This window comes from Lactuca virosa, chromosome 5 (assembly GCF_052849685.1).
Source record: "Lactuca virosa cultivar CGN04683 chromosome 5, Lactuca_virosa_CGN04683_v6, whole genome shotgun sequence".
Taxonomy (NCBI): Eukaryota; Viridiplantae; Streptophyta; class Magnoliopsida; order Asterales; family Asteraceae; genus Lactuca; species Lactuca virosa.
In genome coordinates, this window is record NC_136430.1 from 11,273,077 (window position 1) to 11,345,165 (window position 72,089).

The window sequence follows — 72,089 nt, forward strand, 5'->3', positions numbered from 1 at the left end:
TTTGTGGGGGCCCACGCAAGTGCTACATGTTTCACATTTAGTAACCATGGAAAGCCCAAAAGGTGCCCAACACTCCTAACCATGGCCCAACAAGTGTTTTACAATTATTTTACCCAACAATGTCTAAAAACTTTATTTCCATAATCAATTTACAAATAACTCACAAGTCCATATGCGTGTTTCTCGTAGATGGCATTACGACCCCCATACGCTGCTCGCAACAACCGAAGGCTAGCTGCCCTTATCGCCAAGGAGGTAGCAAACGTCATCCCAACAATTGCAACCCAACTTCATTCTCTTCAGCCACAAGCTCCAGCAACCACTCCTCGTTGCTCGTTCAAGCACTTTCGTAACTGTAATCCGCCTTACTTCAAAGGCATCGATGGTGCCACCGCACTCCTCACATGGATTGAAGAAATAGAGAGTACTTTCATCCATAGCGAGTGTCCTGAGGACCTGATGGTCCGTCATGCTATAGGGTGCCTCCAAGGTCATGCTCTCACATGGTGGAACCTAGAAAAACGGGCAAAGGGAGAGGTTGTTGCCTTGGGAATGACCTGGTCAAAACTAAAGGAATGCATGATGGAGAAGTTCTGCCCTGACAGCGAATTGCAAACTCTCGAGGATGAATTCTGGAATCTGAAACAGGTGGGAGGCGACAACGCGACCTACACCAATAGATTCCATGATCTCTCGAGACTCCTACCTCACATGGTTCAACCTATGAAAACTGCAATACATCGCTACATCAAAGGGTTGCCACGCCAGATCCGTGATTCGGTGACCAGCAGCAGGCCATCTATCCTAGAATCCGCCATTGAAATAGCAGGTCAACTCAACGAGGACAATATGAACGATGGTGTCCTCCCACGCAAGGGTTCAAAGATGTCAACTGAAAAGCCGACCCCTGAGACCCCCCTAATTGTCAAGTCCGAGTCCTCCCACCGACATGACAAAAAGAAGCGGAAAAGTCATCACCACAACCATGCTGTTATTACCCCTGGTACTCCTATCACCCAAGTCACCCCACAAGCCCAACCGAATAAAAAGCCGTATACCGGACCTCACCCCCTCTGTAACCACTGTAACTATCACCATATGACCACCAGCCCGTGTCGCCTCTGTACGAATTGTGGTCGCTATGGCCACTTGGCGGACACATGTCGTGCACCAAAAACTCAGCGACCACTCTATCTACCCTCAAATCAGCAAACACAAACCCGATATCCAACTGGAACATGCTTCAACTGTGGTGACCCCACCCATTTCAGAAACGCGTGTCCTAGGCTAGTCAATATCATCAACACCCAAGCCCAGGAAAATCCAACAATGCAGGTTCCAGCTCCCAAAGGCCGAGCCTTTGTCATTACCGCAACCCAAGCAAAGACCGATAACAAGGTCGTAAATGGTACGTTTCTCATAAATGACTGCTACGCGTCAGTACTTTTTGATTCAGGTGCCGATAAAAGTTTTGTGTCTTTGGAATTTGAGCCCATACTTCACACATCTCGCACGATTCTTGATGAGTACTTTACCGTAGAAGTCGCCGATGGAAAATACGTTTCACTCAATGCAGTCATCCAAGATTGCACTTTCGATTTTTGCGGTCATAAATTTTCTGTCAATTTAGTTCCTATGGAACTTGGTAGCTTCGACATCATAGTAGGAATGGACTGGCTATCCCAAAACCATGCTGAAATAGTATGTTACGATAAGTTCATTCGTATTCCTCTCGCCGACGGTCAAAGTCTTCGTATTTATGGCGAGACTCATTCGAAAAAGCTTAGTCTTATGTCATGTACTCAAGCTCGATCATATCTACGAAAAGAATATATGGCTTTCTTAGCCCATGTGGTGGAAACAAAGGTCAAAGAAAAGAAAATCGAAGATATTCCGATAGTACGAGACTTTCCCGACATCTTTCCTGATGATGTATCTGGACTCCCTCCAGTACGTGAGCTAGAGTTCCGCATCGATCTTGTTCCTGAGGCTACTCCCATAGCCAAGTCTCCATATCGGTTGGCTCCAGCTGAGATGCAAGAATTGGCAAGTCAGCTCCAAGAATTAACCGATAAGGGATTTATCCGCCCTAGTACTTCACCCTGGGGAGCCCCGGTTCTCTTCATCAAAAAGAAAGATGGTTCGTTTCGTATGTGTATCGATTATCGGGAGTTAAATAAATTAACCATCAAGAACCGATATCCATTACCTCGGATCGACGACCTTTTTGATCAGCTTCAAGGAGCTTCATCCTTCTCCAAAATTGACCTTCGCTCGGGTTATCACCAACTTCGAGTACGGGAAGAAGACATCCCCAAAACCGCTTTCCGAACCCGCTATGGTCATTACGAGTTCACTGTTATGCCTTTCGGCCTAACAAATGCCCCTGCCGTATTCATGGACTTGATGAATCGGGTATTTAAACCTTATCTCGACCGTTTTGTTATCGTCTTTATTGATGACATCCTCATTTACTCCAAGACAAAGGCAGAGCATGAAAGACACCTTTGCCTAACTCTCCAAACGTTGCAAGGAAATCGGCTCTACGCCAAATTTTCGAAATGCGAGTTTTGGTTAAATGAGGTACAATTCCTTGGTCATATTGTAAGTGACAAGGGTATTTTAGTTGATCCCGCAAAAGTTGAAGCAGTCCAGAATTGGAAAGCCCCACGTACCCCCAAGGAAATTCGGTCCTTCCTCGGTTTAGCTGGTTATTACCGGCGTTTCATTTCAAATTTCTCAAAGATTGCTTTACCGCTTACTTCTCTCACTTGCAAGGGTACACCATTTGATTGGGGACCCAAGCAGGAATACGCTTTCCAAACCCTTAAACAAAGTTTGTGTAACGCTCCGATTCTTACACTCCCTTAAGGATCCGAAGATTTCGTGGTATTCTGCGATGCCTCCAATCTCGGTCTAGGTTGTGTTTTGATGCAAAAGGGAAAGGTTATAGCTTACGCATCACGACAACTCAAAATCCACGAAAGAAATTATACGACTCATGATTTGGAGCTCGGTGCCGTGGTTTTCGCTCTTAAAATTTGGAGGCATTACCTTTACGGCACTAAATGCGTAATTTTCACCGACCACAAGAGCTTGCAACATATTCTTAATCAAAAGGAACTCAATATGAGGCAAAGACGATGGGTCGAGCTCCTAAATGATTACGAGTGTGAAATACGCTATCATCCGGGCAAGGCAAACGTCGTAGCCGACGCGTTAAGCCGAAAAGAACATGCCCATGCATTTCATCTAATATGTTCTCCTATCTTGTCCAATCTCAGCGACCGAATTCGAGGAGCCCAACACTCGGCAATTACCGAAAATGACATGCCCACGGGAATTGATGGGGAGTTGGAAACTAAATCTGATGGTATCTTCTATTATCAAGATCGCATCTGGATCCCAGATCGTGACAATCTTCGTATATTCCTGATGGAAGAAATCCATAAAACCCGATATTCCATTCATCCGGGCACTGACAAGATGTATCATGGCCTGAGAACCAATTATTGGTGGTCGGGAATGAAAAAGGATATTGCCTTCTCAGAGTCCCATCAATAAAATAAGAAGTTCTGGAAATTTTCAGAAAATAACTTATTTTTAATGAATTACTATAATTATTGCAATAAAGTTGGGCAATAATTCACATAAAATACTTTTTGCATACAATAAATTCTGAGAAAATTCTGGGATGACCTATATATTGATTAAACATAATTTATGAAGTTTCATGCATTTATATTACTGTTTACTATTATTTATGATTTTATTGATTAATTAATAATGAAATATATAAAAAATACTTCCCATAGTCACAAATATCCGAAACTTATACAATGGGCTCTATATCATGTTATAAAACTATGGTTAAGTTTACAGAATTTTTGGGAATCATTTATTATTGTTCCCGGATTTTGTTGTTGTTTAATCATTAAAGTATTAAATAAATACTAAAACAGTTCAGAAAAATATAAAATTTTTACAGTAATTAATATTATATGAAATAATGATTTCCTAATAATTTCATAATTTTTCAATACTGTTTACTATTTAAAACCATTTTCCTAAGTATTTAAGCATCTAAAAAATACATTTTAATGATTATTTCATATAAATAATTGTTAAAATCTGTAAATAATTATAATTGGGCAAGTTATTATTTTAATAAGAAATTATTAAAATCTGGCCTAAATTGAAAATATAAATTAATTATGCAAAGTAATTAATTCAATTTAAAATTCATTTAACAAATGAATACCTTAATATTCTAATCAAAATGAGTTATTGTTAATTCATCTAATATAAGAATATGTGTCTAATTATTTGTATTAATACTCCATTCTCGTTTAGCAGTTCCTAAACCAAAACTATTAATTATATTAGGTTCTACGCCATTTTGACCCGAACCGTCTATCGTACGACACACACATTTCGTTTTGGGACTAATGTGAGTAATCTACCCCATATTTTAAAATTTTCAATACTTTTGGGGTGTATCATGTGGTTCTAATATGTTCCAACTTCATTTTATTGTTTTATCACAATTGAGACATTGTTGGGACATTTATACGTGAGTCATTAATTGTATAACTATTGTTTGTTTACGCTACATGTACTTGTAGTGCATTACCATTTTTAGTCTAATCTCCATGACTATGCCCGTATTCTTGAGGTACGTTATGGACAATAATAGCGTTATTGGGTTGACCACCCCACCTTGGGACGCTAAGGTGATTGATCGCACGTGGTTGAGTGTGTTTGATGATTAGATGCTCCATCCTATATATATATATATATATATATATATATATATATATATATATATATATATATATATATATATATATATATATATATATATATATGTTATAATATGATTAGATTCAATTAAGTACTAAGTATGCAAACAAGATCCACAACATACAAATACAAATCCAAATACGAACAACATTTATTACATCAAATTTAAATAGTCTTGTGGATTTCTAAGGCACAACCTATTTTTCATCAACTTCATTCTTCAAATCTGCATCATGGGTAAAAACAGGTCAACTACGAGAGTTGGTGAGTAATCTAATTTTAGTAGAGAAAATTGTGAAGTTGAAACATTTATAATTTGAAATTTGTTTTCTTTTGAAGTCGGCAAACAATTGTATTTGAGATAATGGTTTATAAATCAAAAAATGATTAACAAATGATAACAACAACAATAAGTCCTCACCCTATATATATATATATATATATATATATATATATATATATATATATATATATATATATATATATATATATATATATATATATATATAGGATGGAGCATCTAATCATCAAACACACTCAACCACGTGCGATCAATCACCTTAGCGTCCCAAGGCGGGGTGGTCAACCCAATAGCGCTATTATTGTCCATAACGTACCTCTAGAATACGGGCATAGTCATGGAGATTAAACTAAAAATGGTAATGCACTACAAGTACATGTAGCGTAAACAAACAATAGTTATACAATTAATGACTCACGTATAAATGTCCCAACAATGTCTCAATTGTGATAAAACAATAAAATGAAGTTGGAACATATTAGAACCAAATGATACACCCCAAAAGTATTGAAAATTATAAAATATGGGGTAGATTACTCACATTAGTCCCAAAACGAAATGTATGTGTCGTACGATAGACAGTTCGGGTCAAAATGGCGTAGAACCTAATATAATTAATAGTTTTGGTTTAGGAACTGCTAAACGAGAATGGAGTATTAATACAAATAATTAGACACATATTCTTATATTAGATGAATTAACAATAACTCATTTTGATTAGAATATTAAGGTATTCATTTGTTAAATGAATTTTAAATTGAATTAATTACTTTGCATAATTAATTTATATTTTCAATTTTGGCCAGATTTTAATAATTTCTTATTAAAATAATAACTTGCCCAATTATAATTATTTACAGATTTTAACAATTATTTATATGAAATAATCATTAAAATGCATTTTTTACATGCTTAAATACTTAGGAAAATGGTTTTAAATAGTAAACAATATTGAAAAATTATGAAATTATTAGGAAATCATTATTTCATATAATATTAATTACTGTAAAAATTTTATATTTTTCTGAACTGTTTTAGTATTTATTTAATACTTTAATGATTAAACAACAACAAAATCCGGGAAAAATAATAAATTATTCCCAAAAATTCTGTAAAATTAACCATAGTTTTATAACATGATATAGAGCCCATTGTATCAGTTTCGGATATTTGTGACTAAGGGAAGTATTTTTTATATATTTCATTATTAATTAATCAATAAAATCATAAATAATAGTAAACAGTAATATAAATGCATGAAACTTCATAAATTATGTTTAATCAATATATAGGTCATCCCAGAATTTTCTCAGAATTTATTGTATGCAAAAAGTATTTTATGTGAATTATTGCCCTACTTTATTGCAATAATTATAGTAATTCAATAAAAATAAGTTATTTTCTGAAAATTTCCAGAACTTCTTATTTTATTGATGGGACTCTGAGAAAAATCAGTTTTATGCATAAAATGAGTTTTAGATAGTTTGGTGGATTTAATTTGTTTCTTGTATGAATTTGAAACTTTTAACAACATACATTGATGAATGCTTCAAGAGGGATGAAGATTTGAGTATAATAGATTGTTCTTGGCTGGAATATGAGTATTTCTTGTATGAATTTCGAGATTGAGAGTGAGAGAAAGAATAGAGAAGGTTTAAGTGGTGAAGAGAATAATATGTTGGGAGAAAAAAGGAAAGGAAAGTGGATGGGAGGTGTGAGTGGGAGACCATGGGAATAATCTTTTTGCTTTTGGTGGTCTTCATAATTTCCCACTAACACAAGCATCTTTTACATAATTAATATAATAGTTTTATAAAATTTAATGTAAAGTTTATAAAAATAGAGTTTTATAAAATTTAATGTAAAGTTTATAAAAAGGGATTTTATAAAAGATAGGTTATTATTTGATTATAACAATCTACTTTGATTTGAAGTTTAATTATAGCATTCAAGTTTGATTCTTTTAATTTAATTAGAGCATTATACTTTGATTTGATTTTAATATGGTGTCATAATTTAATTTGATTATAGTTATAACGTTGTACTATACTATGTTGCTATTAACGTCAATTTATATCGTAGTGTATGGGTTTTGATCCTATTAGTGTCAAGTAATCTTGAGTAGGGTTTATTAAATTTCCAATTGGGTTGGGTTGACCCGAATCCATTTTAGGCGGATGTCACAGTCTCCCCTACTTTAGGAAATTTCGTCCCGAAATTTAAGAAGAGAGTACCTTAAGAGAAAAGTTGTGGGTATTTGGTACGCATATGATCCTCACGCTCCCATGTATACTCAGGTCCACGTGCCGAGTGCCACCTCACCTTAACCAGGGGAATGCGACTTCTTTTGAGTGGCTTTTCCTTTCGGTCGGCAATTTCCAAGGGTTTCTCGATAAATTGCATTGTCTCGTCGATTTGGATATCCTCGAGAGGAACATGAAGGTTCTCATCTGCTAAACACTTCTTGAGGTTGGCTATATGAAATACTGGGTGAACTTTCTTAAGCTCTGTTGGTAGATCCAAATCGTAGGCTACTGGTCCGATCCTTTTTATGATCTTAAACGGGCCTACGTAGCGTGGTGCCAATTTACCCTTGCGTCCAAATCGAACCACACCTTTCCATGGGAACACTTTTAACATGACCATGTCACCCAGGGTAAATTCAAGCGGTTTGCGTCGCTTGTCGGCATAACTCTTTTGTCGGCTACGAGCTGCGAGAAGGTTATCGCGAATCTGAGTGATTTTGTCGGTTGTTTCCTGGATAAGCTCAGGACCAACGATTGGAGAATCCACTGTTGCACGAATCACGTGGGACTCACCAATTTCATGCCAGCAAATAGGAGATCGGCATTTACGGCCATACAATGCCTCAAATGGTGGCATCTTGATGCTATAATGATAACTGTTATTATAGGAGAATTCCACCAACGGTAAATGAGAGTCCCAGTTTCCTCCGAAATCCAAGACACACACCCTCAACATATCTTCGAGTGTTTGAATTGTCCTCTCAGATTGACCATCGGTCTGAGGATGATAGGCGGTACTGAGATCGAGGCGGGTTCCCATGGCTGTTTGAAGTGATTGCCAAAACCGAGAGAGAAATCTCCCATCACGATCTGAAATGATGCTGAGAGGAATGCCATGCCGACTAACTATCTCGTTGATGTAAATCCGAGCAAGTTTTTCGACTTTGAAATTTTCACGGATGGGAAGGAAATGAGCAGATTTGGTCAAACGGTCAATGATTATCCAAATGATGTCGTGTCCTTTTGTGGTACGGGGAAGTTTGGTTACGAAATCCATGGCGATCGCTTCCCATTTCCACCTGGGGATTTCTGGTTGGACCAATAGTCCAGAGGGTCGTTGATGTTCTACTTTGACCCTGGAACATGTAAGACATTTGGCCACGAATAAGGCAATATCCTTTTTCATTCCCGACCACCAATAATTGGTTCTCAGGCCATGATACATCTTGTCAGTGCCCGGATGAATGGAATATCGGGTTTTATGGATTTCTTCCATCAGGAATATACGAAGATTGTCACGATCTGGGATCCAGATGCGATCTTGATAATAGAAAATACCATCAGATTTAGTTTCCAACTCCCCATCAATTCCCGTGGGGATGTCATTTTCGGTAATTGCCGAGTGTTGGGCTCCTCGAATTCGGTCGCTGAGATTGGACAAGATAGGAGAACATATTAGATGAAATGCATGGGCATGTTCTTTTCGGCTTAACGCGTCGGCTACGACGTTTGCCTTGCCCGGATGATAGCGTATTTCACACTCGTAATCATTTAGGAGCTCGACCCATCGTCTTTGCCTCATATTGAGTTCCTTTTGATTAAGAATATGTTGCAAGCTCTTGTGGTCGGTGAAAATTACGCATTTAGTGCCGTAAAGGTAATGCCTCCAAATTTTAAGAGCGAAAACCACGGCACCGAGCTCCAAATCATGAGTCGTATAATTTCTTTCGTGGATTTTGAGTTGTCGTGATGCGTAAGCTATAACCTTTCCCTTTTGCATCAAAACACAACCTAGACCGAGATTGGAGGCATCGCAGAATACCACGAAATCTTCGGATCCTTCAGGGAGTGTAAGAATCGGAGCGTTACACAAACTTTGTTTAAGGGTTTGGAAAGCGTATTCCTGCTTGGGTCCCCAATCAAATGGTGTACCCTTGCAAGTGAGAGAAGTAAGCGGTAAAGCAATCTTTGAGAAATTTGAAATGAAACGCCGGTAATAACCGGCTAAACCGAGGAAGGACCGAATTTTCTTGGGGGTATGTGGGGCTTTCCAATTCTGGACTGCTTCAACTTTTGCGGGATCAACTAAAATACCCTTGTCACTTACAATATGACCAAGGAATTGTACCTCATTTAACCAAAACTCGCATTTCGAAAATTTGGCGTAGAGCCGATTTCCTTGCAACGTTTGGAGAGTTAGGCAAAGGTGTCTTTCATGCTCTGCCTTTGTCTTGGAGTAAATGAGGATGTCATCAATAAAGACGATAATAAAACGGTCGAGATAAGGTTTAAATACCCGATTCATCAAGTCCATGAATACGGCAGGGGCATTTGTTAGGCCGAAAGGCATAACAGTGAACTCGTAATGACCATAGCGGGTTCGGAAAGCGGTTTTGGGGATGTCTTCTTCCCGTACTCGAAGTTGGTGATAACCCGAGCGAAGGTCAATTTTGGAGAAGCATGAAGCTCCTTGAAGCTGATCAAAAAGGTCGTCGATCCGAGGTAATGGATATCGGTTCTTGATGGTTAATTTATTTAACTCCCGATAATCGATACACATACGAAACGAACCATCTTTCTTTTTGATGAAGAGAACCGGGGCTCCCCAGGGTGAAGTACTAGGGCGGATAAATCCCTTATCGGTTAATTCTTGGAGCTGACTTGCCAATTCTTGCATCTCGGCTGGAGCCAACCGATATGGAGACTTGGCTATGGGAGTAGCCTCAGGAACAAGATCGATGCGGAACTCTAGCTCACGTACTGGAGGGAGTCCAGATACATCATCAGGAAAGATGTCGGGAAAGTCTCGTACTATTGGAATATCTTCGATCTTCTTTTCTTTGACCTTTGTTTCCACCACATGGGCTAAGAAAGCCATATATTCTTTTCGTAGATATGATCGAGCTTGAGTACATGACATAAGACTAAGCTTTTTCGAATGAGTCTCGCCATAAATACGAAGACTTTGACCGTCGGAGAGAGGAATACGAATGAACTTATCGTAACATACTATTTCAACATGGTTTTGGGATAGCCAATCCATTCCTACTATGATGTCGAAGCTACCAAGTTCCATAGGAACTAAATTGACAGAAAATTTATGACCGCAAAAATCGAAAGTGCAATCTTGGATGACTGCATTGAGTGAAACGTATTTTCCATCGGCGACTTCTACGGTAAAGTACTCATCAAGAATCGTGCGAGATATGTGAAGTATGGGCTCAAATTCCAAAGTCACAAAACTTTTATCGGCACCTGAATCAAAAAGTACTGACGCGTAGCAGTCATTTATGAGAAACATACCATTTACGACCTTGTTATCGGTCTTTGCTTGGGTTGCGGTATTGACAAAGGCTCGGCCTTTGGGAGCTGGAACCTGCCTTGTTGGATTTGCCTGGGCTTAGGTGTTGATGATATTGACTAGCCTAGGACACGCGTTTATGAAATGGGTGGGGTCACCATAGTTGAAGCATGTTCCAGTTGGATATCGGGTTTGTGTTTGCTGATTTGAGGGTAGATAGAGTGGTCGCTGAGTTTTTGGTGCACGACATGTGTCCGCCAAGTGGCCATAGCGACCACAATTCGTACAGAGGCGACACGGGCTGGTGGTCATATGGTGATAGTTACAGTGGTTACAGAGGGGGTGAGGTCCGGTATACGGCTTTTTATTCGGTTGGGCTTGTGGGGTGACTTGGGTGATAGGAGTACCAGGGGTAATAACAGCATGGTTGTGGTGATGACTTTTCCGCTTCTTTTTGTCATGTCGGTGGGAGGACTCGAACTTGACAATTAGGGGGGTCTCAGGGGTCAGCTTTTCAGTTGACATCTTTGAACCCTTGCGTGGGAGGACACCATCGTTCATATTGTCCTCGTTGAGTTGACCTGCTATTTCAATGGCGGATTCTAGGGTAGATGGCCTGCTGCTGGTCACCGAATCACGGATCTGGCGTGGTAACCCTTTGATGCAGCGACGTATTGCAGTTTTCATAGGTTGAACCATGTGAGGTAGGAGTCTCGAGAGATCATGGAATCTATTGGTGTAGGTCGTGTTGTCGCCTCCCACCTGTTTCAGATTCCAGAATTCATCCTCGAGAGTTTGCAATTCGTTGTCAGGGCAGAACTTCTCCATCATGCGTTCCTTTAGTTTTGACCAGGTCATTCCCAAGGCAACAACCTCTCCCTTTGCCCATTTTTCTAGGTTCCACCATGTAAGAGCATGACCTTGGAGGCACCCTATAGCATGACGGACCATCAGGTCCTCAGGACACTTGCTATGGATGAAAGTACTCTCCATTTCTTCAATCCATGTGAGGAGTGCGGTGGCACCATCGATGCCTTTGAAGTAAGGCGGATTGCAGTTACGAAAGTGCTTGAACGAGCAACGAGGAGTGGTTGCTGGAGCTTATGGCTGAAGAGAATGAAGTTGGGTTGCAATTGTTGGGATGACGTTTGCTACCTCCTTGGCGATAAGGGCAGCTAGCCTTCGGTTGTTGCGAGCAGCGTATGGGGGTCGTAATGCCATCTACGAGAGACACGCATATGGACTTGTGATTTATTTGTAAATTGATTATGGAAATAAAGTTTTTAGACATTGTTGGGTAAAATAATTGTAAAACACTTGTTGGGCCATGGTTAGGAGTGTTGGCCACCTTTTGGGCTTTCCATGGTTACTAAATGTGAAACATGTAGCACTTGCATGGGCCCCCACAAAACTAAGTTTTCACATGTCTTTCCCACTACTAGGCCCATTAGGGAACTTAATAGTCCAATGAGTTGGCCATTTTGGAGTGTATCTTTTCGGATACGTTTGATAAGGTCGGGTCTTTTGATGGCTCAAAATTAATGTGAATGACGCGCTTTGGCCTATACGTTTGGGAACTCTCGCCTTTGGTCCCCAGATAAGCAAACTGGTCCCTCGGTTGATTGGGATGTATACGAATGCTTGCCTAGTCAGGACTTTCAAGCTACCGGCACCTCCCCCTTCCAGTTACTATACGTCCATTACTATGATCCTACCCAACTAGAGTGGATGACTTTGAATTTCCTATGAGGTCTAAGGAATATATATGTATATACATTTTTTTTAAAACCACTTGAATATGTGTGTGATTTTCAGAGAAAGAGGAGAATATTCACCAGTGTATGCACACATATAAGTGTCAGGAGTAATACGTATGCACTTAAGGGAGCAATTAACACACAAAGGTATTCCTAGGATTTTCTAAGTGTGAATTGCATGCAGTTGTGTGTGCATTTTATAAACTAGCATACGAGAGGACCCTAGAGGCTATAGACTAGGTCAAGGCAATTAACCTAATTCCCTATAGTCAAGGGCTCTGATACCAATCTGTCACACCCCGATCCTTGTCGGAATCGATCAAGGCGTGATATATTGTTCAAAGTCTCATGACAACTATGTTATAATATGATTAGATTCAATTAAGTACTAAGTATGCAAACAAGATCCATAACATACAAATACAAATCCAAATACGAACAACATTTATTACATCAAATTTAAATAGTCTTGTGGATTTCTAAGGCACAACCTATTTTTCATCAACTTCATTCTTCAAATCTGCATCATGGGTAAAAACAGGTCAACTACGAGAGTTGGTGAGTAATCTAATTTTAGTAGAGAAAATTGTGAAGTTGAAACATTTATAATTTGAAATTTGTTTTCTTTTGAAGTCGGCAAACAATTGTATTTGAGATAACGGTTTATAAATCAAAAATTGATTATCAAATGATAACAACAACAATAAGTCCTCACCCTATATATACATATGTATGTATATATATATATATATATATATATATATATATATATATATATATATATATATATATATATATATATATAGGATGGAGCATCTAATCATCAAACACACTCAACCACGTGCGATCAATCACCTTAGCGTCCCAAGGTGGGGTGGTCAACCCAATAATGCTATTATTGTCCATAACGTACCTCAAGAATACGGGCATAGTCATGGAGATTAGACTAAAAATGGTAATGCACTACAAGTACATGTAGCGTAAACAAACAATAGTTATACAATTAATGACTCACGTATAAATGTCCCAACAATGTCTCAATTGTGATAAAACAATAAAATGAAGTTGGAACATATTAGAACCACATGATACACCCCAAAAGTATTGAAAATTATAAAATATGGGGTAGATTACTCACATTAGTCCCAAAACGTAATGCGTGTGTCGTACGATAGACGGTTCGGGTCAAAATGGCGTAGAACCTAATATAATTAATAGTTTTGGTTTAGGAACTGCTAAACGAGAATGGAGTATTAATACAAATAATTAGACACATATTCTTATATTAGATGAATTAACAATAACTCATTTTGATTAGAATATTAAGGTATTCATTTGTTAAATGAATTTTAAATTGAATTAATTACTTTGCATAATTAATTTATATTTTCAATTTTGGCCAGATTTTAATAATTTCTTATTAAAATAATAACTTGCCCAATTATAATTATTTACAGATTTTAACAATTATTTATATGAAATAATCATTAAAATGCATTTTTTACATGCTTAAATACTTAGGAAAATGGTTTTAAATAGTAAACAATATTGAAAAATTATGAAATTATTAGGAAATCATTATTTCATATAATATTAATTACTGTAAAAATTTTATATTTTTCTGAACTGTTTTAGTATTTATTTAATACTTTAATGATTAAACAACAACAAAATCCGGGAAAAATAATAAATGATTCCCAAAAATTCTGTAAAATTAACCATAGTTTTATAACATGATATAGAGCCCATTGTATAAGTTTCGGATATTTGTGACTATGGGAAGTATTTTTTATATATTTCATTATTAATTAATCAATAAAATCATAAATAATAGTAAACAGTAATATAAATGCATGAAACTTCATAAATTATGTTTAATCAATATATAGGTCATCCCAGAATGTTCTCAGAATTTATTGTATGCAAAAAGTATTTTATGTGAATTATTGCCCTACTTTATTGCAATAATTATAGTAATTCAATAAAAATAAGTTATTTTCTGAAAATTTCCAGAACTTCTTATTTTATTGATGGGACTCTGAGAAAAATCAGTTTTATGCATAAAATGAGTTTTAGATAGTTTGGTGGATTTAATTTGTTTTTTGTATGAATTTGAAACTTTTAACAACATACCTTGATGAATGCTTCAAGAGGGATGAAGATTTGAGTATAATAGATTGTTCTTGGCTGGAATATGAGTATTTCTTGTATGAATTTCGAGATTGAGAGTGAGAGAAAGAATAGAGAAGGTTTAAGTGGTGAAGAGAATAATGTGTTGGGAGAAAAAGGAAAGGAAAGTGGATGGGAGGTGTGAGTGGGAGACCATGGGAATAATCTTTTTGCTTTTGGTGGTCTTCATAATTTCCCACTAACACAATCATCTTTTACATAATTAATATAAGAGTTTTATAAAATTTAATGTAAAGTTTATAAAAATAGAGTTTTATAAAATTTAATGTAAAGTTTATAAAAAGGGAGTTTTATAAAAGATAGGTTATTATTTGATTATAACAATCTACTTTGATTTGAAGTTTAATTATAGCATTCAAGTTTGATTCTTTTAATTTAATTAGAGCATTATACTTTGATTTGATTTTAATATGGTATCATAATTTAATTTGATTATAGTTATAACGTTGTACTATACTATGTTGCTATTAACGTCAATTTATATCGTAGTGTATGGGTTTTGATCCTATTAACGTCAAGTAATCTTGAGTAGGGTTTATTAAATTTCCAATTGGGTTGGGTTGACCCGAATCCATTTTAGGCGGATGTCACAGTTTAGTAGAGAAAATTGTGAAGTTGAAACATTTATAATTTGAAATTTGTTTTCTTTTGAAGTCGGCAAACAATTGTATTTGAGATAACGGTTTATAAATCAAAAATTGATTAACAAATGATAACAACAACAATAAGTCCTCACCCTATATATACATATGTATATATATATATATATATATATATATATATATATATATATATATAAATATATATAGGATGGAGCATCTAATCATCAAACACACTCAACCACGTGCGATCAATCACCTTAGCGTCCCAAGGCGGGGTGGTCAACCCAATAGCGCTATTATTGTCCATAACGTACCTCAAGAATACGGGCATAGTCATGGAGATTAGACTAAAAATGATAATGCACTACAAGTACATGTAGCGTAAACAAACAATAGTTATACAATTAATGACTCACGTATAAATGTCCCAACAATGTCTCAATTGTGATAAAACAATAAAATGAAGTTGGAACATATTAGAACCACATGATACACCCCAAAAGTATTGAAAATTATAAAATATGGGGTAGATTACTCACATTAGTCCCAAAACAAAATGCGTGTGTCGTACGATAGACGGTTCGCGTCAAAATGGCGTAGAACCTAATATAATTAATAGTTTTGGTTTAGGAACTGCTAAACGAGAATGGAGTATTAATACAAATAATTAGACACATATTCTTATATTAGATGAATTAACAATAACTCATTTTGATTAGAATATTAAGGTATTCATTTGTTAAATGAATTTTAAATTGAATTAATTACTTTGCATAATTAACTTATATTTTCAATTTAGGTCAGATTTTAATAATTTCTTATTAAAATAATAACTTGCCCAATTATAATTATTTACAGATTTTAACAATTATTTATATGAAATAATCATTAAAATGCATTTTTTACATGCTTAAATACTTAGGAAAATGGTTTTAAATAGTAAACAGTATTGAAAAATTATGAAATTATTAGGAAATCATTATTTCATATAATATTAATTACTGTAAAAATTTTATATTTTTCTGAACTGTTTTAGTATTTATTTAATACTTTAATGATTAAACAACAACAAAATCCGGGAAAAATAATAAATGATTCCCAAAAATTCTGTAAAATTAACCATAGTTTTATAACATGATATAGAGCCCATTGTATAAGTTTCGGATATTTGTGACTATGGGAAGTATTTTTTATATATTTCATTATTAATTAATTAATTAAATCATAAATAATAGTAAACAGTAATATAAATGCATGAAACTTCATAAATTATGTTTAATCAATATCTATGTCATCCCAGAATGTTCTCAGAATTTATTGTATGCAAAAAGTATTTTATGTGAATTATTGCCCTACTTTATTGCAATAATTATAGTAATTCAATAAAAATAAGTTATTTTCTGAAAATTTCCAGAACTTCTTATTTTATTGATGGGACTCTGAGAAAAATCAGTTTTATGCATAAAATGAGTTTTAGATAGTTTGGTGGATTTAATTTGTTTCTTGTATGAATTTGAAACTTTTAACAACATACCTTGATGAATGCTTCAAGAGGGATGAAGAAATGCATTTTAAAGTATTAAATAAATTATTATGATCCTACCCAACTAGAGTGGATGACTTTGAATTTCCTATGAGCTCTAAGGAATATATATGTATATACATTTATTTTTTAAAACCACTTGAATATGTGTGTGATTTTCAGAGAAAGAGGAGAATATTCACCAGTGTATGCACACATATAAGTGTCAGGAGTAATACGTATCCACTTAAGGGAGCAATTAACACACAAAGGTATTCCTAGGATTTTCTAAGTGTGAATTGCATGCAGTTGTGTGTGCATTTTATAAACTAGCATACGAGAGGACCCTAGAGGCTATAGACTAGGTCAAGGCGATTAACCTAATTCCCTATAGTCAAGGGCTCTGATACCAATCTGTCACACCCCGATCCTTGTCGGAATCGATCAAGGCATGATATATTGTTCAAAGTCTCATGACAACTATGTTATAATATGATTAGATTCAATTAAGTACTAAGTATGCAAACAAGATCCACAACATACAAATACAAATCCAAATACGAACAACATTTATTACATCAAATTTAAATAGTCTTGTGGATTTCTAAGGCACAACCTATTTTTCATCAACTTCATTCTTCAAATCTGCATCATGGGTAAAAACAGGTCAACTACGAGAGTTGGTGAGTAATCTAATTTTAGTAGAGAAAATTGTGAAGTTGAAACATTTATAATTTGAAATTTGTTTTCTTTTGAAGTCGGCAAACAATTGTATTTGAGATAACGGTTTATAAATCAAAAATTGATTATCAAATGATAACAACAACAATAAGTCCTCACCCTATATATATATATATATATATATATATATATATATATATATATATATATATATATATATATATATATATAGGATGGAGCATCTAATCATCAAACACACTCAACCACGTGCGATCAATCACCTTAGCGTCCCAAGGCGGGGTGGTCAACGCAATAGCGCTATTATTGTCCATAACGTACCTCAAGAATACGGCCATAGTCATGGAGATTAGACTAAAAATGATAATGCACTACAAGTACATGTAGCGTAAACAAACAATAGTTATACAATTAATGACTCACGTATAAATGTCCCAACAATGTCTCAATTGTGATAAAACAATAAAATGAAGTTGGAACATATTAGAACGACATGATACACCCCAAAAGTATTGAAAATTATAAAATATGGGGTAGATTACTCACATTAGTCCCAAAACAAAATGCGTGTGTCGTACGATAGACGGTTCGGGTCAAAATGGCGTAGAACCTAATATAATTAATAGTTTTGGTTTAGGAACTGCTAAACGAGAATGGAGTATTAATACATATAATTAGACACATATTCTTATATTAGATGAATTAACAATAACTCATTTTGATTAGAATATTAAGGTATTCATTTGTTAAATGAATTTTAAATTGAATTAATTACTTTGCATAATTAATTTATATTTTCAATTTAGGCCAGATTTTAATAATTTCTTATTAAAATAATAAGTTGCCCAATTATAATTATTTACAGATTTTAACAATTATTTATATGAAATAATCATTAAAATGCATTTTTTACATGTTTAAATACTTAGAAAAATGGTTTTAAATAGTAAACAGTATTGAAAAATTATGAAATTATAAGGAAATCATTATTTCATATAATATTAATTACTGTAAAAATTTTATATTTTTCTGAACTGTTTTAGTATTTATTTAATACTTTAATGATTAAACAACAACAAAATCCGGGAAAAATAATAAATGATTCCCAAAAATTCTGTAAAATTAACCATAGTTTTATAACATGATATAGAGCCCATTGTATAAGTTTCGGATATTTGTGACTATGGGAAGTATTTTTTATATATTTCATTATTAATTAATCAATAAAATCATAAATAATAGTACACAGTAATATAAATGCATGAAACTTCATAAATTATGTTTAATCAATATATAGGTCATACCAGAATTTATTGTATGCAAAAAGTATTTTATGTGAATTATTGCCCCACTTTATTGCAATAATTATAGTAATTCAATAAAAATAAGTTATTTTCTGAAAATTTCCAGAACTTCTTATTTTATTGATGGGACTCTGAGAAAAATCAGTTTTATGCATAAAATGAGTTTTAGATAGTTTGGTGGATTTAATTTGTTTCTTGTATGAATTTGAAACTTTTAACAACATACCTTGATGAATGCTTCAAGAGGGATGAAGATTTGAGTATAATAGATTGTTCTTGGCTGGAATATGAGTATTTCTTGTATGAATTTCGAGATTGAGAGTGAGAGAAAGAATAGATAAGGTTTAAGTGGTGAAGGGAATAACGTGTTGGGAGAAAAAGGAAAGGAAAGTGGATGGGAGGTGTGAGTGGGAGACCATGGGAATAATCTTTTTGCTTTTGGTGGTCTTCATAATTTCCCACTAACACAAGCATCTTTTACATAATTAATATAAGAGTTTTATAAAATTTAATGTAAAGTTTATAAAAATAGAGTTTTATAAAATTTAATGTAAAGTTTATAAAAAGGGAGTTTTATAAAAGATAGGTTATTATTTGATTATAACAATCTACTTTGATTGGAACTAGTTGGAACTATGAATTAATCCCGATCACTTTGTATGTTTGGCCTAGTGGATTGATGGACTTAATGGATTAAGTCCTTAATGGGTTAAGTAAGAACACTTAACCCTAATCGTCATTTTATGTGAAAAACCCTAATTAGGGTTGGGTTCTTGTTGGGCCATTTCTTGGGCTAAGTTATTGTGGGCCTTCGTGGGCCAAGTGGGAACAAGTTTTTGGACTAAGGAAATTATTAGGCTTTAGGATAAGGCCCATTGGAAAGGCTTGGGCCCAATTTTGGGCCTTAATGATTATGAGATATTGGACCATCAGAATGCCAAGTGTTTGGACTAGAAGAAATTGTTGGGACTTAAGGTAAGACCATGTGGAGGTTTGGGCCCAATTTGGAAAATTGGCCATATGTTGGGCTTTGGTTCATTGTTTGACTTTTGGGCCTTTGGATTGGGCCTTGGGCTTGAATAAAGTTAAGTTGGGGTTAAAGTAGTCTTTTACCCCAAATATGGACTTATGGTTATGTGTTGGAACCCAATTATTAATTGGGTGTCATTTTGATGTTGACAGTTCGGAATCTGTCATCCAGCAGCTAGAGTTTTGTCCGCGGGACTTCAGCAGTGTGAGGTGAGTTACCTTCCAGTAGAAGTGGGTCGAAGGAACCAATGTCGACTCACTAGTATTTGATTATAGTTGAGATAATTGTCTTTGTGATAATTTTCTGGTATGCCACTATCTGTTATGCTTTATGTGCTAGTATGCTATGATATTATGTGATAATGGTAGGAGGGGTGAAATAGTCCCCGTACCGGTCGAAAGGACCTAAAGGGTAGGCCAGCACCCAGATATGCTAGGCAGTATGTGATTTATGTGTATATGCTAGGGTATTATGTGGTAGTGGTAGGGGTGAAATAGTCTCCGATACCGGTTGAAAGATACCGAAGGGTTAGGCCAGCACCCTGATATGCTAGGCAGTTACCGGTTGAAAGATACCGAAGGGGTAGGCCAACACCCTGATATGCTAGGCGGTTACCGGTTGAAAGAGACCGAAGGGGTAGGCCAGCACCCGGATATGCTAGGCAGTATGTGTATTGTATGGTATGTGGTATGATGGGGGAGCTCACTAAGCTTCGTGCTTACGGTTTTCAGTTTTGGTTACAACTACTTCTTCTTAAAAAGGAAAGGAGTCGGCATGATCGCAGCGCATCACACTATGGTTTTCCGCATATGAGGTCTTTGGGAATTGTTCTCTGATAATATTTTCTATGACATGCTTTGGTTAATTAACATACTGGTTTTGTTATGGATTGGTACTGATGATGTTTCAGACTACTGGTTTTTATAATTACTTATTTAAAAATGAAATTTTTGGTCTTGGATTTTGGGATGTTACAAGTTTCATGTGGAGTACCCATGAAAATCGCAGAATGGGAAGGCACCATTGACTTGGTAGTCGTACCCATGGACGACTACAACATGGTATTAGGAATGGAATTCCTAGACGAAGTACGTACATGGTCATTCGAAAATGATAACACTATATGTATTACTAAAGGTACAATCATTCACATCGTACCTTTGGAAAGGAGTAGTACAAGGTTTCGAACGCTATCGACTATGAAGTTTAACAAAGACCTTAAAAAAGTCGTTAAGATAAGGAACAATACCCTAAGTTGGAAGATGGAACATAATTCACTAGCGACTAGTAATCATGATGATCGAATCAAGAAGTATGTGAGACCAAACAACATAGTTCAAGGTATCGACACATGTCGATGCGAGATGGGGTCGCGATCAACCTTGAGCATTGGTCCGATATTCCATGAGGCTACAAGAAGACCCAAAACAGGCAAGGAAGTAAGAACACAAGTGACACCTCACCTAAAAAATCGCTATACAAGAAGACTTGACATGGACGTCAAGGGTTTAAGTGGGGGAGGGTGTCATGGACCAAATTTCTGGAAAATTCCACGATCGTATAGCTAGAGAACTCCGGAACGATCAAGTATACTCGAGAAGTCTCCGGAGAGATCTAGAATGCTCTATGAGACCCTGGAAGATGCTAGAATATTATAGATCTCCGTGGAACAAATGAGAATGATCTTGAATAATCAAGAGAGCACTAGACGAAGCTAGAACGACCCGGAAGACTTTGGAACGATCTAGAACAAGCTAGATCATACAAGAGTGATTTGGATATATTTGAGACGACCTAGAGATTTCTAGAGCATCGTAGACAAGTATACCATATTCTAGAGTCTTATAAAGGCCATGTATATAATAAGAAGAGTCTAGAGTAGTCAAGAATGATTGGGACCTAGAAACTTCCATTTGAGGAGGTGTAAGGTGCCTATAAATAAGAAGGATGTCTCATTTGTAGGAATCATTGGGAAGTTTCCTTGTAAAGTAGTCGAGTCTATAATAGAAGCTTTCTTTCTTACTTCGTAGCATTCCTTATCGCATCTCTTATTATCCTAGTCGTTAGTACATCATAAGGAAGTGTTCCAAGCCTAACTTAGTCAAAGAAACACTAAGTGGCACACGGTGATTGAGTCATCCCGTGACAGCACGCTTTTATACCACATAGGTTATAGGTTATTGGCACCCGAATTGATTATTTTGTACCGTAAAAAATATGATTCTTTTTGTTATTGCGGTGAATACTCAACATTCTGTTTTTAGAATGCTAGTGCATACCTTCTTAATTTGAAGATAATTATGTTTATTTTATTGATAAACACAAAATACTTCATTTCTGGGAATCTGTAGCCTATAAAACTTGTGATTAGTACAAACTCAAAGATTCGTGAGCAATTCACTATCGATCAAGATTGACCGGAACACATGATTCCGGCAACGAAATCTATTATGGGTGGCGGAGGATCATCGACCAGAGCCTTAATGTCAAGATAATGACACACATCTTTAAATTCCGCCAAGCTCAAGCAAGGAAAAGAATACCGACACCAAAACCCACAAGGCACAAACCGTCGGAATCCTAATAGACGAAGAGAGGTGTATATAAAGTGCAGGATGCCCGACCCGATTACAAATCGACTCAAGAAACTTAATTTGTTGAAGTTTTCAAAACCCAAAGGAGTTGCAGGTTAGGAAGTAGAAAAAGATGGTGATTTTGTTGACATTTTTTTAATGGTTTTAGTGATGGAATGATAATCAAATTGAATTAATCTTTGCCTTTTGATTTATATCCAGGAGAAATCTTGTTTTTATATTTGAAGAGTCTAAACCAATTAAGTCATCAAGAAAGCCTTTTTAAGTTGGATGCCAAAAAAAACAAAGATAAATTCTCAAAATGTATGTGAGAGGATGATAAAGAGAAAGCAACCCTTTAATTGATAAAGAATAGAACCCTGAGTTCTTTCAAATACTTAAACTAGTATTCACTCAAATCTTCAAAGTTAAAACACACAAACATAACTACAAGTTCGACAAGCCAATCCATGAAAAATATAAAACTATTTATAGGAGTTCTTACCTGCAAGATGTGAGCTAGCTCACAATCATTGCTTTCTGGATGGTAGTTGCTGCTAGGGCAAGCTCATGATCATTGACATTCACTGACGGCATGAGGCCAAGGACGTTCTCGTGGTAGTTGACCAACAATCCTAGTTCTTTGCAGGTGCGTGCCACACCAGCAGCATCTCCTTCAATTCAATGGCCAAAATTAGGTCAAAGCTTTGATTCCTACCACTTGAGGATGTGTACCAACAGTTTGCAACAATGCTTCCTTTAAATGTTCCCCTTTCATATTCACCTTTATCACTTTATGGAGTGATTGCGGTCAGAAACTTGGAGAAGCACCCCTGCAGCCTCAAAGCACCTCAACGGTTTTGGTATGTCGAATAGAAAAGTACTTGTCAGCATCGGCAATTGAGTTTTGGATTAATGCGGCTCCTATTTTGATCTCTTTATCGAAATTCATCATCATCACATCAGGTTTAATCCCAAAGGAAGTGTGTGCCCATATTGGACCAGTCTGTCCCAAGGCACATATTGTCTGAAAATAAAAGAATAGGTTATGATACAAAAAGTTTTTCAATGATAAATGTTGAAAAGATTGCTTACCTCATCTATGACTAGAAGTGTTTGCGATATGCCCGCACATGTAAACGTGTAAAACCCCTCAGATCACCTACACCTTGGATGGGATCCAAAAACATCATTTTGTATTGCCCATCAGATATCCGCTTGACCAAGTTGTTAATGTCAAGTTGCCCTTTAGAGTCAAGGGGTGGTAGAACATCATCCCGTAAGTTAGGAGTTAACGAAACATAATCATTGCTCGGGTTTGGTCGATCAGCTTGGATTATGTCGGAACACATTTGAATGTCGCTCTTTGCTTTCAGTGCAACCATCGGTGAGGCTTTGTACATGACCATCAGACTCTCGAAACCATGTTGATACTCTATAGATATTAAGTTAACAAATCAAAACCAATTAATTCAAAATGCTTTTGGAGATACTAATCAATGTTCATAAGTAAACTATTGCAAATAAAGAAAATAGAATATCAAATCAATGATTCAGTAAGTTAATAAACAATAAATATGAATCAATCACTTATCCAAATGTTCACCAAACTTGTTAGCAAAATTAAAACAATCTTCAAGAAGTTAGTATGCAAATCAAATCAATGGATCTAATAAAATTTGTAGCATAACCACAAAATAGATCAAAATCATAACCAAATCAATGTTAAAAAGCTTTTCACTTATAAATCAAATAGAAAAATCAATCATCTACGAATCAGGAAAATCAAAGAACCTAACATATAAAAACAATTGATCAATATCAATGCTAATCAACTAGGAGCTAGGAGCTATGAGAATCAAATTGCACTTTACAAAATGAGACAATAATAAACAAATACCCGCACAGGATCCCAGGAAGACAATCCTCCATTAAAGGTGAAATCTATCAACTTATCTCGTTCTCCTGCAGCTGCATTAATCACTAACCTTTTCCACCGGTGCTGCATTGTAAACGAAGGGATTGCGCTCAACATCATGCCCTACATTTTTGCTATTATGAGATTCAAGGGTTTTTTGATATGAGATTCAAGGGTTTGTGATACGAACATTCAAATGAATATATCTATTTCTCCCAACGCAACACAACGCAACTGATTCTGACGACGTCATTCAGTAGTGGCTGGCACTGGTAGTGGTGTTTTAATTCCCTCCTTTTTCCTTATTATAATTTTTTTTAAACCTTTCACAAAGTATTTTACAATTATATATGGTGTGGTGTTAAATGGTAACTTAAAATTGTTTTTTTTTTTTTTGATAAATACTAATGAATAAGTGTTACTTACATAAAATATAACACTTATTTTACTCTTTTTATAAATATAATTCGTTAAGAGAATTATAAGAAATGAAAATTTGTGAATATAAATAGTATATGCTTCTTATATTATGAGTTTAATTGTAAATCTATGTATGATACATATCCACTTAGGCGCATAGTGCCTAGGTGGCACACATGTCTGCTAGGCAACACCACACCAACGTTTTAAAAATCGGTTTTTTAGTTGAACCGGTACGGTAACCTGTTTTCGGTTCAACCAGTTTGACCACTGGGTCAACCGCTTTCTATGATTTTCATTTTTTTTCTATTTCCGTAGACATACATACATACATAAATCAAGAATTCGATATTCATAAGTTCACACATCGAAAACAAACATAAAAACAAATTATAGATCAATCGAAATACATTAAAATAAAACATAATCATAAGTTTTACATCAATCCACATATATCAAAAAGAAAATAAAGTATAATACCGAAACAAAATATAACTTCAGATTAATACAAACACATTAAAAAACAATAATAACATTTACGATATGTTTTTATTTAGAGAAATCTAAATAAATGTGAAAAGGACCACCAATGTTGATTATGCAAAATGGTTGTTTTTTATGTGTTTTTATTCAATTTAACCGATTCAACCGGGTTTTTTATAAAACCGGCCGGTTCATTCCGATTCAGAAATAGACATAAAATTGATGGTAGTTGAACCGCTCCCCTCCCCGGCTCCCGGTCCAACCGCTTCGATCGGCCGGTTCAAACCGGTTTTTAAAACATTGCACCACACTACTTGGTAGCTGCCATGTGTGGTGAAGCAGTGCAGTCATGGCGGCCTCGTGCGTCTCATCTTGCCCTTCCCTTATTTTTCCACCAATGCCATTTTCCCAATGTTTTAAAAACCCATTTGAACCGGTCGGTTGGACCGGGAACCGGGGAAGGGAGCGGTTCAACTATAATCGGTTTTATGCCTATTTTTGAATCGGAACGAACCGACTAATTTTTAGAAAAACTCGGTTAAACCGGTTAAATTGAATAAAAACACATAGAAAAGAACCATTTTGCATAGGGTTGTTGACATAAAACCCCTAATTTTACACACAAAAAAACGGTTATGCCCAAAGTCGAATTTTTTTTGCCACAGATGCCTCAATACCGGAAAATTTGTTCGATTTTGTACTTTACCCTGATTTTCTTCTTAACACAAAGAAGCCCCCATCACATATGTGTAGTCGGCCACCACCACCACCATCAACAGCCGTCTCCGACTCCATCACCACAAAGCCTTCAATATGAATCGAAGCGAGTGTGGTCAGTCAAAGCCCAACAAACTTCTTGGTGTAACCTCCATATCTTCAATAATAATTGACTACGGTTATTATATTGGTCGTAAAATAACATATTATATAATCGGTAAGATTTCGTATTTATATATTATAATACCTAGCGGGTGTACCCACGCTCCGCGTGGGGCAGAGGGTATGTTTTTGATCTGTAAATTTCCAACTGCTTGAAAACAAATAAGAATAAAAATAGATTTAATCAGTAGGACTTTGAAATTGTACATAAATTTAGGGACACCCAAACATCCCACAAACACACACATATCACAGATGCACGTAGATACATACTACAAACACACACACATCACATACAGAATACTGTGTTGACCATTTTAAAGTGTTTTCTATTGTTTTGACCGTTTTGCCCCTGCTTGGTGTTTTCTTTAGGTGCTAACTTTGATGGTCTCAAGTTCTTTCTAATGTAAATTAGGAATACATTATAAACAATCCATTTATAACCGGTAAAATCTATAAAAATGCAGTTATTTACTGTTATGAATAGATAGTGTCCAACTTTACATAAGCCTACCTACAAGGAGAAAAATCAAACCCTGAGTTCGTATAAACTAATTCTTGATTTTGACCTGAAAAACAGAATCCAATTCACAGTATAAAAACAACCAGCTCAAGTCAAGAATATTCAAATAAAACGGAAGACATAAAACCCAGGCAACCCTTTAAACACAGCCAGCCCACCTGCAGTCCTTCCCACTTTACCCCTACCTCCTCTTCAGTCCAACAGCAACAACAATCCATGCCAACCTCAGACGAAATTTTTTATATAATATTTCTCCTGCAAGATCAGTTATTTTTACTATAAGTCATCAATCTTTATTATTCCATATTAGTTAGAAACAGTTTTATGTACTAAAACCTGAAAAGCTATACCAAAATATTGGCACCAAGGCTTGTTCCAACAACATATATAGGAATATCAAATTATTTGTGATATAGATGATGGACCACTTCGCCTACATCATCTGATTTTTCCTGTAGTGTAGAAGCAGTTTGAACAATGGAACATCCTCAAAGTTGAAAAGAAACAACCGCAAATATTATAAAACTAAAAAAACAATTATGACAATTTATACTGTTCATAACCAGGTGAAATTGTTTGGGTTATGTACAAAATGAAATATGAAACTACACCTATGAATGGTAATAAGCAATATACATACCAATATGAATATAATATACAAACCAATATGAATGCAAACTAATATCACAAAAAAAATTTATATCAGTAATAGATTACTGAAAAGAATAAATTTAAAATAAAATCATTATAAAAATTTATATCAGATTACTGAAACTTTACTGAAAACCACACAAACCATCTCCAACCTACAATCTAAAAAAGGTTTCATCAATGTAAAAAAAAGGGAAAAGGGATGTGGTTTTTTTTCTTAGCGAACCTCATGTTAATTGGAGAGCTCCAACTCATAATCTGTATAAGGCCTGTACCAAATTGTTGGATTAGTGAGCCCATTTCCAATGGCAAATCCCTATACAAACTCATAATGTCAATACACAAACTCAACATATAAAACCAATATTTATTAAAAAAAGCCTATAGGTTGTGTATCCCTTCCAGAAATCGATTTGCATCAATACCCTTTTCTATATTCTTTTGAAATTAATATGACAGTTTGAACATCTTGATGAAATCATTTCCAAATATATCTTCATTCATGTTAAATTTCCAGAAATTGATTTGCTGAATGCAGTGTTTTTCAAACATTATATGTTTTCAGATATGCAACAGGAAAACAATTTCTGTGAGACTTTTTTGTGGGTTTTTCAGATAAAAAATAAGAAATAAGGTTCAGTGTCAAGCATTTCGTTGAGGTGTTGGTGACCTACATAGTTACGAATTAAAAAAGGATATCCAAATTGGTTGATTATGACTCACAAAACCTTAAAGCATTATAATTCGAATAACTTGTATGATAATAGTAACAATTCAATCCAGGGAAAAGGAGATGAAGTGCACATCTCTCAAAATGTCATCTACCATCAAATTTTCAGAGGATTTCCAATCTTTCTACTTTATCATATTCTCATTTTACACAACTAAATGTGTGTGAAAATTTAATGTACATAAAGAAAATTTAAGTAAACAAAAGGGATAAACTTGTAACCTTATTCATGTATTCTGTGTCCTCATCTCTAAAAGCCTTCACCATCAAACCCTCATCAAGCTCCGCCTTCTGCTCATAGTATATCAAGTAAACAACAACAATAAAAAGTTAAGTGGATGGTGAAAGAAAGCAGAAAAAATTTAAAAAAAAAAATCAAAATAAAGCCTAATGAATAAAAAATACCTCTTGCTTCACTGATATCTGTTGCATACGGTAGATAAAAGTAGCCGATGGTAGAGAGAATTATTTGAAACCTAAAAAAAACATATAAAAGCACAAATTTTAAGCCATATTAATTTAAATCAAAAAAAGCTGGATAAAATCTACTGAAAGAAGGAGGGTTAGGGTTCAATACCCATAGTCGATTGTTGATTGAGCAATTGGAAACGAACAGAAGGGAAAAGAAACGTCGATGGGTCGCCGATTCTCAAATTGATTTAAATCAAGAAAAGCAGAATAAAATCAACTGAAAGAAGGAGGGTTAGGGTTCAATACCCATAGCCGATAGCCGATCGAGCAATTGGAAACGAACAGAAGGGAAAAGAAAAGTCGATGGGTCGCTGATTCTCAAACGATTTGTAAAGGTAATCGATTTCTGCGGAGGGCGATGAGAAAAGTGAAAGTAAAAGGTCGGCCGACGGTATTATCGGACGGTGTTGACGGATTCATTACCAGAACGGTGGAATGATCTGGAAGACTTTATGAGGCCGGAGGGATATAGACTCCAATGGAAGAAAAATGTAGAAATATCCAGAAACAAAAAAGCGGTGGCTGGTGGTTGGCTGATCGGTGGTTATTGTTTCTAAGGGAACACAAAATTAATATATACAAAGAATTAGTCGACGATATATTTTATAAGTGATGATTTTTATTATTTTGAAAATTATTAGTTAAGGTGAACGTTCATATATATTTATATTATGCATTACTTTAAACAATATGTATTATATATATACATTTTCTATATCATTCTCCAAAGATAATATATACTAACGGCACAAGTTAAAAGTACGATACTATCTTTAAAATGAATGGATTTTAGTAAAAAAAAATACTAAATGTCTATATTAAAGATAAGAATATATCATATAGATAAATAAGTAAAAATGGCAAAATGCAAGTATATATAAAGATTATATAACTTTAAATCATTATGGATGTAAATGGTGGCAACATATGTAAACCAGGTGTTAGTTTATAAAAGAAAGATATTAATTAGTTAAGGTATATATATATATATATATATATGATGAGAATTCATTGAATTAAGATAAGAATAATACGTATGTGTATTTGTTTGGATAAGTATATCCAAAAACCAATTAAGAAATAAAACGTAAGTATGTAGGTGTCAAACGATGAAGAAATTTGTATTAAATTTTATGTGCGGTATCCTTATCATGCTTTATCATGCTTCACAAATTTAGTACAAACTAGGTGTGAGACCCATGTATTACATGGGTTCATTTATAAGAAAATTTAAATAAAAAATTTAAAATATTTGAAAAGTTTGAACTTATAAGAAAACTAAAAAAATTATATTAAATTATAAAAGTTAAAGGGTTTTTTTTTTCTCTTTTCAATTTAAACAAATAACTTAGATAAATAAATGAAGGAAATTAATGAAACTTTAATTTAGTAATTTTGAAATTAGAAGGAAAGTCCATTAATGAAATTGATATGCATTTATTATTAGATTTAAATCATATGTGGAATTTAATAAAATAGAAAAAAAATCATAAAATGACATGTGGAATAAAAATTAATTTAAAATAATCATAAAATTACATGTGGCAAAATGAATAAGAATATGACATGTGGCATAAAGATCTTTATTTATTAGGGTAGATATCGACATGTATGTGTGAATTTCTATTCATTTACGTCTACTATAATCAATAAGTAAATTTAGAAGGAATGAAGGGATATCTTGGAAAGCAATAGAGGGAGGGATACATCTATTATATCTGGTGAGTGATCTCACTATACTATGTATTACAATATATATCCATGTATGTTAGAATAGAGAGCTAGCAGAGTAAAAATATAGTATTTATGTGCTTTATGATTTTATACCCGAGTTATTGAGTAGAGCCGAAAGTATAGTCTCCATGTGCTTATTGTTACTGTACTTGAAATAGTAGAATAGTGTTGAAAGTGTAATCTCTATGTGTTTAAATGTTATTATATTTAAGTTATTACGGTTAAGTTAGGGGTTGACGGCAGAACGGCGACAGGTCGGGAGCCTATAGACCCATGTGTTGACGACGAAATGGCAGGTTGGTCGTAAGTCTAGATACACATATTATTGGTGGATCGGCGAAAGGTCGTGAACCAATTGGTGGATCGGCGATAGGTCATGAGTCATTGTTTGTATGCATGTATATGTATTGTGATATATGGTATCCTGAGAAACTCACTAAGCCTCAGCTTATAGTTGTTGAATAACTATTTTTCAGGTTGTTCTTCTGATCATGGAAAGGCTCCAGCGTGACTGTACTCGCATCGAAGAAATTAATAATGTTTTTAGACATCCGATAAAACTCTCTTTTATATTTAATAAATGTATGACAATGATCTTTTAATAAAGATGAGCTTTTGGATTTGTGTTATATATATATATATATATATATATATATATATATATATATATATATATATATATATATATATATATATATATATATAATGAACAATTTTGTATTGAAAATCGGGACGTAACAAGTTGGTATCAGAGCCCTGGTTTGAGAAAATTGGATGAACATTCGTGTGATTCCAGACTCAAACCGAGGATCCGAATATCCTAACAAATCTTTTTAAGAAAAAGAACTTTATTCAAACAAAAAAATATGGTGCGTACAGTCAGCCGGAGCTCAGAAAGGAAAATGATTCCCAAAATATCCATATTTTTTATGTCTGTTGATATATGAAATGGTAGAAATGCATGCTAGCATGTAGGCTAAGGATCTTTTCAGTAATTGTGTGTTAGAATTTCATGATACTTAAGATGCCCTATAGTCTAAGGATTTACTTATCAATTGCTACTTAGAACCTATATTAATATTAATTAGTTATGTGACAAATACGATAAGTTGCATGCTCCCAGAATTAAATAGTTTCAGATTGTCTGATTTAGCGTTATTGCGCAACTCTTGTCTGAGTCCAACTGTTGTAGTGCCAGATTTTTCAGTCGACGGACTGTTTGATTTTAGAGGCATGCAATCGTATTCATCAAATAATTAGTTAGTATTAGTAAAAGTTCTTCCTCCGCAAGTAGTAGGGTAAAATGGAAGTAATCCTAGAACGAGAGTCTAGGAAATTTAATATATGCTTAATAGGGCGTATATTCCTGCGGTAGGGCATCGGTAAAAATGCAAAATCCTACTGGATTCTAACAATATATTTTGTATGTGCTTGTTAAGACACATGCATATATCTTTAGTGGCCATCATGCGTAGTGTTGGAAAGTGACATGGAAACTTTGGGAAAACTTTTGGGACACGCATGAGTAGGTGTGAAAGGTAGTAGAGGCCTATACTACCCGAAGCACAAGACTCGCACTTGTATTAGGAAGAGTCGCAAAGGTACTAAGGCACTGGTAGATAGTGTAGCTAACACTATAAAATTCCTTTGCGTTGGCATTACCTGTTGTACAGTGATGTTTAGAAGAGTGAATCTAAGTTCGGGCCCAAGTAGGAATAAAATATCGAGTTCGGAAAAAAATAAATTTGCTTAAGAGAGTGGGTTCTAAGAACTTTGTCTGACATAGAGCCAACTTTAGTCACGAGATTTAAGAATGAGATGATCATGGTGATCGACAGAAGAATTGTAGCCCTAGTTGGGGCGAAGTAACTGGCGGCTAGATTTGCTACTTGTTATGGTGTGGTTGTATGTCGAGCTCTCATAATCCAAGGAAGAAGGATCAAGCTTTTGATATAGGGAGAATAAAAGAGAAGGAAGGTGTCTTCTATACCAGTTTGTGTCTCATAGAGACAACAATTTAACTGGTTATGAATCTATTTAGAACAAAAGGTTATCAGGTTATGATCGCTAAGTTTGTTACTGTAGCTGAGATAGATACCATGTCATAAGACGGGTTAGGAAGGAATGTGTGTGCATAATGGAAGTTGAGTTAATGAATCAAAAAAATGGGACTAAAGGTCTATCGGAGGATAAAAGAACATGTGTAGGTCCAGGAACCTCCATCGGCAATAGGTTCAGACCGATAGATTCTTGCTCGGGAAATTAGAGAAGTGTCATTCGTTGTAGAGAGCTTAAAAAGGCACATTCGAGTGTCTTCGGTGTGTTTGTATCCCGGTGTTCCGAAAATGGTTGAGATGACCATTACAAGAAGGTCAATGGGAAGACGATAAATCGATTGTTCCAGACAGCAATAGGAGGGTATTAGATTCAACAATCGTCGTTGTTATTAATGTTTCGACTAAGTTAGCTATATCCACTTGTACCCTTAGTTATACATGTACATCGATGCATTTCTTGACGACGTTGTGCTTGGAAAAACTTCGAAGTGTTTTGGTCTGTGATACGAGGAGATCACTTGTGGTGAATACAAGTAGTAGTACTATGATGGAAATATCAAAGTTCATTGGATATGAAAAACATGAGTTTCTTCAAAGTCAAAAGGAGATACATATAGCATTGGAAGAGCAAGTTTGGATCGGTGATGGGTAGCAGTCGAAGATGGGTCAAACCCAAGTTGGGGAGAATCGACCTCTGAAGCGAGAGTGCAAAAGGAAGTTTGACTTTTGGTTTCAACGACAAAATTCTAGGAGAGTTGTGACACAAATATGTGGGAAGTTATTCGTTTCGGTTTAATTAGAACGTGTAAAAGAAGAAGAGAGTCTTTTGCAAGAATACCCATAGGATTATATGTTTCTCAAAGTGGTTCTCAACGAATGGTTGAATTTTCCTTTTTAGCGTTAGGTAGAGTCCAGGAGTTACCAAATCCCCATGTTCGGCTCAGATGGCCAAGAAAACCATATAGGTTCCCGTGTTCAAGGATATAGGATTTATCCCTGCAGCATAGGATCCATTTGACTAGAAATTCATTAGGTCACTTAGTTCACTATAAAGAGCATCGAATACCTTTGTGTAAAAAAGGATGGTCCATTCAAGACATATACTAGATTTAGAGAGTTTGGGTTAGCTACAGTAAGGATCTAGTGATCCTATGTCAAGGATTAACGGTAGTAAAAGCGACAACAGAGGTGAGTGCGTTTTCTTTACGGATCACTATTTGAGGTGTGTATAAGTAAGACAAGAGACGCCTAGGAAACGATCGTTTGAAAAAGGGATGTGTCCATTAAAAAAGGTAGTAATACCTTCCAAAGTTTAATAATGTATCAACAGTATACATAATAGGATTGGTGAATCGAATTATTGATCCATACGCGACCAGTTAATCTTGATGTTATCGGTAGCTGTGAGGATAACTAAGGACCCCTATAATGGATTAGTAAGGTTCATATAAAGAAAAAAAATCCTCGTTAACACCTGCGTAAGAAGTTTTAGTTGCTGGAGATTCAGCTACGGAGACGCCTCGCCAGTGCAAGTGCGATTGTAGTAGTAAAAAGTTCAACCTGCAAGCGACAAGAGGATCCAAGGATTTCCTTTGGGAGTTAGAATGATAGTGAAGTTGCAGGATATCGTCAGAACTTGTTTAAGCTCTCCAAGTTTTCTGGGATGCAAATTTCGATTGACAATAAAGGACACCTAAGATCGAAATAAGATAGAGTAAGTTCCTAGGTACATATGTTCGATTGAGGGTCACGTTCGAGTGCGACTATGCATGCATCTAGTGATGCGGTAATGTTATTTTAGACTTCAGGGTATACTACGTGTTTGGTTGAGTTATTCCTTTAATTGATAAATGAGTAAGATATTATAAAACTATAATCGAATCTATAAAATGCGTAGGTTAATATAGGGCAACGTTTAGACTTTAGCATCCATGCTGCATAAGTTAAGGGTCTTAGATCGATGTAGCCTCAAGAGGCTAAGTAGCAAAGGCATGTTGTGATTTATAGACACCAAAAGGCATGATAATTGGGTTCTTTCATAACGGTGATGACAACAACGATCTAGTATCATAGTCCTAGTAGTTGGATAGTGTCGTGACTTATCCCCGTATGCGTGTGTGTGCGATCGATCAAATGTCAATTATGTTCCAATGTAGGTAGAGTAGTTAGAGCCTTGCTAGAAGGCTAATGGTGGTCTAGTGTTCATTATGATCCAGTAGATTGAAAGATGAGCAAGCCTTATAATGAGTCTATCATCAATATTAAAGTATTGGTTCCAGATTTTTCGAACCAGTTATGGCGGATTTGATTAAAATTCTGGATGTTGGAACATGAACTAGGTAGAGAGACCACTTGTAATCTAGGTCCGTGTGTGTTTTAAAAGGATACCATAGAAAGATGTTGTAAGAAACAATGCCATATTGGTATACTATAAGCCTTTCTAAGGGCATGATTCTGAAATGCGGATTCCTTTGGATTTTTATATATAGAAGTCCTTAAAGTACTAGCTTTATAGTAGGTTGGTAGTACTACTCACCAACGGAATAATTGGCATTTTACGTCTGAAAACAATCATCAGTTGTAGGGTACAAATTCTGGAAGTTTATACCAACAAATTCCTAATGTCGGGAGACTTCAAAAGGAGTTGGTAGATAAAAGACGAAGTTCTGGGATTAAAAAAAATTATGTCAAATCGATGGGAGACGTTGGCTAGGTCCCTGTAACACCCATAAAAATCAAGCCAATTTAAAACTTTTTAAAACCATTAAGTTATTACAATTTGTTTTCAAAAGAGTTTAAACATCAGAGTATCCCCAGAATCAAATGATGAAAATATAAGGAGGTGCAAGATCATGCCTTCGCCTTCCCACGATCATCAGAAGTACCTGAAACAAAATCAACAACTGTAAGCCCGAAGCTTAGTGAGTTCCCCCCAAAATACCAACGACATACAGATATAACCATATCATATAAACAAGCACAACATGCATAATGAGTCATTAGTCTGACTGGACTGCCTCATAGGCCGTCAGTCTATCTGGACCGCTCTCCGAGCCATCGGCACGACTGGACCGCCTCTCAGGGCCTTCAGCCTATCCGGACCGCTCGCCGGGCCTTCGGCCTGACTAGTATGCTATAGCCGGGTTTGCAGTCTATCCGGTCCGCCCTGGGTATCTTGGCCTACAACACACAACAGGACCTGCCTCAACCCAATCCCCCAAACCAACAAACATGTGCACATATATATCATACTCTAGCTAGCATGTATAGATAATCATACAGATCTACATATCACTAACATAGCAACCATACCGATCTAACAGATCACTAACATAGCAACCATCCTATATCTAGGATACAAATCATAAAGGGTCGGCCTTGGTGTCGTAGACCCTGTTGATATAGTGAGAAGAACTCACCTCACGATGTCGAGTTGTAGTGATAAGATCAAACTCCTGAATCACAGTCACGGATTCAACCACCTATAACCACCATAGGACCAAGTCCATCAGAATCCCAAATTACCAAAATACCCTCAAAAGTCCAACTGGTTAAGCCTTGGTCAAAGTCCAAGTCAACGGTCAAATTCAACAGTCCATGTTGACCCAACTCGTCGAGTGCAGCTAGCAACTCGTCGAGTTCCTTAAGAACTCAGGAAATCATAAAAAAACCCTAATTGACTCGCCGAGTTTCTAGACAACTCGTCGAGTCCATGCGGGGTCCAAAAGTCGGGAAAACCTTAACTAACTCGTCGAGTCTTCTTACTGACTCGCCGAGTTCATGTAGAACCAATACATGTAATCTTCAACCGACTCGTCGAGTCGGCTATGCGACTCATCGAGTCCCTTCAGTTCCTTTCTCATCCAGACGTTTTTAAGCTACCCCAAAGCTCCATATTGCAGATCTAACCTCCTAGGGCATGGTTTCCACGTAAAGTTGCAAACTTTACGTACATGCATGGTCCTAAATGCCAAAACCAAGCTAAGGGAAAGGTTCAACCCAAAGAGAAGGGCCAATTCTTGCTAAATATACTAACTTTATGACTATAGGGACTAAGAGGAGTCCAGATCTGAAGTTACAACTTCAGATCATGCCTAATACCCGAATTGGCTCACAAATATACCAAAAATGGCCCTAAACCTTTGCATGAAGAGATCTAGCTAAAGATAAGTCAAGGTAACGACTTGTTACCTTCAAAATGATGCCAAGATGAAGTAGAGTCAGATCCACAAGCTTCTCTTTGCCCCAAGCTCCTTAGACTTCAAACCTTCTTCACAAAATGCACCAAAATCACTCTTTAAGTCTCACAAACACTCAAGAACAAAGTCTAGACTGTTTAGGGTTTCTACTAGCCGTCAAGAGGTGGTAAGGGGCTGGAGGAAAGGACTTAAGGTCCTTTAAATAACGTGCAAACCCTAAAAATTAGGATTTCATTTCCCAGCTCCTACTCGTCGAGTCGGGATCTCCAACTCGTCGAGAGACCTCATAAAATACGCGGCCTGATCCGCTTTTACACGACGAGTTGGGGGCAACCAACTCGTCGAGTAGAACCAAGAATATGACTTAAGCTTTTAAATTTTATACCTGGGAGTCGGGGTGTTACAATTATCCCCCACTTGAACTAGACTTCGTCCAAGAAGTCTGTTGTGGTAAATAACTCGGGGTAATGCTCCCGCATCTCTGCCTCCGGCTCCCAAGTCCACTCGGATACCCTCCGGTGTTGCCACTGTACCTTTACCAAAGGTACTTCCTTGTTTCGTAGAACCTTCACCTTCCTCTCAAGAACAGCCACTGGCCTTTCCACGTAATTCGGGTGCTCATCGACCTGAATATCATCTAATGACACTACTGCCTCTGCATCTAGAATGCACTTCTGCAACTATGAAACATGGAAAGTGGTGTGGATCTGACTAAGCTCCTCAGGGAGATCTAACCTATACGCCACCTTTCCAACCCTGACAGCGATCCTGAATGGCCCGATATATCGGGGACCCAAATTCCCCCTCTTCCTGAATCGAATCACACACTTCCAGGATGAGACCTTCAGGAGTACCATGTCACCGACCTGAAACTCCAACTCCAATCGGCGTCGGTCGGTGTAACTCTTCTGCAAACTCTGTGTAGTCTGTAACCACTGTCTGATCTGCTGAATCATCTCGGTAGTCTACAGGACTACATCGGTCTGACCCATCACCCTGTGACCAACCTCGCCCCAACAGACTGGGGTGCGGCATCTCTATCCATACAACAACTCATAAGGTGGAGCACCAATGCTGGAGTGAAAGCTGTTGTTACAGGAGAACTCTGCAAGGGGTAGGTAGGAGTCCCATCTCCCACCAAAGTCAATAATGTAGGCTCTCAGCATATCCTTGAGAGTCTGTATGGTCCGCTCACTCTGTCCGTCTATATGCGGATGATAGGCTGTACTGAAATGCAGCCACGTGCCCAGCTCCTCGTGGAACTTCTGCCAGAAATGGTGTAACACCCATAAAAATCATGCCAATTTAAACTTTTAAAAACATTTCAAAACCATTAACCATTACAAAACTTGTTTTCAAAATGTATCATATCAGAGTATCCCAGAAACAAAGTCATAAAAAGTGAGGAGTTGTACGATCACGCCTTTGCCTTGCCGCGATCCCCTGATGTACCTAAAAAAATAAACTGAATCTGTAAGCCCGAGAGCTTAGTGAGTTCCCCCAAAATACCCATACCCACAACCATACACATGTAATCATAAACAGAATAGTATGGGTCCAGTCAACCATTGGGTTGGAATACCCCAGGCCCTCACCCATCCGGTTGGAATGCCAACATACCATGGGTCCAATCATCCTCGGGATGGAATACCCCAGGCCCACAACCAAGAGGTTGGAATGCCCACATACTGTGAGTCCAATCATCCTCGGTATGGAATACTCACGGCCCACAACCAACAGGTTGGAATGCCCAGGTCTATTGGCTTTCGCACAAAGCAGATAAGCCTCAACTGCCAAACAAACATGTGCACATATGGCAGATAATCACATAACAGTCTATAGACAACAACTGATCTAACGGATCATAACAAATAACATGTAACACCATCCTATCTACCAGGATACCAATCTAACAGATCATACTAGCATAACATATCCAGATAACAATCCAAAGGGCCGGTCTTTGGTGCCTTAGACCCTTAAGTATAGTGAGGGTAACTCACCTCTCAACTATCGACTCGAAAGATAAGCTCAAACTCTAGGATCACCGCCACAAACTCCACCCCCTATATTCACCATAGAACCATACTCGTAAATTTCCAATTTCCCAAAATGCCCCAGAAGTTAATTAGTCAACCCTTGGTCAATAGTCAAAGTCAACGGTCAAGGTCAACAGTCCATGTTGAGCCGACTCGTCGAGTGCAGTCACTGACTTGTCGAGTCCTTCCAGAACTCGAGTAGTCGTGAAATCCCCGCACTGACTCGTCGAGTTTCCCTCCAACTCGCCGAGTTCATGCGTGTCCAAATGTCGGGAAAACCCTAGTTGACTCGCCGAGTCACCCCACTGACTCGCCGAGTCCATGCAGAAGTCCTTGCACGACAATCTTCATCAGACTCGCCGAGTTGACCATGCAACTCGCCAAGTCCCTTCATTCCTTTATCCATTCAGATGCTTTTTAAGCCATTTTAAGGTTCCATGTTGCAGATCAAGCTTCCCAAGGCATGTTTATCACGTAAAGTTGCAAACTTTACGTGCATGCAACGCTCTAAAGGCTTAGAATATCAAATCCAAGTTTGTAATGGAGTTTTACACCTAAGGAGAGGTTTACACTTGCTAAAGCTGGAAACTTTATGGACTTAGAGACCAAAGAGAGTTCAGATCTGAAGTTGTAACTTCAGATCTTAGCTCATACCCAAGAATAGCTTCCTAACATGCTAGAAAAGCCCTATCTTTAACCAAATGAGATCTAGAAGGAAATGAGGTCAAGGTAACGACTTGATACCTTCAAGTGATGCTAACTGAGGTAGATTCCAGATCCACACACGTTCCTTGCTGCTAGCTACTTGGTCTTCAAGCTCCTCTCACTAAGATCCACCTTCCAAAGCTTAAAACACACAAGAATGGAGCACACACATGGATTAGGGTTTGTTGGACTCTCAAGAGGCTGTAAGGGAGGCTAAGGGAGGCTAATGACCCTTTAAATAGGGTGTAAAACCCCGGAAATTAGGGTTTCATCCTCCAGCTCCTACTCGTCGAGTCCTATCTTGGACTCGGCGAGTCGGTCACTTAAACACGTGGCCAAACCCGCTCCTACTCGACGAGTTAGGGCATCCAACTCGTCGAGTAGACCTTGCAATTTATGAAAACTAAAGCCATAAAATTAATACCTTAGAGTCAGGGTGTTACAAACGGGAGGTAAAACGAACATCACAGTCGGAAATGATAGACACCGGGACCCCATAGCGAGCGGCAATCTCTTGTATATACACATCGGCCAGCTTCTCGGCCGATGAGCTCTCCCGAATGGACAGAAAATGAGCACTCTTGGTCAATCGATCCATGATGACCCATATAGCGTCGAACCCCTTTTCCATTCTCGACAATTTGGTGATGAAGTCCATCGTGATCTGCTCCCATTTCCACATGGGAATCTCTAGAGGCTGCAGCATGTCATGCGGCCTCGAGTGCTCGGTCTTGACCATCCTGCAGGTCAGGCACCTCTCCACGTACCAAGCGATCTCTCGCTTCATGCACGGTCACCAGTAACTCAATCACAGATCCAGGTACATCTTGGTGGCCCCGGGTGAATAGAGAAGCGAGACTTATGGGCCTACTCCAATGTAGTCTGTCTGACCCAACCAGACATCGGAACCCAGACCCGACCGCAACGGGTCAATAATCGCCGGCTATCCTGCACAAACCGGGTGTTCTCACCCTAATCCTCTCAAGCTTCCAATTCTCCTGTCGCATACCCTCAGCCTGAGCTTCCCTTATCAAGCTCACAAATAGAGAATCCACTGATATCCACATACACGTCACTGGAACAGAAGATCCAGCTAACTTGCGGCTCAGAGCGTCCGCAACCACGTTCGCCTTACAAGGATGGTAAAGGATCCCGCAGTCATAATCCTTGACTACTTCAGGTTCGGCTAATCCATGATGTGCCTCAAACTCTTGTGGCCCGTGTATATGGTACAACGGACCCCATAGATGATGGGTTTTGAGAACAATAACAATCCTATGGTGCACATACAACCCTAAATGCTTTGGATCTAAGTTTTCTCAAGTTATACATGCAATTTCATTTCATCCAAAGCATACACCCTAGCTAGCATGTAATTGGATATATACAACATAAAAACTAGTTAGATGAATACCTCTTTGTTGTAGCTTGTAGAACCTTGCCTTTCAAGAGCTTAGCACCTCAAATTTGATGCGTCAAATGTGTCACATACACCAAATGCAAAAGGAGGCTTATGAGAGAGAGGTTAGAAAGTACAAATCGGTTAGGGTTTCTGTAACACCTGGTTCGGGTATTGGTGGGAAAGCTGCTAATTTGGGGAGGATTTATGCATGGACTCGGCGAGTTGGGAGATCAACTCGTCGAGTAGGGTCGTGGCATCGTGGACGCGGGTCGGAACTGACTCGACGAGTCGGAAGGCCCGACTCGGCGAGTCAGAGCTGTTTAGAGAAAACCCTAGTTTCGGGGTTTGCCCCCTATAAAACATCATTATAAACCCTAGTAGCCTCCCTTAACACCATAGAATAACGTTCACAGCCGCAAACCCTCTTGTGTGTGAAGTAAGAACAATTGGGAGCTTATCTTTGAGATTTTGGGGGAGGATTCCAAGCTTGAAGAGGAAGTATCAAGGGAGAAGTATTAGATCAAGCATCTATTTCGTGTTGGGCATCTGTCTGAGGTATTAATCTGCTGCCTTAAGCTTTGATTTCTTTTTGGAGGTTATGGCCAACCTTGAGGAGATGGAAGCAAACTTAGATCTGGACCTATCACAAGGATATGATTCCAGATCTGGGCCTCCTTAGGTCCCAAATATCATAAAGTTGCACCTTTTATTAAGCTTATTCCCTCTCCATGCATGAAAACCTTGTTTGAAGGTTAGTTTTGGTGTTATGGCCATGTGAGGCCTTGCATGCACGTAAAGTTTGCAACTTTACGTGTTATCTACTCTAGTAGAGGATAGATCTGAAGTTTGGGACCTTGAGTCCCACTGGAAAAGGACGTAAACTTAATGGGCTAAGGAGACTCGGCGATTCGTGCATGAGACTCAGCGAGTCGAGAGGGTCTTCTCATTCACGGCCAAGGGTTCACGACTAAGGGTTCACGGTCAAGGGTTCACGGCCAAGGGTTCACGGTCAAGGGTGTTCGGTTGGTGTTTTACGGCCGTGAACATCAAGGAACTCGACGAGTCGCTCGGGTGACTCGGCGAGTCGATGAGTTAAGCAGGGAACCCGACGAGTGACCGATTGTACTCGACGAGTCAAGGACAATTTGGACTGTTGACCTTGACTATAGACCTTGACTTTGACCAGGGTTGGCCCTGGGGGGTACTTATGGGATTATGCTGAGTTATTTACTCATTGATTATAGGCAGTTTGGGAGGAGCAGCGTAGGATATATCTGACTTCAGTTTGCCAGTTCAGCCTTTGAGAGGTGAGTTTTCTCACCATACCAATGGGTCTAAGGCACCAAGGCCGGCCCATTGTATGTTAGTTGGTTTACTTGCTATGTAGAGGTGTGATATGTATGCATGATATGCGGTAGAGATAGCCTCTGTGGCTAATGGTAGAGATAGCCTTATGGCTAAAGGTAGGGACAATCTTTATGGCTGATGGTAGAGATAGACTTGTGGCTGACGGTAGGGATAGCTTCATAGCTAATTGACATGTGATAGTGGTAGAGATAGATTTTATAGCTAATGTGATATGTGGTTTGTGTGGGGTATGCTCTGGGGGACTCACTAAGCTTTCAGCTTACCTTTTGTGGATTTGTTTCAGGTATATCGGAACCCAAGGTCAAAGGCAAGGCGTGATGATGTGGCGTGCACTCTATCTCTCTTTTCCGATATGGTTCGGGGGACACTCTGATGTTTTGAAAATAATAATGTTGTAATGTTGGTGTTTTTGAAAACGATTATTAGGATTTTCATGTTTTATGAAATATGGTTGACTAATTAAAAATGAAAAATTTATTTGTAAAATTTGGGTCGTTACAAGTTGGTATCAGAGCCTTGGTTTGAGGGATTCAGGTATACTCTCGGGTGTGTCAGGACTCAAACTAAGGAAATGGTAAATTTGTTTTCAAAATGACATAAAAAGCTTTTGAAAGAAGGAAAAGATGAGAGTGCAACGCGCGTGATCAGCCGAGCCAAGTAAGTAGTTCCCCAATGTGCTAGCCATGTTATTTTGATAATTGAACTTGGATGATCGTATGGAACTTGATATGTGTATGCTTTTAAATCTATATACGTTTAGGAGCTTATAGCCTTAGAATGATTGATTTGGGCCTTATTTCATGTTCCTTGTCTGGTTGTGGTCCTAGGGTAGAATCTTTTATTCGAAAGTCTATTTGATCCTTTTCTATGTATAATTTGCATGCATAAAGGCAACCTGTTATGAGTGGTTTGATTGAAATGAGTAGAGCAGGTCTTTGGACAGTCCGAGATTGATGTATGCGGTAGTCTGTGGAATATGGTTTGGCTTTGGGACGAATTGGGGGTTATCAGGTAGAGCGTTGGGGAAAGGTACAGGTAGGTGTGGAAGGTAGTATTGGGCCTGTACTACTGAAGCACAAGACCTGTACCCGAACCAATGCTAGATCTGATCACTCTAAGGAGAACCAGTGTGGGAAGATCCCCTATATATATAAGGTGTCCTGTTTATTATGATATATGACATTTCAGTTCAGCATGGTGGTGACACGATTTGGAGCAGGGGGATCAGGATCAGGGTCCGGATCGGGGTATGGGTCTGGATCGGGCAGCGGTACCGAGCCTATTGATGAGAGACTGCGCGATATCATTGCAGTCGAGGTTACGAAGGGCATCCTTGACACTACCCCAGTCATCTTTGGGACGGTCAAGGAGGGCATTATGGAGATCATGGAGGAGAGACTCAGATCATTCAGGGCTGAGATTGCTTCGGGCCAGATAAGGGCCTGGACTCCCTCGTTCCGGGAGTTCAAGGCGTGTGGGGCGCTGGAGTTTTTTGGGGTTAGGGACCCCATTGTCAGCCGACGCTGGGTGGCAGATATCGAAAACGCTTAACGCACGAGTTCCTGCCCGGATGTGGCAAAGGTTGGGTTTGCTTCTTGCATGCTGAGAGATAGAGCCCGAGATTGGTGGGGCGAGGTTACTAGACAGGTGGGACCAGCCGGGGTACCTGAGATGACATGGGCCGAGTTCGTTCGGAGATTTGATGCAGAGTTTGCACCACCTATTGAGGTGCAAAGGCTAGTAAGGGAGTTTCATGACTTACAGCAGACTACCGAGACAGTGGCGGAGATCACCGCCAAGTTTCGGGAACGAGCTTTGTTGATTCCGCAGTACGCTACCGATGAGGAGATGAGGCGGACCCGATATCATTCCATGCTGAGGGACGATATTCGGGAGTTTGTGAGATTTATGGGGTGCAAGACCCTGAATGAAATGGTGGAGAAGGCCCGGGAGCGGGAAATTGAGTTGGAATCCCGCACGAAGCGAAAGCCTGAGCAGGCTCAGGCAGCAGTAGGACAGGCTAAGAAGCCTAAGACGTCAGACACTCCCAACAAGGGTCAGCAGGGTCGGCGCCGATGTGCCAAGTGTAGTCGGGTACACAGTGGAGCTTGCCGTATCGCAGGCTCGGGATGTTATGCATGTGGCCAGCATGGGCCACATGAGCAGGGACTGCCCCTCGAAGGGATTAATCTGTTTTCACTGCAACCAGACCGGCCATAAGCGGGTCAACTGTCCGAAGTTGCAGGGAGGATGAGGAGCGGTGGCGGCGCCTGCGCCCGCCACAATGAGGATTACCGATGGTCGCCATGCCAAGGCGGAAGCCCCGATAGTTAAGAGTCACACATTTCAGCTGACTACCGAGGAGGCACGGGCAACGCCAGACGTTGTGGCTGGTACGTATTTACTCTTCTCTACTCTATGTATCTGTTTCGCTTATGTGTACTATATGCTTGTAAAGGGACCTTTTTGGTCAATGGTATGTCTGCTCATGTCTTGTTTGATTCGGGTGCTACCCGATCGTTCGTATCTCTTGTGCTTAGCAAGAAGTTCCGGGATGCGTCGGGAACTTTGGATTCCCCGATCGAGGTGGAGATTGTAGATGACCGCACCGTTAGTGTTGCGAGGGTGTATCGGGACTGTGTCCTGAATGTGCTTGGCGAGAGATTTCGTGTCGAACTAGACCCGATACCGTTGCGAGGGCTGAAAGTGATTATCGGAATGGATTGGTTGGGGGCTAACGGGGCCATGATTGACTGTGAGCATCAGTTGGTGAGGGTTTGAACCCCAAGTGGGGGAGAAATGGTGATACATGGTGACAGGGCATCGTAGGGGCCGACCCTCTATTCGGCTGCGAGGGCTAGGTGGTTTCTTCAGTAAGGATGTATGGGATTTTTGGCTTATATCTCATATACGAGGGTTGAGACCCCAACGGATATAAGCAGCGTGCCGGTTGTTCAGGACTTTCGGGATGTTTTCCCCGAAGAGTTACCAGGAGTGCCTCCGGAGAGGCAGGTGGAGTTTCGCATTGATTTAGTGTCGGGTGCCGCTCCGACAACAAAGGCACCATATCGGTTGGCAGCACCCGAGATGCAGGAGTTATCTACACAGCTTCAGGAGCTGTTAGACCGAGGGTTCATTCGTCCGAGCAGTTGCCCGTGGGGAGCACCCATCCTTTTCGTGAAAAAGAAGGATGGATCGCACAGGATGTGCATCGACTATAGGGAGCTGAACAAGCTAACGGTGAAGAACCGTTATCCGTTGCTAAGGATCGACGATTTGTTCGATCAGCTGCAGGGTGCGTCTTGGTTTTCCAAGATTGATCTTCGGTCAGTGTATCATCAGATGAGGATTAGAGACGAGGACATACCGAAGACGGCTTTCAGGACTCGATATGGGCATTATGAGTTTGTGGTGATGCCATTTGGGCTCACCAATGCCCCAGCAGCATTCATGGATCTCATGAACAGGGTGTGCAGACCGATGCTGGATCGGTCAGTGATCGTTTTTATTGATGATATTATGGTCTATTCTAAGACCAGGGAGCAGCACGAGCAGCACTTAAGGGAGGTGTTGGAGACCCTAAGGGCGGAGAAGCTGTATGCCAAGTTCTCCAAGTGTGACTTCTGGCTGCGAGAGGTACAATTCTTGGGGCATATCATCAACCAGGAGGTTATTTTGGTTGATCCAGCCAAGGTTAAGGCTGTGATACGGTGGGAAGTACCGAAGAATGCATCAGAGATTCGTAGCTTCTTGGGTTTAGCGGGTTATTATCGGAGATTTATTCAGGACTTCTCCAAGATTGTTGTGCCATTGACACAACTAACCAAGAAGAATGTAACGTTTCGGTGGGGTACGGATCAGCAGTTGGCCTTCGAGACAATGATACGGAGATTGTGTGAAGCTCCAATCCTTGTACTACCGGAGGGATTAGACGATTTGGTGGTGTACTATGATGCATTGATTACAGGGTTAGGCGCAGTACTGATGCAATGAGGGCACATGATAGTGTACGCCTCGCGACAGTCGAAGCCACATGAGGCGAATTACCCCATTCACGATCTGGAACTGGGGGCAGTGGTGTTTTCTCTCAAGATTTGGAGGCATTATTTGTACGGAGTGCGGTGTACCATTTACACCAACCACAAGAGTCTGAAGTATTTAATGGACCAGCAGAACCTCAACATGCTACAGAGGAGGTGGTTGGATGTGCTGAAGGATTATGACTATGAGATTCTTTACCATCCAGGGAAGGCCAACGTAGTGGCCGACGCTTTGAGTCATAAGACGGCGGGTTCCCCGATTGGGAATGTGTGTTTGAGAATGACGATGATCTCTCCATTGTTGGAGATGATCAGAGAGGCCCAGGTTGAGGGTGTGAAGAAAGAGAATTGGAAGGTAGAGAGAATCTGAGGACAATATCCTTTGTTTGTTAAGGATATTCGTGGTCTCTTGACGCAGTGTGGTCGGGTGTGGGTACTGGTGACCGGGGGAGTGAGACAGAAGATATTAGAGGAAGCGCATAAGTCCAAGTTCTCTAGACATCCAGGATCTACGAAAATGTATAGGGACTTGAGGCTGAGTTATTGGTGGCCCTGCATGAAGCGGGAAATTGCTTGGTTTGTAGAGCGGTGCTTGACTTGCAAGAAAGTCAAGGCTGAGCCTCAGCGGCCTCATGGTAAAGTATAGCCACTACCCGTTCCCATGTGGAAGTAGGAGGAGATCACGATGGACTTCATTACGAAGTTGCCAAGGACGGCGAGGGGTGTGGATGCCATATGGGTGGTTGTGGATAGGCTGATGAAGAGCGTCCATTTTATTCCAATATCTGAAAGTATATCCGCGGAGAAATTGGCAGATATTTACGTGCGTGAGGTAGTGACTAGACACGGGGTGCCTGTGTCGGTAGTCTCTGATCGTGATGTTCGGTTCACATCCAGGTTCTGGAAGAAATTCCACGAGGAGCTGAGCACTCAGCTACATTTTAGCACGGCGTACCACCCCTAGACCGACAGTCAGAGTGAGAGAACGATCCAGACACCGGAGGATATGCTACGGGCATGCGTGTTGGATTTTGGAGGGAGTTGGGATACGTACCTTCCACTGGTAGAGTTTTCGTACAATAACAGTTATCATGCCAGTATCGATCGAGCTCCGTTCGAGATGTTATATAGTCGGAGGTGCAGGACTCCGGTTTGTTAGGATGAGATTGGACATCGGGTCATGGGGAGCACTGAGGTAGTGCTCAAGACTACCGGGCTGAGTCGCGCAGAGCCGTCAGAAAAGTTATGCTGACCGACGACGATCAGACTTGGAGTTCCAAGTGGGGGACTTCGTGCTATTGAAAGTAACACCCTGTGTGACATCCCCATTTTCACGGCCAGAAAAGACCGATTTTGTTTATGCTTTATAAAAATCAGAGTACTTCTTTTAATAAAAATCTTGCGGAATTTGTTCCCAGAAAAACATGATAAATACGTTATCAAAGCATTTCCGAAGAAATGTATTTTTATTCATTTTAAAACATTTGGGATGTCATCGTTAATATAGAAACATAAGCATAAACAGAACTTATATTCATTTACACTAGTGATCTACATCTCTTTTAAATCTCTCAGTGTAATGTAACTTCATATCGACACCTGTGATACAAATAAACTGAGTGGGTCAGGTTGGGAAACCTGGTGAGTACATAGGGTTTTCAACCCACAATAATATAATTATTATGTTTAAACATCAAACAATCAACCCAATTACCCATCCCCATTATCTTCTTTACTCTTAAGGATCTACCCTAAGAATCAATTATTCCTCGTTCATTCATTCCTAAGGATCATCCTAAGGAATCGGCATGAAGTCCATCGTTGTCAATGACACAGCTGTCAAGCACAGCTGCTAGTTCTATCACTTAGGCGCAGCTGCCAGAATTGTGACATTCTATGTGAGGCGCAACTACCAGTATTGTCCTTCGAGCACAACTGCTAGGGTTATCTCATTTATTGACAGTATCGTTTTCGAGAGTCAACTCGCAATACATGTCAATGGGTTTTTAGAGTACACCGGTGAACACATCGTTCACAACACCTACAGGTTGCGAGCCTGCCAGTGTTCCACTGGACTGTCTAGAATAGTCTGTGGTTGTCATCCATACTCTGCTAGATGACGGGGCCATCATTTGGGAAAGGCTTCTCACATCGTCCACCTCTCACACTCACCTCGTGGTCTATAACACCTCTCAACTCATCATCCAACTCATATTCCATCTATTACATCTACCCATGTTTTACCCAACATATTCTCGTAGATATATATATACAGTTTAAATCATTTAAAACATATATAAAATCGTTCATCCAGCATAGATAGCAAGTATACAGATAATATGCACACATAGCACGTAATTTATATAAAATACTTCATATCTATGTGTAAGATGAAAGTAACTATGCACTCACCTGGAAGGTGGTGTCTCTGCACTCGAACAACGCTTCGTTACTTCTTAAAACAATTTCCCTCGACAAAACCTAGTATCAATACCACTAGGGTTTAGTCTAACGTTAACCGCGAGTAATTAATAGCCTACTACTATTATTATTATATAAGCGTTAAATAACACTCAATATAATTCATAATAATAGCCCAAATAATTATTTTAAGGACCTAATAACATTACTATAATTATTTAAAAGTTATATTAAAAATTGCATAGGCGTAGCTTACTTACAGTGAGTTTTATTAAAAACCGGGCTTTGCTCGGAGCAGCGTTTCCGAACCGAAAGACCCTTTTTTTCTCGGGACTCCGGGAGCCTCGGGGCTTCCTTAGGGTGCTAGGGATTTTTCCTAGGGTTTAGGGGAGTTGGAATGGGTTAGAGAGAGAAAGTATTTAGAGAGAGAAGTGGAAATGTGTGAAAAATCCGGAAGAGTTCGCATCTATTTATAGGAGCCAGCAGCTCGGATTTACGCTGCGCGTTCAGCAGCTACGTGGCGCGTAGCTTCGGATAAGGTGCGAGGTGGCGAGCGTTCGGTGGTGCGACATGGCTTAAGCTGGACCGAGGGAGGGGTTCGCGTACGCGGCGCGTTCCGAGCTCGGACGTTGGGCGTAATGCGAGGGTAACGCGTCCTTCATCCGAGGCGAGACCGTGCTCAGCAAGCGACGACTGAGATTTGGCCACGTCATCGATCGAGCAGCAGATTTCGTAATTTCCCTTTCCGACTTCTAAAAATCATAACTTTCGCATACAAGCTCCGTTTTCGACGTTTTATATCCACGCGTAGGCGGGAACGTACTCTACAACTTTCGTTTAGACTCCATCGGCTAATTTTGACTTTATTTTAAAAGTTATATTTTTAACAGGCCGGGACAGGGTTGGTCCGTTAAAAATTCATAACTTCTTCATCCGACGTCCGTTTTCGTCTGTCTTTTTATCGTTATGCTACTATTAAGGAGATCTTCAATTTCCGTTTAGTCTGTGTCGGCTAAAAACCGCTTGATCTAATATTCGAACTTCGGGCTGTACACTGCTAAGCCGAAACTTCGAAAAATCATAACTTCCTCATACGAAGTCAGATTTGGGCGTTCTTTTTATGGACGCTCTCGTTTTAACGTATTATACGACTTTTGTTTAGATCGCTAAGGTTAAAACTCGCTCTATCGTAAATTCACTATTTACGTCTCTTGGTGCCGTGCCGGTTTTGCCGTAAAACTTCGGCGGGTCATAACTTCTTCGTTATAACTCGGGTTTCGGCGTTCTTTATATGTACGGAAACCTTGAGACATATTCTACAACTTGGTTAAGATTATTTATTCTAAATAATCTTTTGTAGGAAAGTCGTTTTCGACCCCTATTATCTCTAAATTGACTAGCCCGGATCTACGGGCGTTACACCCTGGAAATGGATCATCTGGTTTCGGAAGAGGGGCAAGCGAGGACCCCGGTATATTGGGTCATTCAGGATTTTTGCTCGGGTGGGCAAGGTAGCCTATCGCTTGGATTTGCCGGAAGAGCTTAACCAGATTCACAACACCTTCCATGTTTCTCAGCTTCGGAATGTATCGCTGACGAGGTCGCGATTGTCTCACTGGGTGATATCCAGGTGGATGAGAGCTTGAACTACATTGAGAAGCCCGTTGCCATTTTGGATAGGAAGACGAAGGTTCTTCGGAATAATGAAGTAAAACTGGTGAAAGTGCAGTGGTAGCATCAGAAGGGTTCCGAGTGGACTTGGGAACCGGAAGAGGTGATGCGAGAGCATTACCCCGATTTATTTGGGTCAGCAGACTTCGAGGACGAAGTCTAGTTCAAGTGGGGGAGACTTGTAACACCGAGTTCGGGTATTGGTGGGAAAGCTGCCAATTTGGGGAGGATTTATGCATGGACTCGGCGAGTTGGGAGATCAACTCGTCGAGTAGGGTCGTGGCATCGTGGACGCGGGTCGGAACTGACTCGACGAGTCGGAAGGCCCGACTCGGCGAGTCAGAGCTGCTTAGAGAAAACCCTAGTTTCGGGGTTTGCTCCTATATAAACATCATTATAAACCCTAGTAGCCTCCCTTAACACCATAGACGAACGTTCACGGCCGCAAACCCTCTTGTCTGTGAAGTAAGAACAATTGGGAGCTTATCTTTGAGATTTTGGGGAGGATTCCAAGCTTGAAGAGGAAGTGTCAAGGGAGAAGTATTAGATCAAGCATCTATTTCGTGTTGGGCATCTGTCTGAGGTATTAATCTGCTACCTTAAGCTTTGATTTCTTTTTGGAGGTTATGGCCAACCTTGAGGAGATGGAAGCAAACTTAGATCTGGACCTATCACAAGTATATGATTCCAGATCTGGACCTCCTTAGGTCCCAAATATCATAAAGTTTCACCTTTTATTAAGCTTATTCCCTCTCCATGCATGAAAACCTTGTTTGAAGGTTAGTTTTGGTGTTATGGCCATGTGAGGCCTTGCATGCACGTAAAGTTTGCAACTTTACGTGTTATCTACACTAGTAGAGGATAGATCTGAAGTTTGGGACCTTGAGTCCCACTGGAAAAGGCCATAAACATAATGGACTAAGGAGCTCGGCGAGTCGTGCATGAGACTCGGCGAGTCGAGAGGGTTTTCTCATTCATGACCAAGGGTTCACGGCTAAGGGTTCACGGTCAAGGGTTCACGACCAAGGGTTCACGGTCAAGGGTGTTCGGTTGGTGTTTTACGGCCGTGGACATCAAGGAACTCGACAAGTCACTCGGGTGACTCGGCGAGGCGACGAGTTAAGCAGAGAACCCGACGAGTGACTGATTGTACTCGACGAGTCAAGGTAAATATGGACTGTTGACATTGATTATAGACCTTGACTTTGACCAGGGTTGACCCTAGGGGGTACTTATGGGATTATGCTGAGTTATTTACTCATTGATTATAAGCAGTTTGGGAGGAGCAGCGTAGGATATATCTGACTTCAGTTTGCCTGTTCAGCCTTTGAGAGGTGAGTTTTCTCACCATACCAATGGGTCTAAGGCACCAAGGCCGGCCCATTGTATGTTAGTTGGTTTACTTGCTATGTAGAGGTGTGATATGTATGCATGATATGCGGTAGAGATAGCCTCTGTGGCTAATGGTAGAGATAGCCTTATGGCTAAAGGTAGGGACAGCCTTTATGGCTGATGGTAGAGATAGACTTGTGGCTGACGGTAGGGATAGCTTCATAGCTAATTGACATGTGATAGTGGTAGAGATAGATTTTATAGCTAATGTGATATGTGGTTTGTGTGGGGTATGCTCTGGGGGACTCACTAAGCTTTCAGCTTACCTTTTGTGGATTTGTTTCAGGTATATCGGAACCCAAGGTCAAAGGCAAGGCGTGATGATGTGGCGTGCACTCTATCTCTCTTTTCCGATATGGTTCGGGGGACACTCTGATGTTTTGAAAATAATAATGTTGTAATGTTGGTTGTTTTGAAAACAATTATTGGGATTTTCATGTTTTATGAAATATGGTTGACTAATTAAAAATGAAAATTTTCTTTGTAAAATTTGGGTCGTTACAGTTTCATCTTGGAACACTTGTGTCCGATTTTAGGATGCGAGGGGTTACTTTTATAGCTTGGAATTCCTAGGTTTTCATACATGTAAACCCTAATTCACCATGACTCTTCACATTTTGATGGCCCTTTGAACTAAACCCTAATGGACTCTCATATAGGTTTAACCCATGCCTAATCAACATGGATCATTAGCCCAAACTATAAGTATCACTGATTTACCTAATCAGTCCCCGTAAATTTAATTAGTCTCTTATGATCACTAAATTAATTCCAAATTAATTCTTGATCAATACCAATTAAATAATATGATTTCTCAATTAATATATTATTCATATAATATATTAATAAATCACAAATAACCTCTTTCTCAAATATCCATCCTATCCAATTGCTCCGGTGAAGGCAACCCAAAAGGACCATGCTACTATCGGGTCAAGTACATACCAATTATAGTTATGGGCTTAGACACCTAATCCAACAGTCTACCACTTGGATAAGTCTAATAACTATAACTTCCAATGTAACTTCAAAATCCGATTAGCAATCGTAGCTCTCAAAAGCCGCTTTCCAACTCTGATCTAGTCAATGACTCGTCCTTTAGATAAGTGATCATACAATCCTCTGTTCGTCAGGATATCGTGTGGACAAGGACATGGAATAAAGTCATACTCATTGTCCAATCGTTTGTTTCTCAATTTCTGATTTGTTTGACATAGAACTTAATTAAACACATCAATTGAGTCATGACCGGGCCCGACACATAAGTCAAAACAAAATCATCGAGGGGCCCAAGATACGCTTTTAATCCTCTTAGGATAAAAGGAACAGATAAACTTCGACTTATATGCTTGTACTAATTACTTGTTAAATTATACACAACAATACGTTTTATAACATCAAGTTACTGATGCGTTTTCGTACTATCAATGCACAACCAACTCGTAATCAACAACTCATATATCTTGGTTTGAATACTATACGATATTATCGTCTCACAATCACTCGTGATAAATTCAATGAAGTGATTCATGTGAGCGTGGGTTTGATCCAATACTCAAATCTTATTTCAAGAGCACTCATGAACGTTGCAGCAAACGTTTTCTATGTCTAAACACCTTAGACAATCTACAAGCCAATTCATGACAGTCTAACCTCATAACCTACTTCTAAAGTATGATTGATTGTGGATAGTTTGAATAATCATATTATTCTGGAAGTCAAAACATGCAAAAGTGAAACATCAAATAACCAATTGACAAAAGACAGTAAACTTTACTTATAAATAAAACACTTATTACTTAATCATCAAATGTCAATTACATTTATTTATTACAAGTTTCTAACTGTCTATCTAATCACTAAAACTAATATTGTCCCTCTGGCCAATGCTCCTAGCATGCTGAAAATGCTTAACCCTACTCAGTCCCTTCGTAAGGGGGTCTGCTGGGTTATCCTCTGACGATACCCTCTTCACTACGAGGAGTCACTCTTCTACTCGATGTCTTATGAAGTGATATTTTCTGTCGATGTGCCTGGATCTGCCATGATCCCTCAGTTCCTTGGTTAAGGCGACCACACCCTTGTTATCACAGAAATTTTCCATTGGCTCCTTTACAGCTGGTACAACTCCAAGGTCTCCAATGAAGTTCTTTATCCATATTGCCTCCTTAGACGCTTCGCTTGCTGCTATGTATTTTGGCGTCACTATACCCTGTTACTTTCAAGTCATCACTCCCACCTAGGGTAAGGACCCAGTCCTTAGTCCTCCACACGTACTTAAGAATGTTCTTTACTACTATCCAGTGAGTCCTACTAGGATTCCCTTGATATCGACTAACCATGCTCAAAGCAAAATCCACATCAGGGCGAGTACATGTCATAGCATACATGATCGAGCCAACGGCGGAAGCATATGGTACTCGAGTCATTTATGCCATTTCGGCATCGGTACTCGGACTTTGAGTCTTACTCAGTTTGGTATTGCTCTGGATAGGCAATTCTCCTTTCTTGGAATTCTCCATGTTGAAACGTTTCAACACCTTGTCCAAGTAGGTACTTTGACTAAGTCCTATTAGTCTTTTACTCCTATGTCTTAATATCCTTATCCCTAGAATGTAAGCAACTTCCCCTAGGTCCTTCATAGCGAAACACTTCCCAAGCCAGGCCTTAACTTCCTGCAAGGTTGGGACGTCGTTTCCTATGAGTAGTATGTCAACCACATACAATACCATAAAGCTAACTATACTCCCACTAGCCTTGACATATACGCAGGACTCATCCTCACTTCTCGAAAAGCCAAACTCTTTGACTTTCTCATCGAAACAAAGATTCCATCTGCGAGACGCATGCTTTAATCCAAAAAAATGGATTTCTCAAGCTTACACACTCTTTTAGGGTACTTCACATCTTCAAAACCCTCTAGCTGACTCATGTAAACATCTTCAGCCAACTTTCCATTAAGGAAAGCGGTTTTGACATCCATCTGCCATATTTCATAATCATGAAACGCAGCTATGGCTAGCATAACCCTTATAGACTTGATCTTCGCTACTGGTGATGTCACACCCCCAAACCAAGGATGGCGGAAACGTCCAGGGGTGGAGGACTTCATGTATAGTATCACAACAACGAGTATAATAGTGCTCAAAGTAAATACAACCATCATAAATATAATTAAAAAAGGTTACACCATAGTATATGTTTATATGTTTCAAAATCAATTACATTATGATGACAAAATGAACTGTTGACGCTTTAACGTCCCATCCTCAAAATGCTGATGTTTTCCTGTTTCACTGATTTCCTGAGAATACAAGTAGTTTTGAAAAGTGTCAACAATTAAGTTGGTGAGCTCATAAGGGTTTTATTTGAGGAAGAAACTGTTTTCCTTGTAAAAGCGATAGAGTATGATCTCCAGAAAATCCAATATTTTCTTAGTTAAGTGTGGAATGAATGCTCCTATGTTATGCGATAATGAACCCTAGAAAGACCCATAGATTCCTTCTATAATTGCCCAGCGTATATAAGTTATATAAAAATTTAAGTTAAATAAACTGTCGAATATAATGGGTCTGCCCTAGGTCCACAACCAAACAAGGAACAGGAGATAAGGCGGGCCCACCAATTCTAAGTCGATTGTGACTAGATTCTTATATAACTCTAACATATACACTTAGCGATTGTAGCTGAAGTCTAACAATTCTAGATGAAATGTAGTTTTAAATAGAAATATGTTTCCAAGAAAATCCAATATTTTCTTTATAGAAGTTATGTAGCCCTAAATCCCAGGACCGAGAATAAACAAGTATTTTACCATACTTAAAGGAATTCATGCAAGTTTAAATCGACATACACTCGTTGGGTTTAGAAGTAAAACCCCTTTTCGAAGTAAAATTTTCCATGTAAACCTGAAAGATAGTTAACTACCTATGTGAGTCGCTATAACCATACTATGACGAAAAATAACCTGCACAACGTTTTTCAGACGTCGGAATCGAAATGACACTTGTCACCCCCGATCGGCCGATCGGACTTATGCAAGCAACATGGGTGTGGGTTGTCAATCCCAATATAGATCTATACACAATTATCACGCTATCCCTACAAGAGACTCTGGTTATAACTTACAGGAATTTGGGATCCCGTACTCGAACGTACGGGGAGAGAATTGCCTCACAACCTAAGTTAACTAGTTTACACATAATTTGATATTAAAACCCCTTCCGTGGAGGAAGTGAAATCACCTTTTATGAAAATACATTAGTGCTATGAATCCATAAACTATTAATATTATAGTTTATCAAGTACTATGTGAAAAACCCTTTTGTTTTGAGAGTAAAACCTTTTTCATGTAGTAAAAATCCATAAACCATGCTTAATGTGGTTTATTATATGTGTTCGAAATGAATGAAGAATCATTTTTATGAATGACTAAATTTCAGTTTATGATGATAAAATAACAAGAAAAATACATTCAATATGTAGAACTTAATGTTATACACTTTGCTCAACATATTACAAAGTGTTATGAAAGTTATAAGCTGTTGACTAGTTTTTAACCTTTCAGCACTGTCTTAGAAAAATCATAGAAAATCATATGACGTCGAAAACTGATTCCGTAAAATCTGAGAGTTCATAAAATGTGTCTAGTTTGTTCATAATTTTTATTATGATTTTTGGAAGTCTTTAACTTGTGTTAAAATATTCATATTCACAGACTGGTCTGAATTCGTTTCTGAAATGATAGGCAGTTTTGTAAAAATCACCATAAATCGTAGAAAAATCATATGGAGATGTGCAAGTAGTCATTTTAAAGGTATGAACCTGAACGATTTTCATATTATATAGTTTTGAAAAATATTAAGTTTAAGATAGTCAAAACAGTCCGTGAATAAGACTCAACTTTTATGATGAAAGTTGTTGTTTGAGTTTAGTTAAGTTTTTGGTATTTTAACTTGTATTCCCCCCCTGAAAACTGAAGAAAACATGAAAATGTAGGGGTATGAACTCACCTTGAGTGATTCTTGGAAGAGTGGAAAGGTTGAAGATGACGAGTTTCAAGTCTAGATCACTTGATGAACACACGAAGTCTTGGATGATCCTAAGAACGATTTTTGGTGTTGAGATATGAGTCGATGATCCAAGAGTGTTATGAAAACATGTAATAGCACTTGAGTTAGAAGGAAATACTTACCAATAAGTGAATAAATGACTCAAGAACACATCAAAAGTGTGGCTGAAAGTAGAGAGAAAGAAGCTTTCTTTAGTGGTGATATGAGAAGTGTGTGTGTTTGAAATGAGCAAATAACTCAAGAAATCCTCCATGGATCTCTTTATATGGAAGGTTGCTGGAGCAACTTGTGAGCTTGAAGTGATGTGTGCATTGGTTTGTATGATGTTGATAAGGTGGCAAGTGAGAGGGTAACACATGGAAGGCAAGTGGGCACACTTGACCCACTTGTGGGGTTAATATCTTCTTAGTATAAACTAATGATTTTTAATTAATAAACTCTTAAGAAATAAATAAAATAAGAGTCCTGGGGGTTAAAAATGATAAAATATGGATTTTAGTGAAAATCTCACGTTAAAATCATGAAAAACGGGCTTAAAACGAAGTCGTGGTCGAAAACCGGATGAAAAAAGGGCAAATCCGAAGTCAGGCTTGGTTACTGAAGTGGATCCGAAGGGAAGAAGGGACCGCGGTTCGGAGGCTGCGGCTTGCTTGGCTGCGGTTCGCTTGGCTGCGGTCGGCTTGGCTGCGGTCCGGCTGCGGCTAGGTGGCTGCGGTCTTCAGCAGCCTTGGTCCTTAGTAGTCCCATTCCTTAGTCATTGCGGTCCGATGGCATGGCTACACAAGGGGACTCCGGTCCAAGTAAGGTTTGGTCCCTATGGAGGGACTCCGGTTCAAATAGGGTTTGGCCCCTATAGAGGGACTTCGGTTCAAGTAGGCTATTTTCCAAGGTATCTTCCCGTTTCGCATGGTTTTTCACCAAGTCAAGTGTCGGGATGCCCCAAATGATTACAAAAAGATCAAAAGAGGTTTTTAAGAGAGATTTGGGAGAGATTTCACATACTTGGAGAGATTTGGCATACTTGGAGAGATTTGGGAGAGATTTCACATACTTGGAGAGATTTGGCATACTTGGAGAGATTTGGGAGAGATTTCACATACTTGGAGAGATTTGGCATACTTGGAGAGATTTGGGAGAGATTTCACATACTTGGAGAGATTTGGCATACTTGGAGAGATTTGGCATACTTGGAGAGATTTAACCTTAGCCATTATTATCGCATAATCTCGCAACTGCAAGGTTCGCGAACCCCGTTATGCTTCGTTAATGATTGTTTTAAGTCCCCGAAAGGGTCCTTAGTCGTGTTTTGATGCGTTTAACTCCCTTTTTAGGGTTTTTACATTGTTAACACCTAGATTCTTCGAGACACTTGAATTTTTGACATAAAGATGCAATTTTTTATACATAGAATAACTTTTTAACATACAAGTACTAGTTAAGTTTGACCGGTTTGACTTGTTGACTTTGACTTTGACTTTGACTTTGACTTGGCCGAAATTGACGGTTGTCACATCATCCCCCCGTTAGAAAGAATTTCGTCCCGAAATTAGTGTTTTGACTGGGACTTCAAGAATTTGGAGGAAAGATGGGGGAACTTTTCGTAGTATAAGAAATTGATTATGGTGAGGAACAACCCGCCTGATGTCACATGACGACCTTGGAATTTCTTATTGTAACTTGAGCTGATTTAATTTAAAAGGAGTTATTGTTTTGGGATGATAGTGTATTCAATGTGTGCCTTTATGCTCCCTGTTTTATCCTTGGTATTTCCACTACGAATATTTTATATTGTAGTTAGTAAGTTCTAGCATTACGAATGTTTCAACAAACTGTGACGAAATTTGCATTATAAGTCCTACCAGATCTTTTATAATCGCTTGGTGTAAACTAGTCGTATATCATTAAAATTGCAAAGGCATCCAAATGAGTGACTCCGCCTTAAGCCCACAACCAAACAAGGAACAGGAAATGAGGCGGAATCACACATTCTAAGTCCATAGAATCTTAATGATACATGACCATAATGTTTACACTAGCCATCATAGATTCACCAGTAAAAACCCTGTGTTTTTATATAGAAGATAAGACTTATTTGGGTTTTGTCGTGTTCTCGAGATTTATGGTTGGTATATTTTAATCGATGCTAGAAAATTTAAACGCTGATGTTAGAAACACGTACTGATATTCACAGGCGGTTCCGGGGTGGTCTCTCCTGCAGTGATCGCGAGCACCCTTCCACCATCACCGACATTTCGTGCTCTTGGGCAGTCCCTTTTAAAGTGTCCCGTTTCGCCGCACTTGTAACAGGCTGGGCTAACTCCAGTGCCAGAGACCTGGTTGATGGGTCGTGCTGGTGCCTTACAGAAACGGGCAGTGTGCCCCTTTCTGTTGCAATTTTTGCAATGTATCTCTCGGCAAGCCCCAGTATGATGGAAGTTACACTCGTTGCATTTCGGAAGGGTTCCAGCGTATCAATTTATGGGTGTTGGCGTGGCGTGGGTTGTGGCAGCATGAACAGCAACGATCTGTTGCTTCTTAGTGAAGTCCTGGGCTGGTTGGTCCTTCTTGTTGTCCCATAACTTCCTTTTGTTGTTTCCTCCTCTTGCTTGATCAGGGGTGGTTGTCGTAGTGTCGTGGCTGGCACGATGGTCGATGAGTTGCTGGGCCAGTTCTTTGGCACTGTCAAAGGTAGTTGGCCTTGAGGCCAATACGTTCCCTTGAAGTTGGGGAGATAGTCCCCATATGTATCTTTCCACCTTCTTGCTTTCCGACAGAACCATCCCTGGACACAGTATGGCTAGATCACTAAACCTTGAGGTATAAGACAGGATGTCAGAGCCTATCATTTTGAGACCCCAAAGTTCCTCTTCCAACTTTTGTATCTCGCCCCTTGGGCAGTATTCCTTCATCAACATGGTTTTCAGATCTTCCCATGTTATCGAGTTAGCCACCAGTAGTGTCAATGTCTTGACGTGGCCATTCCACCAGGTGAGTGCCCTTTCAGAGAATGTGCATGCTGCAAACTTGACCTTGTTTGCTTCAGGGCATGCACATATTTCAAAGACGGATTCAGTTTTCTCGAACCATTGAAGTAATGCTATAACACCTCCGCTCCCATTGAAAGTTTTGGGTTTGGCATTAGTAAAGTCTTTGTAGGTACACTCTCTCGAGCGTCCCTAACTGTCCCCGTTGTTAGAATTTGTGGGACCATTACTCGCACCACCCGCATTATTGGTGCCGATTTGGGACATTGCGGCTGCTACTGCGGCTGTTACGGCAGCCTGGAACATTATCGGGTCGAAATGAGGGGGTGGTGGAGGTGGTGGTGGCGGATTTGTTTGCGTTCCTCTAGTGCGTCTAACAGACCTTCGAGGCGGCATCTTTCTGTTATAGAATTTCAAAGACGAAATGAGTATACGTCTTTTAGTACTGGTTATTAGATGAGCGTCGTAAAACTAGGTTATTAGTTTTCAAGTATGGCATTTCCCGATTTTTCGAGTGTGGAAAACAATTCATACCAGACGTCTATATAAATAAACTTATGAATTTAGTAGGAATGACTCGATTGTAATCTTGTGATTTGTTTCATGCCCGATCCACCCCTAAGATCACCCAAAGTATACCAGTTGCGTGCAATTAAGGTCCATAGGCCGTTGAACTTAATGAGTCTGCCCTAAGCCCACAACCAAACAAGGAACAGGACCTAAGGCGGACTTACCATTTCTAAGCCGATCGTCTCTTAATTACACATAACCTTGAGGTATACATCAAGTAATCTTAGAGTTACCATAAGCAAATTGTCTGTAATAACAGGTTATGAAAAATGTGGTAAACTCCCACTGAAATAAAATGCATGCTAATTTTTATTGATATACTTTGGTTATATCCTTACCATTTATATACACACGTAATAAATTTCGCACTTTATTGAACTATTCTCGGTGTTTCTGCTAACGTCCCTGAGACGGAGTTATGGTAGTGGGTAGAGGTGGGTTTTGTACGGGCATTAAGATTTACCCATCACGTTGCTCGTGCGAGAATAGGGGTAGAAGAGATAGTTAATAGACGTCTAATCCTATAATTACTTATAGGGGTGATCCTTATTAGTCACGTCTATAATCACATAGTGCATACCAGTTATACATAACCTGAGATAGAATAGACCTTCGAATAAATGACTCTACTCTAAGTCCACAACCAAACAAGGAACAGGAAGTAGAGCAATAGTCATAGATTCTGAGTCTATAATATCTTTAATTATGTATAACCTTGGTGTATGCACTCAGTCATTATAGACCTACTAATAGGGGTCTTTAGTTTTCACGTAAGTTGGTTATAGTATTAAAAAATACTCCTATAGTATTTTAATGTTTGTCTTATGTTTTCGATGTTTGTTTGTAGATAGAGTTGGTAAGTTTTTAGACTTGTTGCAACGCCACAACCATTCCCAGGCATATGCTAATCACTTCTGGGTCAGACATAGTTGATCAGGCTATGTCATTCCCATACCTGACCATACATCCCCAAGCCTACTTGTGCCATTCAACAATCACAACTTTTGTTTTGTTCTAGAATGATGCTGACCTTAGTATGTATGCATGCATGTATACTTTTAACAAGAAACTATTTATTTCTAAAAGTATAGTTATTTGAAAATGTTACATCAGAGACCTTAGTCCCAATGCATTTATAGTTTGTATATCTTATGTGGTTCGATATACTTAGTTCACTATAAACAATGCTCTGATACCAATCTGTCACACCCCCAAACCAAGGATGGCGGAAACGTCCGGGGGTGGAGGACTTCATGTATAGTATCACAACAACGAGTATAATAGTGCTCAAAGTAAATACAACCATCATAAATATAATTGAAAAAGGTTACACCATAGTATATGTTTATATGTTTCAAAATCAATTACATTATGATGACAAAATGAACTGTTGACGCTTTAACGTCCCATCCTTAAAAGATGTTGATTTCCTGTTTCACTGATTGCCTGAGAATACAAGTAGTTTTGAAAGAGTGTCAACAATTAAGTTGGCGAGTTCATAAGGGTTTTATTTGAGGAAGAAACCATTTTCCTTATAAAAGCGATAGAGTATGATCTCCAGAAAATCCAATATTTTCTTAGTTAAGTGTGGAATGAATGCTCCTATGTTATGCGATAATGAACCCTAGAAAGACCCATAGATTCCTTCTATAATCGCCCAGCGTATATAAGTTATATAAAAATTTAAGTTAAATAAATTGTCGAATATAATGGGTCTGCCCTAGGTCCACAACCAAACAAGGAACAGGAGATAAGGCGGGCCCACCAATTCTAAGTCGATTGTGACTAGATTCTTATATAACTCTAACATATACACTTAGCGATTGTAGCTGAAGTCTAACAATTCTAGATGAAATGTAGTTTTAAATATAAATATGTTTCCAAGAAAATCCAATATTTTCTTTATAGAAGTTATGTAACCCTAAATCCCATGACCGAGAATAAACAAGTATTTTACCATACTTAAAAGAATTCATGCAAGTTTAAATCGACATAAACTCGTTGGGTTTAGAAGTAAAACCCCTTTTCGAAGTAAAATTTTCCATATAAACCTGAAAGATAGTTAACTACCTATGTGAGTCGCTATAACCATACTATGACGAAAAATAACATGCACAACGTTTTTCAGACGTCGGAATCGAAATGACACTTGTCACCCCCGATCGGCCGATCGGACTTATGCAAGCAGCATGGGTGTGGGTTGTCAATCCCAATATAGATCTATACACAATTATCACGCTCTCCCTACAAGAGACTCTGGTTATAACTTACAGGAATTTGGGATCCCGTACTCGAACGTACGGGGAGAGAATTGCCTCACAACCTAAGTTAACTAGTTTACACATAGTTTGATATTAAAACCCCTTCCATGGAGGAAGTGAAATCACCTTTTATGAAAATACATTAGTGCTATGAATCCATAAACTATTAATATTATAATTTATCAAGTACTATGTGAAAAACCCTTTTGTTTTGAGAGTAAAACCTTTTTCATGTAGTAAAAATCCATAAACCATGCTTAATGTGGTTTATTATATGTGTTCAAAATGAATGAAGAATCATTTTTATGAATGACTAAATTTCAGTTTATGATGATAAAATAACAAGAAAAATACATTCAATATGTAGAACTTAATGTTATACACTTTGCTCAACATATTACAAAGTGTTATGAAAGTTATAAGCTGTTGACTAGTTTTTAACCTTTCAGCACTGTCTTAGAAAAATCATAGAAAATCATATGACGTCGAAAACTGATTCCGTAAAATCTGAGAGTTCATAAAATGTGTCTAGTTTGTTCATAATTTTTATTATGATTTTTGGAAGTCTTTAACTTGTGTTAAAATATTCATATTCACAGACTGGTCTGAATTCGTTTCTGAAATGATAGGCAGTTTTGTAAAAATCACCATAAATCGTAGAAAAATCATATGGAGATGTGCAAGTAGTCATTTTAAAGGTATGAACCTAAACGATTTTCATATTATATATTTTTGAAAAATATTAAGTTTAAGATAGTCAAAACAGTCCGTGAATAAGACTCAACTTTTATGATGAAAGTTGTTGTTTGAGTTTAGTTAAGTTTTTGGTATTTTAACTTGTATTCCCCCCCCCCTGAAAACTAAAGAAAACATGAAAATGTAGGGGTATGAACTCACCTTGAGTGATTCTTGGAAGAGTGGAAAGGTTGAAGATGATGAGTTTCAAGTCTAGATCACTTGATGAACACACGAAGTTTTGGATGATCCTAAGAACGATTTTTGGTGTTGAGATATGAGTCGATGATCCAAGAGTGTTATGAAAACATGTAATAGCACTTGAGTTAGAAGGAAATACTTACCAATAAGTGAATAAATGACTCAAGAACACATCAAAAGTGTGGCTGAAAGTAGAGAGAAAGAAGCTTTCTTTAGTGGTGATATGAGAAGTGTGTGTGTTTGAAATGAGCAAATAACTCAAGAAATCCTCCAGGGATCTCTTTATATGGAAGGTTGTTGGAGCAACTTGTGAGCTTGAAGTGATGTGTGCATTGGTTTGTATGATGTTGATAAGGTGGCAAGTGAGAGGGTAACACATGGAAGGCAAGTGGGCACACTTGACCCACTTGTGGGGTTAATATCTTCTTAGTATAAACTAATGATTTTTAATTAATAAACTCTTAAGAAATAAATAAAATAAGAGTCCTGGGGGTTAAAAATGATAAAATATGGATTTTAGTGAAAATCCCACGTTAAAATCATGAAAAACGGGCTTAAAACGAAGTCGTGGTCGAAAACCGGGTGAAAAAAGGGCAAATCCGAAGTCAGGCTTGGTTACTGAAGTGCATCCGAAGGGAAGAAGGGACCGCGGTTCGGAGGCTGCGGCTTGCTTGGCTGCGGTCGGCTTGGCTGCGGTCCGGCTGCGGCTAGGTGGCTGCGGTCTTCAGCAGCCTTGGTCCTTAGTAGTCCCATTCCTTAGTTATTGCGGTCCGATGGCATGGCTACACAAGGGGACTCCGGTCCAAGTAAGGTTTGGTCCCTATGGAGGGACTCCGGTTCAAATAGGGTTTGGCCCCTATAGAGGGACTTCGGTTCAAGTAGGCTATTTTCCAAGGTATCTTCCCGTTTCCCAAGCCAGGCCTTAACTTCCTGCAAGGTTGGGACGTCGTTTCCTATGAGTAGTATGTCAACCACATACAATACCATAAAGCTAACTATACTCCCACTAGCCTTGACATATACGCAGGACTCATCCTCACTTCTCGAAAAGCCAAACTCTTTGACTTTCTCATCGAAACAAAGATTCCATCTGCGAGACGCATGCTTTAATCCAAAAAAATGGATTTCTCAAGCTTACACACTCTTTTAGGGTACTTCACATCTTCAAAACCCTCTAGCTGACTCATGTAAACATCTTCAGCCAACTTTCCATTAAGGAAAGCGGTTTTGACATCCATCTGCCATATTTCATAATCATGAAACGCAGCTATGGCTAGCATAACCCTTATAGACTTGATCTTCGCTACTGGTGATGTCACACCCCCAAACCAAGGATGGCGGAAACGTCCAGGGGTGGAGGACTTCATGTATAGTATCACAACAACGAGTATAATAGTGCTCAAAGTAAATACAACCATCATAAATATAATTAAAAAAGGTTACACCATAGTATATGTTTATATGTTTCAAAATCAATTACATTATGATGACAAAATGAACTGTTGACGCTTTAACGTCCCATCCTCAAAATGCTGATGTTTTCCTGTTTCACTGATTTCCTGAGAATACAAGTAGTTTTGAAAAGTGTCAACAATTAAGTTGGTGAGCTCATAAGGGTTTTATTTGAGGAAGAAACTGTTTTCCTTGTAAAAGCGATAGAGTATGATCTCCAGAAAATCCAATATTTTCTTAGTTAAGTGTGGAATGAATGCTCCTATGTTATGCGATAATGAACCCTAGAAAGACCCATAGATTCCTTCTATAATCGTCCAGCGTATATAAGTTATATAAAAATTTAAGTTAAATAAACTGTCGAATATAATGGGTCTGCCCTAGGTCCACAACCATACAAGGAACAGGAGATAAGGCGGGCCCACCAATTCTAAGTCGATTGTGACTAGATTCTTATATAACTCTAACATATACACTTAGCGATTGTAGCTGAAGTCTAACAAATCTAGACGAAATGTAGTTTTAAATAGAAATATGTTTCCAAGAAAATCCAATATTTTCTTTATAGAAGTTATGTAGCCCTAAATCCCAGGACCGAGAATAAACAAGTATTTTACCATACTTAAAGGAATTCATGCAAGTTTAAATCGACATACACTCGTTGGGTTTAGAAGTAAAACCCCTTTTCGAAGTAAAATTTTCCATGTAAACCTGAAAGATAGTTAACTACCTATGTGAGTCGCTATAACCATACTATGACGAAAAATAACCTGCACAACGTTTTTCAGACGTCGGAATCGAAATGACACTTGTCACCCCCGATCGGCCGATCGGACTTATGCAAGCAACATGGGTGTGGGTTGTCAATCCCAATATAGATCTATACACAATTATCACGCTATCCCTACAAGAGACTCTGGTTATAACTTACAGGAATTTGGGATCCCGTACTCGAACGTACGGGGAGAGAATTGCCTCACAACCTAAGTTAACTAGTTTACACATAATTTGATATTAAAACCCCTTCCGTGGAGGAAGTGAAATCACCTTTTATGAAAATACATTAGTGCTATGAATCCATAAACTATTAATATTATAGTTTATCAAGTACTATGTGAAAAACCCTTTTGTTTTGAGAGTAAAACCTTTTTCATGTAGTAAAAATCCATAAACCATGCTTAATGTGGTTTATTATATGTGTTCGAAATGAATGAAGAATCATTTTTATGAATGACTAAATTTCAGTTTATGATGATAAAATAACAAGAAAAATACATTCAATATGTAGAACTTAATGTTATACACTTTGCTCAACATATTACAAAGTGTTATGAAAGTTATAAGCTGTTGACTAGTTTTTAACCTTTCAGCACTGTCTTAGAAAAATCATAGAAAATCATATGACGTCGAAAACTGATTTCGTAAAATCTGAGAGTTCATAAAATGTGTCTAGTTTGTTCATAATTTTTATTATGATTTTTGGAAGTCTTTAACTTGTGTTAAAATATTCATATTCACAGACTGGTCTGAATTCGTTTCTGAAATGATAGGCAGTTTTGTAAAAATCACCATAAATCGTAGAAAAATCATATGGAGATGTGCAAGTAGTCATTTTAAAGGTATGAACCTAAACGATTTTCATATTATATAGTTTTGAAAAATATTAAGTTTAAGATAGTCAAAACAGTCCGTGAATAAGACTCAACTTTTATGATGAAAGTTGTTGTTTGAGTTTAGTTAAGTTTTTGGTATTTTAACTTGTATTCCCCCCCCCCCCCTGAAAACTGAAGAAAACATGAAAATGTAGGGGTATGAACTCACCTTGAGTGATTCTTGGAAGAGTGGAAAGGTTGAAGATGATGAGTTTCAAGTCTAGATCACTTGATGAACACACGAAGTTTTGGATGATCCTAAGAACGATTTTTGGTGTTGAGATATGAGTCGATGATCCAAGAGTGTTATGAAAACATGTAATAGCACTTACGTTAGAAGGAAATACTTACCAATAAGTGAATAAATGACTCAAGAACACATCAAAAGTGTGGCTGAAAGTAGAGAGAAAGAAGCTTTCTTTAGTGGTGATATGAGAAGTGTGTGTGTTTGAAATGAGCAAATAACTCAAGAAATCCTCCAGGGATCTCCTTATATGGAAGGTTGCTGGAGCAACTTCTGAGCTTGAAGTGATGTGTGCATTGGTTTGTGTGATGTTGATAAGGTGGCAAGTGAGAGGGTGACACATGGAAGGCAAGTGGGCACACTTGACCCACTTGTGGGGTTAATATCTTCTTAGTATAAACTAATGATTTTTAATTAATAAACTCTTGAGAAATAAATAAAATAAGAGTCCTGGGGGTTAAAAATGATAAAATATGGATTTTAGTGAAAATCCCACGTTAAAATCATGAAAAACGGGCTTAAAACGAAGTCGTGGTCGAAAACCGGGTGAAAAAAGGGCAAATCCGAAGTCAGGCTTGGTTACTGAAGTGGATCCGAAGGGAAGAAGGGACCGCGGTTCGGAGGCTGCGACTTGCTTGGCTGCGGTTCGCTTGGCTGCGGTCGGCTTGGCTGCGGTCCGGCTGCGGCTAGGTGGCTGCGGTCTTCAGCAGCCTTGGTCCTTAGTAGTCCCATTCCTTAGTTATTGCGGTCCGATGGCATGGCTACACAAGGGGACTCCGGTCCAAGTAAGGTTTGGTCCCTATGGAGGGACTCCGGTTCAAATAGGGTTTGGCCCCTATAGAGGGACTTCGGTTCAAGTAGGCTATTTTCCAAGGTATCTTCCCGTTTCCCAAGCCAGGCCTTAACTTCCTGCAAGGTTGGGACGTCGTTTCCTATGAGTAGTATGTCAACCACATACAATACCATAAAGCTAACTATACTCCCACTAGCCTTGACATATACGCAGGACTCATCCTCACTTCTCGAAAAGCCAAACTCTTTGACTTTCTCATCGAAACAAAGATTCCATCTGCGAGACGCATGCTTTAATCCAAAAAAATGGATTTCTCAAGCTTACACACTCTTTTAGGGTACTTCACATCTTCAAAACCCTCTAGCTGACTCATGTAAACATCTTCAGCCAACTTTCCATTAAGGAAAGCGGTTTTGACATCCATCTGCCATATTTCATAATCATGAAACGCAGCTATGGCTAGCATAACCCTTATAGACTTGATCTTCGCTACTGGTGATGTCACACCCCCAAACCAAGGATGGCGGAAACGTCCAGGGGTGGAGGACTTCATGTATAGTATCACAACAACGAGTATAATAGTGCTCAAAGTAAATACAACCATCATAAATATAATTAAAAAAGGTTACACCATAGTATATGTTTATATGTTTCAAAATCAATTACATTATGATGACAAAATGAACTGTTGACGCTTTAACGTCCCATCCTCAAAATGCTGATGTTTTCCTGTTTCACTGATTTCCTGAGAATACAAGTAGTTTTGAAAAGTGTCAACAATTAAGTTGGTGAGCTCATAAGGGTTTTATTTGAGGAAGAAACTGTTTTCCTTGTAAAAGCGATAGAGTATGATCTCCAGAAAATCCAATATTTTCTTAGTTAAGTGTGGAATGAATGCTCCTATGTTATGCGATAATGAACCCTAGAAAGACCCATAGATTCCTTCTATAATCGCCCAACGTATATAAGTTATATAAAAATTTAAGTTAAATAAACTGTCGAATATAATGGGTCTGCCCTAGGTCCACAACCAAACAAGGAACAGGAGATAAGGCGGGCCCACCAATTCTAAGTCGATTGTGACTAGATTCTTATATAACTCTAACATATACACTTAGCGATTGTAGCTGAAGTCTAACAAATCTAGATGAAATGTAGTTTTAAATAGAAATATGTTTCCAAGAAAATCCAATATTTTCTTTATAGAAGTTATGTAGCCCTAAATCCTAGGACCGAGAATAAACAAGTATTTTACCATACTTAAAGGAATTCATGCAAGTTTAAATCGACATACACTCGTTGGGTTTAGAAGTAAAACCCCTTTTCGAAGTAAAATTTTCCATGTAAACCTGAAAGATAGTTAACTACCTATGTGAGTCGCTATAACCATACTATGACGAAAAATAACCTGCACAACGTTTTTCAGACGTCGGAATCGAAATGACACTTGTCACCCCCGATCGGCCGATCGGACTTATGCAAGCAACATGGGTGTGGGTTGTCAATCCCAATATAGATCTATACACAATTATCACGCTATCCCTACAAGAGACTCTGGTTATAACTTACAGGAATTTGGGATCCCGTACTCGAACGTACGGGGAGAGAATTGCCTCACAACCTAAGTTAACTAGTTTACACATAATTTGATATTAAAACCCCTTCCGTGGAGGAAGTGAAATCACCTTTTATGAAAATACATTAGTGCTATGAATCCATAAACTATTAATATTATAGTTTATCAAGTACTATGTGAAAAACCCTTTTGTTTTGAGAGTAAAACCTTTTTCATGTAGTAAAAATCCATAAACCATGCTTAATGTGGTTTATTATATGTGTTCGAAATGAATGAAGAATCATTTTTATGAATGACTAAATTTCAGTTTATGATGATAAAATAACAAGAAAAATACATTCAATATGTAGAACTTAATGTTATACACTTTGCTCAACATATTACAAAGTGTTATGAAAGTTATAAGCTGTTGACTAGTTTTTAACCTTTCAGCACTGTCTTAGAAAAATCATAGAAAATCATATGACGTCGAAAACTGATTCCGTAAAATCTGAGAGTTCATAAAATGTGTCTAGTTTGTTCATAATTTTTATTATGATTTTTGGAAGTCTTTAACTTGTGTTAAAATATTCATATTCACAGACTGGTCTGAATTCGTTTCTGAAATGATAGGCAGTTTTGTAAAAATCACCATAAATCGTAGAAAAATCATATGGAGATGTGCAAGTAGTCATTTTAAAGGTATGAACCTGAACGATTTTCATATTATATAGTTTTGAAAAATATTAAGTTTAAGATAGTCAAAACAGTCCGTGAATAAGACTCAACTTTTATGATGAAAGTTGTTGTTTGAGTTTAGTTAAGTTTTTGGTATTTTAACTTGTATTCCCCCCCCCCCCTGAAAACTGAAGAAAACATGAAAATGTAGGGGTATGAACTCACCTTGAGTGATTCTTGGAAGAGTGGAAAGGTTGAAGATGATGAGTTTCAAGTCTAGATCACTTGATGAACACACGAAGTTTTGGATGATCCTAAGAACGATTTTTGGTGTTGAGATATGAGTCGATGATCCAAGAGTGTTATGAAAACATTTAATAGCACTTAAGTTAGAAGGAAATACTTACCAATAAGTGAATAAATGACTCAAGAACACATCAAAAGTGTGGCTGAAAGTAGAGAGAAAGAAGCTTTCTTTAGTGGTGATATGAGAAGTGTGTGTGTTTGAAATGAGCAAATAACTCAAGAAATCCTCCAGGGATCTCCTTATATGGAAGGTTGCTGGAGCAACTTCTGAGCTTGAAGTGATGTGTGCATTGGTTTGTGTGATGTTGATAAGGTGGCAAGTGAGAGGGTGACACATGGAAGGCAAGTGGGCACACTTGACCCACTTGTGGGGTTAATATCTTCTTAGTATAAACTAATGATTTTTAATTAATAAACTCTTGAGAAATAAATAAAATAAGAGTCCTGGGGGTTAAAAATGATAAAATATGGATTTTAGTGAAAATCCCACGTTAAAATCATGAAAAACGGGCTTAAAACGAAGTCGTGGTCGAAAACCGGGTGAAAAAAGGGCAAATCCGAAGTCAGGCTTGGTTACTGAAGTGGATCCGAAGGGAAGAAGGGACCGCGGTTCGGAGGCTGCGGCTTGCTTGGCTGCGGTTCGCTTGGCTGCGGTCGGCTTGGCTGCGGTCCGGCTGCGGCTAGGTGGCTGCGGTCTTCAGCAGCCTTGGTCCTTAGTAGTCCCATTCCTTAGTCATTGCGGTCCGATGGCATGGCTACACAAGGGGACTCCAGTCCAAGTAAGGTTTGGTCCCTATGGAGGGACTCCGGTTCAAATAGGGTTTGGCCCCTATAGAGGGACTTCGGTTCAAGTAGGCTATTTTTCAAGGTATCTTCCCGTTTCGCATGGTTTTTCACCAAGTCAAGTGTCGGGATACCCCAAATGATTACAAAAAGATCAAAAGAGGTTTTTGAGAGAGATTTGGGAGAGATTTCACATACTTGGAGAGATTTGGCATACTTGGAGAGATTTGGGAGAGATTTCACATACTTGGAGAGATTTGGCATACTTGGAGAGATTTGGCATACTTGGAGAGATTTGGCATACTTGGAGAGATTTGGGAGAGATTTCACATACTTGGAGAGATTTGGCATACTTGGAGAGATTTGGCATACTTGGAGAGATTTAACCTTAGCCATTATTATCGCATAATCTCGCAACTGCAAGGTTCGCGAACCCCGTTATGCTTCGTTAATGATTGTTTTAAGTCCCCGAAAGGGTCCTTAGTCGTGTTTTGATGCGTTTAACTCCCTTTTTAGGGTTTTTACATTGTTAACACCTAGATTCTTCGAGACACTTGAATTTTTGACATAAAGATGCACATTTTTTATACATAGAATAACTTTTTAACATACAAGTACTAGTTAAGTTTGACCGGTTTGACTTGTTGACTTTGACTTTGACTTTGACTTTGACTTGGTCGAAATTGACGGTTGTCACAGGTGAGAAGGTCTCGTCATAGTCAACTCCAGGAGTTTGAGTAAAGCCCTTCGCAACCAATCGCGCCTTATATGTGTGTACTTTCCCATTCATGCTGGTCTTCTTCTTGAAGATCCACTTGCACCCGACCGTCTTATGACCTGGTACATCGTCAACCAAGTTTCAAACTTGATTGTCATACATAGACTGAATCTCGCTATCCATCGCCTCTTTCCACTTCGCGGACTCTTGGCCCGCCATGGCTTCCTTGTAGTTTTTAGGTTAATCCAAGTTTACCAGTGTGCTATCACTGATAAATGTATCACCTTCACTTGTTATATGAAAACCATATAACATAGGTGGAACACTAACTCTACTGGAATGTCTCATAGGTAAGGACTGGTCAACTGGATCAACAGGAGTCTCATCCTCAGGTTGAGTGCTAGTGTTAGAGGTTCCTTCATCGCTTAACTCTTGAAGCTCTTCAAGGTTAATTTGTCTCCCACTATCCTCTTTGCATGTGAGTTCTCTTTCATGAAAGACACCCCTTCGTGCTACGAAGACCACGTTCTCACTAGGTCTATAGAACAAATATCCAAAGGATTTCTGTGGGTAGCCGATGAAAATACAATGCTCACTGCGAGGTTCGAGCTTGTCGTGAGTCTCTCGTCTTACGAAAGCCTCGCAACCCCAAAC

General features: G+C 38.6%; 1 long non-coding RNA gene across 8 annotated transcripts; it reads right to left on the reverse strand.

Moving 5' to 3' along the window:
• Nucleotides 1–25,056: 25,056 nt before the first annotated feature.
• On the reverse strand, nucleotides 25,057–28,983 carry LOC145115035 (uncharacterized). 8 transcript variants are annotated; one of them, XR_013711402.1, is made up of 9 exons: nucleotides 28,510–28,980; nucleotides 28,338–28,408; nucleotides 28,155–28,223; nucleotides 27,429–27,518; nucleotides 26,902–27,003; nucleotides 26,710–26,806; nucleotides 26,543–26,597; nucleotides 26,114–26,176; nucleotides 25,057–26,023 (listed from the first exon to the last, which is right to left on the reverse strand). It is a non-coding gene; the product is annotated as an uncharacterized LOC145115035 (long non-coding RNA). The 8 variants fall into 8 exon arrangements; XR_013711405.1 differs by having other exon boundaries at nucleotides 26,114–26,179; XR_013711401.1 differs by having other exon boundaries at nucleotides 26,114–26,597; nucleotides 28,510–28,982.
• Between the last annotated feature and the right edge of the window lie 43,106 nt (nucleotides 28,984–72,089).